The sequence below is a fragment of the Dreissena polymorpha genome, chromosome 5 (assembly GCF_020536995.1).
Source record: "Dreissena polymorpha isolate Duluth1 chromosome 5, UMN_Dpol_1.0, whole genome shotgun sequence".
NCBI lineage: Eukaryota > Metazoa > Mollusca > Bivalvia > Myida > Dreissenidae > Dreissena > Dreissena polymorpha.
The window spans coordinates 119,345,949-119,405,948 of NC_068359.1; the positions used below are offsets into that span (position 1 = coordinate 119,345,949).

A 60,000-nucleotide genomic window follows, 5' to 3' on the forward strand; every position below is an offset into this window, starting at 1 on the left:
TTCGAATAAGATTATACGTACGTATGTTTTAAATTACATTTATAAATGCGTGCATTAAAGACTGTATCATGGTAATCCATCAGAATCCACAATTATTTTTCTATTGAGCACTGACAATACTATCGAATTACAACCGTTCTAATTTCATGACGCGCGGTAATGGTACTTCATCAAAAAGCAACATCTGCAAAATGAACGCGTCCTGTAGAAACCACTTGAGTTGTCATGTGAATGACAACAACATTTCGACTTGTCGACTATATTTTGCAGCTTTCCATTGTGTACCATAAAGTGACAATTATCATATCTTACTTGACACGATACCATAGTATCGAACCATGGAATTGACATTTGAATTGTCTATCACAAGTGGCAAACTTGCATCTTGTCATGAATGTTTATATCAATTACAAGCCACTGATAATGGTATTGACCCCTTAACAAAACATAGTTGGTCAGGAGATTCCCATTAAGTGTCACCATGTATGCTTCGTTCAAAGGGGGTCTTTTCTAAACAAAATTCACTCAAGAAGGACAGCGTCGTCACGGAGAAGCCTTTGACGTGTGAACATGCTCTTTATTCTCAGAAAATGTATTCCGGTTTTTTCGGACATAGTTTTTCTTGTATCAATTCTGCATTAATTGAGTTTTGGAAATTTCGGCGGTAGAACTGTACATTGCAAGGAGGTACGATGTTGTTTTTTGAACAACATCAGACATAACGATACAAATTAAACACAAAAGCTTACATCAAACACGTTTATTAAGAAATGATTTATGTATCTTTTTCATTTGTATTGAAATAATCATTATATTTCGAAACTGTCTTAACAGATTTTTACTGGAGGTATGGCGACATGTTTGTTACACGCTGCCAGCTTCATTATATGCTTTCATGAATATATGTAATTGTGATTGTTACAACAAACATATTGTTCGGTAATTTTGAAATGTATAATTATATTAGTAGCAAATTACCTTTTTGTCCCAAGTCGTATTAATTCCAGGTTACTACTAGACAATATTTCAACGGAACTGATTTCATTTACCTCATTGAAGCTTTGCACTTTAAAACTAATATAATTTTAAGATCGATAGTATTTTAATCCAATTCTGTACTCAGATTTGCTTATCGGTCATTGCATTGTACAAACCTCCTTTAAAAAAGAATTGTATTTACATTTAAACGGGAAATAAAATGTAACGAATTAGAAAATGACTTACTCAGTACATTTCTTCTGTGTATTTATTGTGAACATGTTTAATGTAATTTACCTGAACTTATATATTAATAAACTTGGTTGAGCATAGTATCAACAATTAATAGTCGCAAATATTGCAGACATATTAGTATTGTACATAACAACCAGTTTGTTCCTGTTTTTAGTAAATGTTGTCATTGTAATTCCTCGTTCTATATAAAAACTGTTATAGCGTTTATATACGTAGGTGTCTCATATTTAATAGCAACCTGTTATTGATTTGTTTTATATCTGTTAACGTGTTAAGCAATATATGCCAGAATAAATCGTGTTCGTAGGAAAAGCCGAAACTTGTTCTAATGGATATTTACGAAGTACGGAGAAATCAAGTGTTCTAAACCTACTTGTTATTGAATGAAAATTTCAACATTACTGTGAAATTGTTAAACACCACAAACCAGAAAATGTTGTTTGTGCAGGAAAAGCACACACTTTGTCTACTGACGAAGTACAGAATATTAACATAAATCAGGCAATAATATAAACGTCCATTTAAGCCCTGTAATAGACTCCATTTTCCATTTGTTTGACATTATTTATGGAAATGCATTTAACTTATTGCATATAGAAATAATTAAAGTAGCCGATAAATCACCAAGAGAGAAATGATCTATATCATATGCTAGTAATTTATTAAAGGCAAACGACTAAGTGCCATACGGGCAATATAAAGAGCTTATGCAAGCCAACGAAACAATTTGCATATTGTTTTTTAGTTCAATCTCTGTAATATGTAACTCCGTAATTACATCACTCAAAGTATTTGTGTTGTGCTGCTGGGTTTACAATGCTTGCTTACTAATTGTTAACTTAAATTGACGTGTAAATACGCGTTAGGAGGGCCATATCCACATGTTAACATTAGCATGCATGATTAGTAAGGTAATCACAACATTAACCACGTTCATCTTGTGTTTAAATCTTGCGACGTAAATAACTGATTGATGTATATTGAATCAATCGTAAATACAAGCATTGGCAATATTTATTCCAATTACTTAAAACAGATGGTTTCAATAAGGAAAAGATAAGAAGATTTCTTTACTCACAGTATTTGCGTTTAGTACAACATACTTCACTTTTGTACTTCATTTAATATCTGACACTTTTCTGTCATATAAAAAGACGAGAGTAGACTGTTCCCATACGTTTTCGTGACATTATACACTTCGAATATACATCTTCCCATAAACCCTGTCCAAGTCTGATAATAACAACAAACCAACTTTTCAATTCCAACAATTCAAATTGGTATTTGTATTTATCACTTTGTGAAATTGCTGTACATGTACCAACATCAAGTATATACACAACATTTATCACTTCTGTATATATCACACTCACTATAAATTCATTAAATACTGAAAACTCTGAATAAGACATGCATGTATAAATCATTGTATGAAAACAAACAATCATACATTGTTCCAATCCAAATACTTCTGCTTAATCCCTTCTACAACGCCACCTATCGGACTATACGTTTTGTAAAGGGAAATCAATTTTCTTTTAATTCGTTCACTCAAACAAAGAAAATTATATTTCCCATTAACCCTCTCCTAGTCTGATAATAACAACAAACACACTTTTCAATTCAAACAATTCAAATTGTTCTTTGTATTTATAACTTGCTAAATAGCTGATTAAGGAACAGGAAAATAGGAAAAATATCAAGACAAAAATATTATCTTGTACATATATTAAACATAAAAATTGATTGAAACAACAATACAACAACATACTAGAAGTATATTTACTTATGTTAGTATGTATACACATTTAAAAAAAGAATGTTCTTTACGGCACATGCTATAGTCCTAAGCACACAGACACAGACAACCTCTCATGTAAATTGTCCTTCACATATCCGTCTTTAGCGCTTTCACTTGTCCATCTGCCATGACGTTTAAACATTCTGTCCTTAACACCATTATTTGCGGCGGCAGAAGCACCGCCTGCTCGCAAAGAATGCAAACAATAAACTGTCACGTCTGCCACATGGGGCTTTAAAGCATTCATAAACTAATCACGTAAATTTGTATATGACATCTGTTTGTTAACATCCCTGACGTTAAACCCCTTTTTTCGTTTTACTAATATTACAAAACAAATATTTATCTTCTTCTAACTTTCCCCAATTTATCAATTTTTTGGTGTTTTCATCAGGACACAATTCAGTCCCTGTACATGCTATCATTATCTACAAACCATCTCTAAATTGATCTGTTTTACTTGTTTCTAAGTATAAAGCCATATATTGGTCATGCAAAATAATATCCGAAACTCTGATGTTTAATAATTCAGAACTACATCAAAATCCACCATAAGCCAAAAAACAAGCACAAATATTTCGTTGATGTTTTAAATTATTTTCTTCATACATTTTATTGTAAATCTTCCTTAAAATTTCAACTGTAACATGCTCTTTTTTCATTTTTGCCTTTGCCAAAATTCTTTTTCCGGATTCTAATAAATTTACTAACAATTTTGAATCAGTAGGTGAATTAAACCCAAACATATCATGATGCCACTTTATTGCATAAAATGCAGTAACAACTGGGCTTGGGGAACGAGCAGTTTGTATTACTGAAACAAGATACAATGCTACCGTAAATGCTTTAGCGGGCAAAATGTCACTACTCCCAAACCCATTACGCATAGCCCATTTTCTAAAACGTTCACACGCATTAAGGTAACTTTTACTGGTACTTTAAGCTCTGGAATTGAGTAGTAGGTCGGGGAGCAGCTCCACTTTGTCCAATAAAACCTCCGGCAACTCGCCAATTTCCGCTTTGTAAAATATTTCGGTAAAAACATCTTGCAAATGCATCGACACCTTTACATGTCGGATTCCAAAAACGGGAATAGAATATTGGCAATTTTTCGTTATGCTCAGAGGCAAACGAATACACTTCCAGTTGGCCATACCTGTTCAAGATTAGCTCCATTGTACAGGGGGCTAAACCCCAATCATTAAAATCTACAATCCTAGACAAATAGTCCGCTTTTTCATTAGCAGACCTCCATTCGATATCTAATACAATGTTATTTTGTAAACACGTATGAAATATATTTAAAGCAATTCCTTGCAAATCACTATTCATGGACCCTTTTACTGCTATAGACTTTACCCCCTGGTTGTCGGTAAACCATTTGATACGCTGATTACTGAGAATGTGAAGTAACGACTGAAGAACACGATACACCGCCATAAGTTTCCTCCAAGTTGACGATTTCATTTGTTCATTTTGGGACCACGTTACATGCGAAACTCCCTAAATTGTATTCACTTCATAGCCCCCGAAACCTGTTGAACTAGCATCGGAATATTTTTGAACACTTATCAAAACCTGTTATCGGCTTGGAGTTAATTAATTGTAAATTACTCAACGAGTTTTGGTACTGCATTTTACTTGCAACTTCAAGATGAACATAAGACCTCCAATAAGGCGCCTGCAAAATGTTTGCAAATAATGACCTGGTCATTATTTGGGACACATTACCGATTACAACTCCCGTGGCAATTATCTGCCCTACCACTTTAAGTAATCTCCTTTCCGTAATATTATAATGCCTTTCTTTGTATTTTGTATTCAAATCGTTCCCAAATATTCCAAAATCTGTACTGGAATCCATACTGACTTTTTCGGGTTTTGAACAAACCCAAACATTTTTAAAATCGCCTTTTATATGATTGCTCATAATAATAGCTCTATCATAAGTCGTGAAACAGCCAATTCCATCATCTAAAAACATGGACATCGATATTCCTTCCCCTCTCCATTTTTTCACAAGTGGTCGTGTAAGCATTGAAAATATGTAGCAAGCACTTGAAAAACCAAAATGCAATACCAAAAATGTATAACATGACAAATTTCCTTCACAATCTACCAATGAGAACCCTAAAAATTCTGTATGTGGAGGGCAAATATCCACAAAGTGATAGGCGCTGGTGAGATAGAATTTGATTATATGATGGCCCTCCTGTAAAAATGATAAAACAACATGTATATCGTCATATTTAAACGTCTGTTTCCAAAGGTGTTTGTGTACTTCTCTTAAATCTAATATCAACCTCTTTTTTTCCGGAACTATGCGTTGACACTGTCAGTGGATTTACAACATGGGGCGATTTTATGCACCTTTTAATCAAGTTCCTTTGTAATAAAATTTGTAATTGCCTCTGAAACAAACTGAGTATCATTTATTGCGATTTTGTTGTTTTTATAATTTGACTACATGGTAAAGTACACAAAGGGAGCTTATATCCGTTCTCAATAACATCTAAAATATACTCATTGGTACCAATGGCACCCACAAATGCTATTTGATTTTTAAGTCTGCCTTTAACTATTTTATCGTTTTGCTCATATTTATAGCATACGTGAGTCAATAAATTTAAATCATAACCATACTCATCTTTTAGAGTGTACATTGTCCACGTTACTGTTTCCGGGCGGTAGTGGCTGAAGACTGGTTCCCGGCTGTGGATGCGTTTTCCCCATGCCTTGTTTGAAATAAAAATTCTTACTGAGAACTTCCGGTCTTTGCGATGACGTCATCTTGCCGCGCGATTAGGAGCGCTTTCGTTTTAAAGCCCTGTTTTCCGCCTTGTAGATTTTCGACTCGTCTGCGCTATCGCTTGCAATCGGGTTGCTTTCATACTGGCGAACTGTTTCCCATCCTCCGGCAGATGAATCCGCAATTTTAATGCACTCGTTTCGTTTGTGCAATTTTCCTTCTATCTCTGTCAATTGTTCCTTGCAATACTCGTGTTTCCCGTTTTCTAGCGCTAACATACACTGCTTGACAACATCTACTATGTCAGTGTTAAACTCGTACTGAAGCTTGTTACCTTGGAATTTCCAAACAATGTCTTTTTATTTCTTCAATTTCTTCACTTCTGAAGCGACGTTCAATGAACTTCCTCTCACTTTTTCCTTTAACGATAAATAATCGTTGCGCTGTTGTCGAAGCTCAGCCAAAACTTCTGTCAGTTTGTTTTGAATTGTCAATGTCGAATTTTCTTGCGCCATTTCCCTGCCCACCATAATCGGGTACGTGTGAACAACAAAGAAAATTATACAATCCGCATTTAATAGATCTCATAATATTAGACACACTCGGTCACAAGTAGAGCTCAAAACGATTCTGCGTCTTTAAAATGCCGCATACATTTGAGCAGTCGTATTTTAACTATTCGACGTAACGTAAATAAGACGATACATTTTGAGCAAAAACTAAATAATATAAACGTGTGTTTGCTATCCTGGAAGTCAGATATGATATTGATTAAATAGGAATACCATATAAAGCTAATTAGCTAAATTGTCTTTAAGGTGGATATTACACGACGTGCACATGATTAGACCTAGTGGGGGATATTTTGTTAACTTTTGCCTGTACACGTATGATGTTTATGTTGACACTTAAGGAGTATTACAACAATAAGGCTTATCAAACATTATATGATGTTTACTTAAAGGCTCATATAGATCCCGATATCAGACGAACAAGGCTTTTGTTATGAAATATTATTTCACAGTATTGTCGTTCCATGCTTACATCATGACTTATCGTCTCCAAATTTACTACAATTTATTGGTGTATGTATGTTGGTGAAAACGATGATAAGGTTCTAAAATATTAAAACATAATTGATGTAGATTGATTGAAACGAAACAAATACACAGCTTTTTGTATATTGGCATACATATTTTATTTATTGGCTAGTCATGTGCGAATGATTGAAAACAAGCATGACTTTGTTTTCAAACTTATACTCGTATGGATAAAGTATGTATCCGATAGAAATTGACATTAATGTTTTATAACATTAAATTAATTTTTACAGGACACTGAACGAATTTCTTTATACTATTAAACAGTAATTTTACCAGCCGTTTGCTGATTAAATTGCAATAATTGATGTTTATTGAGTTTCTTAACGATACAAATTTCTGGAAAACATGAAAGGTGTCATTATGTACACGTTTGTATTATATAATAAATGCTTGTGTATCCGTCCGATTCAGCATTGCTGCAAATGTATTTGGTCTCTAGTTTCACATATTAAGTGGAGTAAATTCATTGTTTTATGTTATGTTATGTTCTGTAAACGCACGGTGATCATGTTAATACTAAATTTGTAGACTTATACCTTTATACCGTTATAAATTTCTGGATATTTTACGAAAAAGATAGTGTCTACAGCAATACCGAAACACTGATGAAAAACTAGTTGTTGTAAGTTAAAAATGAATACAAAATGTATCAGCTACATGCGTATCGTTGAACAACTAATCTGTTTGCAATATAGAATAATTGAATATATAAATATAATATTTAGAGAAAAGAAAAACATATAAATTTCTGAACAATATCGAAAAAAGAAATTTCAAAGCCTCCTATATAGTGCAGAAAGTTTATATTGTAATGCCCATCATGCATTTATGCATATGGCATATAAAAAGAATCATAAATGTAAATACAATGTGTGCCAACATTTCAGCACGTGTTGGTAATTACAAAACCATCACGAGACTCATCGTTTTTGAAAACAATGTCAGTCAACCTATAATAATTTCGTAAGTTTAAAAGCATTATGCCTTTCGTGTTATTTCTTATATCGTCCAAGAATCTAGTTGCCTTATTTCAGAGTACAGGCTAAATGTACGAAACAGATTTAATGGATGCGTGGTTTAAAAAACGCCAGGGTTCCCCAGAGAATCTGCAATTTCCGTCAAATAAATGAAAATGGAATCGTCTGCTGCAAGATTATAATTGCTATTGTGGGCAGAGAGCGCTTATGTCCAGTAGAGGATGGTGAAGCAATCAAAGACTTAGAGAAAGGCATGTTTAGTCGTTGATGGCGTCTCTGATATTGTTTTACTTTTGAAGTTTGAAGGTCTATTCATATTACATACACTGCTCACCTTTTTAAGCGCATTATTAAAGTAACACACAACGTATACTACGCAGAGGCGAACCATAAGAATCGCATTGGGACTAAATGGGTTTTTGCGACCAGCTCAGCGACCGACCAGCCTGTGTAGTATATTCAAGATATATGCTTTCCTTTATAAGATCGTGCAAGGCTTCCTGGTCTTATAAGCACACAGCATGGATCCTCATCAGAGTATATCGATGCATAGGCATATATCGGGCTTCGCTTTTAAAATATTTCCTTAGGCTTAATTTTTTGCAAAGTGCTACATATTTGTTGAGTCATGTCTTCCATGGCCACTTGTTCAATAATGACTGAATTTAGTGTTTGAGGATGCGAATCATTGGTAAATCTGACGAAGAATAACAATTTAAACAAGTTTATTATCGATACTTCATATGCATTTACAATACATTCACAGGAATATGCGACAGCTTTTTCCATGTCAATGATGAATAGCGTTCAAAATATATAGTAATGCAAAGTAGTATCCTTGCAAATGGTATTAACGTTTTGCCCAGACGTTTGTTTGTAACGTGAGCACACTTCAATCATATTAGGTGTGGTATGCGTTTTATTGTGGGGTGACAAAAAATATAGCAAAGAATAGTTCCATTAACAACTGTATTGTCCATATTTCAGTAAATGCCGATATTTATCATTCACGCTAACGAAAAGAAAATCAGTCACAATGGTTTTGAATTGTAATGTTGTGTGATTACTATTGATGTGTGATGTAATTTTATGCGTACGACTAGATGTGTTTTTTCCGGGGATCTTTATTTAAGCACCGTTGTGTGTATTCGTGATTAGTGAGTGTTCGAAAAAAATATCACTTATGCTAGGTTTATTACATTGAAGCTCAGTTATTTGTTTATGCTCAATTGAATAATGAATTTGAAATTATAGCAACTGATGTCATACACATTTTTCAATAATTCCTTCCCACTAAATAATCGTACACATACATTATGGTACACATTGATGTACCAAATATAACTTCATGTAGTCATATCATGATTGCACAGCAATGTGCTTTACTATTCTCAAGTGTATATTGGGAATCAATGGAACTTGTTTGTAGTGCACACATGTCTCCTATACTTCGTCTATGTACTTGAACGTATCATCATTATCTGTAAGAGGGAAAATATGCTTAAAGGAACGTTTACCTTCAGTGAACACTTGGAATAAACACGCCGATGCTGGAAAAAAGCTGTATCCCTTAAATATAATTTGTATCATAAAAAATTAGCGACCAATCAATGGTAGTATTTGAAGGTTTTCAGTAGCAGTAAATTAATGTAATTTATATCTTAAGACAATTAATTTTCGTATTAAATAGGAATCTTATAATCAGCCGTTGTGCGAATACATTGCAAATAAGTTTCCTTAACATTACACTATGATGTGCCTATTTAGAACTTTGTGACAGCTTGTGTTGGTATTTCACGTTATTTCATCGCTTCTCGGCCTTTTTGCTAAGATAAAAGTGTAGTACATGTTCTTCTCAGCTTATTTGCAGCGATGTGTTGTCTAGATTAACCGAATATTTGAACACTATTATAGATCCGAAGGCTTTAATTTAAAGTGATAGTATGGGCATTGTTCATTGTTAAATTGAGCTGAAAAGAATTAACAGGTCAAAGGAGTTAGTTAAAAAAATGTGGTTACTGACCAATTGTCTGCAACTCATCTTGCTACCAGTTGTTTAAAAAAATGATAGTTTTCTATACGATATTTTACTTGAGTCACCCAGTCCCCTTAGCCGAAATTAACTGTTAAACATAATTGTGTATTTGTGTTGTATGAACGCATCTGCCCTAAAACAAAATTTATATTCACATTATACATGCATGATCAGTTATCAACGAAAGTACAGTTCATATTCAAATGCATTATTTTCTCTTTCCGGGATAGTGTGTTAGAATGTTGATGCTGCATTAACAAATTGAAATATAAGTGTATATGAAGTGAAAACACCAAAAATAAATAACGGTTGCGATAGACACCTATAAGCTGTTAGATGCCCATTATATTACTTTAAAGCGCGTAATATATTGTTGTTGTTTTTCCGTTAACGCGATGACCTTGCGGTTGTTTGCGCCAAAGACAACTTAACCATACAAAATGCTTCAAGGACATGAAAACCCAAACTGTATCTTAATCGTCATGCTTGAGTTATTAGCGTAGCATCTCTATTTATCTATTATACAATCACATGCAAGTCGACATTTCAACTTAACTCTAACATTTATACAACAACGTTTACGTAATAAAATTGAAATGTGTCATGTAACCATTCAGTCAGAATTACCTAGAAATATAGAATGTATTATTTAAGGAATGTGAAGCCGTCTCTAAACAGTTAAAATACTAGCAAAAACGTTACTATTAAAATATACAAGTTAGTGGAATTGATACAAAAGCGATATCCTAATCATACGCTTATTTTGATCATCTTCCTGTCTTATCACCAGAGTGTTTTTTTGTTATCTTGGATCAGAAAATAACACTCGTACATTTGAATCGTCGTTTTGTAGTATAACGAAACATTACAATAGAGGATATTATAAAAAATAATTTTATAAAATTGCAAAATACATTTATCCAACAAACAAATACGGTAATGTCTAAATTAATTTGTCAAAACACGTCAATACTAAATAAACCATGCAACGGTTCTTATTCGTGAATCAATTGGTTTTTAAACAATGAATATGTCAAGATTCCCTGGAATACACCTAAAAGACATGTCGTTCTAGAATCGACATTATTGTTATAAAATGAAAAACTACTATGCGCCTCATTGGAATCGATATAATTGAGTAAGGTTGGAGTGTTTAAAAATCAGACATATTTAAAACGTTGCGATAAAGCTTGTGATTGTAAGTGTTATTATGTTCTTTAAGATTTGTAAATATTGGTTCACTGTATTGTCCAGTATGTGTATTAAGTTCAACTTGCATAGTACGTTTTCATTATATACAAGAGTCACTATATAACAGGTTCGAGTTGTTTGTGTGGCTTTTATTTAATCTATATAGCCTAAATCGTCCAAAGAAATGCGATATCTGTAATGGTTAATCTGTAGTCTCCAGGGTTCGATTATCTTTATATGCAAAGCACAATTTGTGCGATAATGACAAAACTATGTGTACGCATTCAAACATAATAGCTTATCAAGGAACACTAAGTGCTGCAATTTGCTGAACCATGGTAAATTTGTTCTCCTGAAGGCGACATGTAACTGCATTTTTCGTGATGAATGGATATTAACTAAATATATAATAATGTGAGGGAATTGAGGGAAACAAAAGTATTATACAACTCTTTTATTTTGTGTGTATCAAAGACATGGTGCCCAATTGTGTACGTGTTTAATAACGTTACTCGTTTGTCTTTGTTTAGGGCGACGTATTGTGTAATTGTGTACTCATTAACTCCAATAATGCAAAACATGTTTAATGTATTTGGAAAGATAATGCCATAAGAACGGGCATTTACTTATTGAACGTAATGTTTATGCTAGCAGCTAAGTTGAATTGGGGAATCGTGTTTTGTATTCACTTTAATCAGCATCATATAACACAAATAACAGAACAATACAAAGTCAAGTTTGCAAAAAACAATAACGGATGAACAAATGTTTTTTAGGAAAAACCCACGCCTATATCCGTGGTCATTTAGTTAATGCGAGCTGTCAATGTCATATACATTAAAACACATTATTTAGCAGCATACAACGACTATGTGCGATTGTATAACTTTTTTAAAACATATATCATTTTATATAACTATACAATACAAGTGCATGTTTCGCAATTGACATTAATTTCTCCTTATAAATATTTCACTAAAGTAATTATTATGGTTATTATGATAGTTCAATAAAAACGATTACGTGGGGAATAGAATTTAAAATAAGTCCGTCGTATTCATAAGTTGGTTATATATTGCGAGTATATAATATCCTATGCACAACGTATTCACTTAGTTTTTTATAAACTCAGCAGGCACATATCAAGTAGTTTCCAATAGATTATTCGATCAACTATAACACTTTTTCAGCAGTAATCACAACTCCCAGAATTTGTATCAACATTAATCATTCAACATTACAATTAATTACTAATTTGTAAAATACCAACATAATTTTATATTTAACTAAGATGAATTGAGGTAAATGCAAATATCCGCCAAATCCTTCCTAACTGACATACTTTCAAAACCAATACCATCTTGTACAAATTGCAGATCATGGTTATGTATTTAAGGAAGAAGCCTTGGTTGCAGATGTTAAATGCCATTTTAAACACTATTCGTATGTGTGTATACGAAATATAAATTTAATATTAGAGAACTTTATGTAGTTTCATATATATATGTCATTACCATGACTACTCATACATTATGCAGGCCGAAATGTAAACATTGAAGATCATGATATGCATCTCTTCGGTCATTCTAAACAAGTTGCTGATCCGGTTATATCTATCTACACTGACGGAACATTCAACGTTATTTACACATTTTGTAAAGCGTTACCTGCATTTACTTACTAGAACGTCACTAAGGCGTACCACTGTGATAATGGATATACAATGCGGTACAAACAATTACAAGCCTATACTTTATTATATCCTAAAATACCATTTGGATGCATTTTATTGTTCAACATGCAACTACAGATGCATGCGTTAATATCAATATTTGTATTCCAATAGAGACAACTTCATGTCATCCTTATAATGAAAAATTGCACGTTTGTACATTAAATTTTGATCCAAGCTATATTACTAAATAGATTGCTGACGTGTTGCTGTATGTATCTCAAACGATTCATTCAATATCTAATTTTAGATCAGGTAAACACTGATACCAACATATTTCCGGGTTTCTGTTTTGACGCAACTCACTACGACCAACGTCTTAAGTCATGTTAACCCTCTCATTAAAGTACGCAGTAATAGCCTCAATGAATAAACAGGGCTTGGAAGCAATAAAGAAGACTACCAATCAGACGTAATCAGCGCTCTTTTAAATCGCCAAAGCCGCTTGATGACCGGGGGTCGATAGTGCCAGTTGTTTGAAGTAATATAATACAACCTTTAAAAGACCGGTAATGATGTATCATAGCGATCGAATTCAAACAATGTTAATACATAGTTACAGGTAACTGCATTATCGTTATGTAGTATTAGGTTCGGAACAAATAAAACAGCGGTGCGGTGAGTTTCGGTGTGGTTTTCAATTTTCTGATGATCATAGCTATACGTCACGGTTACAACAAAGTTTAATCGCCATGACTGTGCTGTTGTTACGTGAATGAATATGTTCCGTTAATTAATCATGACGTCATTTGCATCTGCGCTTAATGTTTTTATTTAACTTTATTTTTAGGCTGTATTGTCGCTGTGTTGGTTAAACATGCACTCTATCTTGGTATCTACTCGTCTTTTGAATGTAATAACTAGGGTAACTGACATTTTGTAAATTGTTCAGATATTCATATTTGCATGTATTACATAAAATACAGGAAGAGCACTTACGTTAATTTTTTATTTTTCATTCAAAATATATCAGTGTTGAAATTGTGGTTACTGCTCCTTTTAACATTATTTATTGTTTTAAAAAAACATCTGAATTTGGAGTTTTGTTTCGTTTTTCAAATTTTATTATAATGCTTATCAGAAAATTGGAATACGGAAAAATGATTATTATTTAAATAAAACAGTTTTTGGTTCTCCTGAAATTTTTACAAAATGTCAGTTACGCTACTTTATACATTCATAATATGACAACCGTTCCCTAGTTTCAATTAGGAAACTTAGGTAAAAACATTATTTTTACCAAAAGGTTATCTTAAGATTTAAACAGTTGTCTTCTTTATAAACACAAAAATGGAAAAAAGTTAAAATGTATAAAAATGTCAGTAACATGACTTATTACATTTGGTAGACGTACTGGTTTGTATTGTTAAATCTGATTTATTTAAACCACCGATCAATACTTCATGGTTAATTCAAAGTAACAGCACTTGTCTTTAAACTGATATACACACATACTAATCTCATGTAAAAACTAGAAATGGCGCGGTAGATGCCGACGCGTATCCCCAAGCCGCAAGTTTGTCCCATAGGCGCCCCAGGGTTGGCAATGGGGCCATGCATAGTTGAGATTGACAGTATTATCATAAGAGATAGTCAGTATCAGTCTGAGGTATTTACTCAGCAATTTATCGCTCTAGAAATGAAGAAGTTTATGTACAATACTATAAAAACATGAGTGAAAATCCATGACGCTCCACCCCGACCCCATAAGTTTCGACCCAGGGGTCAGATCAACATTGCAAATAGTGCACTGTCGCACATATGCTCATACATACCATGTATGTACGTTTCAAGTTTCTAGTGCTAATAGTGTAGGAGGAGATAGTGGTCAGGACGGATGTCCTGCATAGACAGACGAAAGAGATAACCACATAATAGATTTCAAAATCTAAACGCGGACCTTTAGTTCAAGGTCAAGGTCACAGGGGTCAAAATGTTATGCGCTTGGAAAGGCGGTCTCATATGTCGAATTCTGAACGCGGACCCCAAGTTCAAAATGTTCATGGAAAAGGAATGGTGTTGTCCAGATACACATGCGTACCAAATATGAAAACAATATATGAAGGGACACATCAGATATGAGCCTTTTTCGAATCGCGGTCGGATAGTTCGAAACCTTAATGCTGACGTCAAGTTCAAGGTCAGGGTTACAGGGGTCAAAAATGTATGCGCATAGAAAGGTGTTGTCCAGATAAACATGCATACCAAATATGAGAGCAATATCTGAAGGGACACAGTATTTATGAGCCTTTTTCGAATCGCGGTCGCAAATTTCATAACCCAAATACTGACCTCAAGTTCAAGGTCAAGGTCACAGGGGAAAATATTGCATGCGCATTGAAAGGTTTTGTCTAGATACACATGCATACCAAATATGAAAGCAATAAGCACATGGTCATGAATTGTTTAAAGTACTTATTTGCAAATGTATTCGCAAAACGGCTGATTATAAGGTTCTTATTTTAAACGACAATCCTTTTGTCAGAGATGTTAATGATTCTATGCTTCTGATAACCATAAAATACTTGCTTTAATTGGTCGGTGTTCATATACCAATAAGAATCAAATTTAAGTGATAAAACACCTGTTAGCATTCGGCGTATTTATTCCACGTGTTCAATGAAGTAAATCATTGATTAAAGTAAATTGTCCCTACTGCAGATGAATATGATAATTCAAGTACATCGTAAAAGTGTAGAAGACCTGTGCGCACTGCAAACTAGTTCAACTGATTCCCACAATACACTTGAGACAAGTAGAACACATTGTTGTGCAAGTATAAGACCAGGCAGTCTTGCACGATGTAAAAGAGGAAAGGGTAACTCTTCAATATACTGCGCAAATGTGCAGGCTGGTCTGTTGCTGCGTTGGTCGCATAACTGGCGCATATTGGTAACACCCATGTAGACCCAATGCGATTTTAATGGTTTGCATCTGCGTAGTATACGGTGTGTCATACTTTAATAAGTCGCTTAAAAAGGTGAGCAGTTAATGTAACACGAACAGACCTTTAATAGTAAAACATATAATCAGACACGCCATCATAGACTAAACATGCCTGTCTCTAAGTCTTTAATTGCTTCACCTTCTTGTACTGGACAAAATCGGTTTCGCCCACAGTATCAATTATAGTATTGGAACAGACGATTCAATTTGCATTTATTTGACGGAAACTCTGAGGATCCCTGAAGTTTCATTTAATCACACATCTATTAATTCCGTTTATATCGTTTTATATCATTAGCCTGTACTCTGAATTAAGGCGACTAGAGTCTTGGACGAGATAAGAAATAACACGAAAGGCATAATGCTTTTAAAGTTACGCAATTATTATAGGTTGACTGACGATGTTTTCAACACGGTGAGTCTCGTGGTGGCTTTGTATTAACCAACACGTGATGTAAGGCTGCACATACTGTATTTACATTTAAGCGTCTTATTATATGTCATATGTATAATGGCATGATGGGCATAACCATACAAACTGTCTGAATACTATATAGGAGGCGTATATGAAATTTCTTTTCCGTAAAATATTAAGAAAAGTATAACGGTATTAAGGTATAAGGTCTTCAAATTTAGTATTAACATGATCACCATGCGTTTACTGAACAAAATATAACGCAGAAAAATTAATTCACTCCACTTAATATTTGACATTACAGACCAAATACATGCACAGCAATGCTGGATCGGTCGGATACACAAGCATTTATACTAGTATAATACACACGTGTACTTTATGATACATTTCATGTTTTCCAGAAATTTTATTCGGCCAGAATTCATGGTACATCAATTATTGCAATTTTAACAGCAAACGGTTGGTAAAATAACTGTTCGATAATATAAAGAAATTGGTGCAGTGTCCTGTGAAGACAATAAATTCAATGGTAAAAAAATAATGTCAGTTGATATCGGATGCATACTCTATCCAAACGAGTATCAGTTTGCATACAAAGTCATGCTTTTTTTCAATGTTGTGTGCTTTTCCTGCACAAACGACATTTTCTGGTATGTGTTGTTTAACAATGTCACTGCAATGTTGAAAATTGTATTCAATAACAGGTAGTCTTAAAACACAAGATTTCTACGTTCTTCGTAAATATTCATTAGAACAAGTTTTTGCTTTTCCTACGAACACGATATGTTCTGGCATATATTATTTTACACGTTAACCGAGGTTAATACAAATCAATAACTGGTTGCTATCAAACATAAGATATCTACGTATATCAACGTTTTAACAGTTTTTTTATATAGAGCGAGGACTTACTTTTACAACATTAACTCACATGAGGAACATACCGGTCGTTATGTACCATAGTAATACGTCCGCATTAGGTCCGAAAGGATAACGAGCCGCTAATAGTTGTTAATTAATTGTTGATACTATGCTCAATGGAAGAATATTAATATATAAGATGAGGTAAATGCCATTTAATATGTTCACAATAAATACACTGTAGAAGAGTATAGAGTAAGTAATTTTCTTGATTTGTTATATAATTTTATTTTATGTTAAAATGTAAATACAATAATTTATTTTTGAAGGAGGTCTGGACAATACAATGACCGATATGCAAATCTGAGTGCAGAATCGGGTTAAACTACTATCGATTTTAAAATTAAATTTGTTTAAGGTGGCAAGCTTCATGAGATAATTTCAATCAATTCCGTAGAAATAGTGTCTAGAAGTAACCTGGAATTAATACGACTAAGGGCACAAAGGTAATTTGCTACTAATATAATTATACATTTCAAAATTACCGAACACTATGTTTGTTTTAACAAACACAATTACATATATTCATCAAAGAATACAATGACGCTGGTAAAGTGTAACAAACTTGTAGTCATACCTTCAGTAAAAATCCATTAGGAAAATTTCGACATATAATGATAAGTTTAATCCAAATGTATTCGATACATTAACCATCTCATTAAAACGTGTTTGATATAAGATTTTGTGTTTTATTTGTATCGTTATGTCTGACGTAATTCAAGATACAACATCGTTCCTCCTTGCAATGTACAGTTCTAACTGCCGAAATTTTCAAAACTCAATTAATACAAAATTGATGTAATTATACAATAAAAACGGTGTCTGGAAAAACCGAGATAAATTTAATGAGAATAAAAAGTCGTCAATGAAGAGCATTCCGCCTTGAGTGGATTTTGTGTTGAAAATACCCCCTTTGAACGAAGCATACATGGAGAAACTGAATGTGAATCTCCTGACACTATGTTTTGTTAAGGGGTCAATACAATAATCAGTTGCTCGTAATTGATATCAGCATTCATTAAAAGATGCCACTGATAATCGAAAATTCGAATTTCAATTCCGTTGTTCGATACGGAATGGTGTCAAGTACGATATGATAATTGTAACTTAATGGCACACAATGGGAAGCTGCAATACATAGTTGAATAGTCGATATGTTGTCATTCACATGACAATTCAAGTGGTATTGAATTTACAGGACGCGTCCATTTTGCTGATGTTGGTTTTTGATGAAGTACAATTAACGCGCGTCACGAAATTTGAGCGGCTGTCACCTTAACGTATTTTCAGTACTCAATAGTAATATAAGTTTGGAATAAGATGAACTAATATTAATAATAATGATTTGTTTTTGAACATAACATATCAACTCAATCAACATAAATATAATATAAAGAAGTGCAACTCCAGCTGCTGGAGCAGTATTAAATTCTCATTATATATACTTAGTTGGTCCTTTATTTAAGGCAAGTGACAAATTGCCAAACCAGTACAAAACAGAACTAAACAGCACAATACAAAACAACATACATAACACATACAATAACAAAGCTGGGATCACCGTCTTGGAACGGTCAATGCAAAGAATTGGGGGTTTAAACCGGTTTTAGAGCGCTCAACCTCACACTTAGCGTAGATATATTCATGATACATTTAAGTGTAAATAAGATTTAACATCATAGCATTGCAACTCAAATTAAAAAATAATTATACAATAACCATACGAAATGCTTCAAAGACATGACCACTAAAACTGTATCTAAATCGCCATGCGTTAGTTATTTGCGTAGTTTCTCTTTTATAAAATCACATGCAAGTCAACATTTCACCAAAACGTCCAGATTAGCTCGAACAAGTTTACATAATACAATTTAAATGTGTCATTTGACCATTGATGCAAAATTAAAAAGAAATATTGAATTTAGTCTTTGAGGAATGTAAAGCCGCCTCTAAGCAGTTAAGATAGAATCAATAGACGTGTTTAATATATACAAGTTATTGGAATTGATACAATAGCGATATCCTAAACATGCGCTTATTTATTCCGGTGTTATTACTAGAGTGGTTTTTAGTTATCTTTGATCAGAAAATAACACTCGTAAATTTAATTGCAAAACACAATTAATCCAACATACAAAAACGATTATATCTAAAATAATTTTTCAAAACACGCTAATAATAAATAAATCATACAACGCTTCTTATTTAAGAACAAATTATTTTTAAACAATGAATATTTCAAGATGCATTGGAACACACCTAATATACATGTTGTTCTAGAATCGACATACGTGTTATAAAATGTAAAACTATTATTCGCCTAATTGGAATCGATACCATTGAGTAAGAATGCAATTTTTGTGTTCTAGCAAATTAGACATATTTAAAAAATGCGGTATAGCTTGTGATAAAAGGTGTTGTTTTGTTCTAATCGATGTGTAACTATTGTCCATTGTCGTGTCCAGCAGCATAGCCTGTATATTAAGTTCAAATTGCGTTGACCACTTTCAACATATACAAGAGTTACTATAATAACCGGCTCGAATTGTTTGTGTGGATTTAATTACTTAAATGGTCGTAATACATGCGAGTGCTGTAAGTGTTTATGCGTTGGAAATGTTTCTAAGGTTTGATTATCTTTATAGTGCACGAATGTGCAATAATTACAAAACTGTTTGTGCACGAATTCGCACAGTATTTATTATTAAAGAACACTTAGATCTGCAATTTGCTGAACCATAGTTTATTTGTTCTCACGTATGCAACATGCAACTGCGTGTTTCGTAATTAACAGAAAATAACTAAACAATTGGTGGTGTATAAATGTAAGGGATTTGAGGGAAACACAAATATTATATAATTATTTTCTATTGTGCTTATCAAAGACATGGGGCTTTGTATGTGTTTTATGAAGATACTCGCTTGTCTTTGTAAAGGGCGACATATTGTGCATTAATGAACTAAAATAAAACATCAAACAAACACCTGACATGTATATTGTGAGTGATACCATACGACAAGGCATGTATTTATTGAACGTATAATACATATTGATGTTTAAACTAGTGGCTAAGTTGCATGGGGGAATAGTATTAATGTATTCACTTTCACATACATCGCGTTACTATAACACACATACAAACAATACAATGTCAAGTTTGTAAAAAAGGAACAAACATTCAGAGTCGTCACTTTAGGGCAATGTACGCAACTACCCATATTCATTTATTTAATGCGAGCTATTAATTTCATATACACTAAAAACACTAAAAACAATATATCCGACAACCCAATAAGAACATCAACACATTATTTAACAAAAGACAAATTCTATGTGCGAAAGCATTACTTTTTCAAAACATATCAAATTTTATGTATATAACAAACAAGGGAATTTTCCGCAATTGACATTAATTGCTCTTTACATTCACTGAAGTAAATACTACAGTATAATAGTTCAACAAAAAGATAACTTGCTAATTTAATGTTAAATTATTCCGTCGTATTAATGAGTTTGTTAAATATTGCGATAATTTAATGTTATATGCACAACGTATTTACTTAGTTTAAAAATATCAGCCGCCGAATATCAGGCTGATTTCAATAGATTTAAAGATCCACTATTACACTTTATAAGCATTTATCGCAACTGCCATAATTGTAAATTAACATTAATTACTCAGGATTGAAATTAGTTACTAAATTGTTATATATTTACATGAGGAATATACTTTCACATTCCATTACGATTCGTGGTTGTAGATGCATGTATCAGCAAATCCCTCCTAACTGACACAATTTCATAAACCAATGCAATATTATACATATTGCAGATAAAGGTAATGGATTTAAGTTAGAAGTCTTAACAACATATCAAAGATGCCATTTTATCATGTAACGCATGTATGTATACGGAATATAATTGTTGTCTAATTGAACGTAGTTCATGTATTTTAATATTTATATGTACTTCCCTTTACTTCTAATAGATTATGCTGACCGAAATGCAAACTAGACTAGAATTGAAGCTTATGCTATATATATAAATATTTTATCGTTCAGCGTGCAAAGAAAAATGCATGCGTTGATATAAAACCTTTGGATTACAATAGGACTTGGAGTCATAGTTAGTATCAAATGTTGCATGTTGTTACATAAAATTTGGATACAAATTTCATTATAAAATATATTGGTGATGGGTGGCTGTATGTATCTCAAACGAATCATTAAATATATAATTTTAATTAAGTGTTACAATAATATCTATTTATTTCCGTGTGTCATTTTGGGCGCTTCTCACCATGACCCATGTCTCAAGTCATGTTTACCCGCTTATTAGAGTACGCATAAATAGCCTTTTACAGATTGTTGTTGAATTTTATAAGAATCACATGAAAATGTATCATAAACATGCCTTATAACAATACACATTCAAAGAGCGCGAACTAGTAATAAAACGTTGTACTTTAAATAGATTTTACAACTGTTTCAGACGCGATTACACGTGTTCACATTATAATCTCTTCTCAGTAAGGCGTTGTATATAATAGATCGTATCGGGAAAATTCTTTTTGTCTATTTTGTACAACACACATGAGTGATATTTTCGCGGGTTTACAATATCAAATGTGAGTAAAGCAGACGATACAAGATCACACTTATGCGCAGAATGTTATATAGGAGATGTCACAAATCTCCAATATGATATTCAATAAAGGATGGCCTTCATAAAGTATACCTCCGAAGCATATTTGTACGAGTTACTCGATATCGGTCGATATCAACAACATGTGTACCATTGACGACATTAAATATAAAAACTGGTTTATTAAAACATAAGTATTTTCCTTAAATACATATGAACAAAGGCGAACTTGGAACAGTAGGCTATGCCATTCAAATTAGGAAAACACGATTTCATTTCGGTTGAATATGGTGTATTTGAATATCAGTTCTTTATCAACAAGTTGTGGCAAGCTATGTTGATGCCTTTCCTGAAATTCATTCAGAATTCGTTCCGAAATGTGTTGAAACGGTGTAATGTATACCGTCATCTCAGATGGCCACCGAATATATGAATCGAAAAAAACATCTGAATTTTGTTTATTTTGAAAATCACGTAGTGTTATGACACATTTGATATAGTATTTACAATTTGTCAATAATGATAATTTCACAAGATGTACATTTATTTTATGCTTTCCGGTGGTTTATAGAGAAATATCAGTGAATTAAAACTGATAATTTCACTGTTTCAAACAGTGAAAATTATCAGTGAAAATTATCGATAATTTTCACTGTTTACTGTGAAATGACGTCATTTTTTGACGAAATTACGTCATTATCCCAGCGAGAATCTTCAGTTAAACTCTTAAACAATGTATATTAACTTTGAAAAAAAAGCATAAAATAAAAAGAAAATTTGTTGGATTCGGTGGAATATCGATTTTAATTAACTCGTGATCATAGAAAATATATATTTTCACTCGTGGCTGCACCACTCGTGAAAATATTATTTTCTGTGATCACTCGTGAATTAAAATCGATAATCCACCGAATCCAACAAATATCCTCTATATAACACTATACAGAATTATTCGATTGGAACTGTGTTATTATAGGCTATATTCAGGCAAAAAGAAGTGTTGTTGAATCGACTGAACGTGCTTTTGCACTTTCTCTTTTTTGTATGAGCGTGTTTTATCAGTCGGTACTTGCACGCATAGTGGTTTCCGTTCTCAATTCATGAACATGCTTGATGACCTGTATGTTTATCATATTTTCCGAATTGAATGCTAACGAACTACAAACCATTACTCCAAGCAGCATTTGAATTTGTAAGAAACAACCAGTAACCAATGAACATACATTTAGTTCGACGTTATAATTAAACGATTGAAATCTGAATTACGGCTTGCGTTGATATTTTGTTAAATGAAGTTCTTATTCGTATACAATTCCATAAATATTGTGCAGGAATCGTTTAATTATCTTATTTAGCGGCTTCAAAAATCAACGACTTATAATTCAGGGGATTGAAAGTCTGTGCATTGTTTTCACTGTTGAGATTAAAATGGACAGCAATGCAACTTGTGCGACCTATAATGCGTTGGAATAGTACATACATTTGTAATAATACAAAATGAAAGTTAATAGTATAAAATCAAAATGTAACTGCATGCCCATTTACTTCTCTTAATTGTATTGTTTGTTTACCAACAAACAATAATGCTGTTATCAGTATCCTTCGATAGCTGAGCTGGTAGAGTGGATTACTCTAGTGGTTATGAACACATGTAATCATGAGGTTACTGGTTCAAAATGGATCACATGATTGATATTTTTGCAATAATTATTTATTAAAATGTATGATGTAATATCACCTTAAATTGCTAAACCGTAATTAAAAAAAGTGTATGGTAATCGTGTAAATGCTTCATCAAATTCACCAATATCGTTATGTCAGCGGGTCTATATCAATTAAGATTAGTGTGCATATTGTGCCATCTATGTTACAGCACATAGACCACATGAGTATTGTTGATTAGGCTTGTGCATTATGTTATACATTGTATATGCAACTGCTTGCTCAATATATTCTCTTAATAATATTGTTGTATACGCACATAAATTAAGTTGTATTTCCTATTAGTATCCCGCGATAGCTCAGATGGTAGAGCGGAGGACTGTAGTGGTTATGATAAACTGATATCCTTAGGTCACTGGTTCGAATCCGGTTCGCGGGATCGATCTTTTTTGCCATTTGTATGACTTCAAAACGTTTGAAATAAAGGGCTGTACAACTACTAAACTATTATACTCCATTTATCGTTAAATTGAAGACTTAAACTTGTCACTTTGCTCTGAGTAATATTGTCATGGCAGACGGTCCGTTCCCAGGAAGATTAGTTTACATATGTTCTGCTGATTATGGTTGTTATATCACACGGACTTGTTTCTTTCAAAATAATCCGATATTCAATCCTAAAAAGAACACTGGGGATGCATTTTATCGTTCAGCGTGCAAAGAAAAATGCATGCGTTGATATAAAACCTTTGGATTACAATAGGACTTGGAGTCATAGTTAGTATCAAATGTTGCATGTTGTTACATAAAATTTGGATACAAGTTTCATTATAAAATATATTGGTGATGGGTGGCTGTATGTATCTCAAACCAATCATTAAATATATAATTTTAATTAAGTGTTACAATAATATCTATTTATTTCCGTGTGTCATTTTGGGCGCTTCTCACCATGACCCATGTCTCAAGTCATGTTTACCCGCTTATTAGAGTACGCATAAATAGCCTTTTACAGATTGTTGTTGAATTTTATAAGAATCACATGAAAATGTATCATAAACATGCCTTATAACAATACACATTCAAAGAGCACGAACTAGTAATTAAACGTTGTACTTTAAATAGATTTTACACTTGTTTCAGACGCGAATACACGTGTTCGCATTAAAATCCCTTCTCAGTAAGGCGTTGTATATAATAGATCGTATCGTGAACATTCTTTTTGTTTATTTTGTACAACACACATGAGTGATATTTTCGCGGGTTTAAAAATATCAAATGTGAGTAAAGCAGACGATACAAGATCACACTTATGCGCAGAATGTTATATAGGAGATGTCACGAACCTCCAATATGATATTCAATAAAGGATGGCCTTCATAAAGTATACCTCCGAAGCATATTTGTACGAGTTACTCGATATCGGTCGATATCAACAACATGTGTACCATTGACGACATTAAATATAAAAACTGGTTTATTAAAACATAAGTATTTTCCTTAAATACATATGAACATAGTCGAACTTGGAACAGTAGGCTATGCCATTCAAATTAGGAAAACACGATTTCATTTCGGTTGAATATGATGTATTTGAATATCAGTTCTTTATCGACAAGTTGTGGCAAGCTATATTGACGCCTTTCCTGAAATTCATTCAGAATTCGTTCTAAAATGTGTTGAAACGGTGTAATGTATACCGTCATCTCAGATGGCCACCGAATATATGAATCGAAAAAAACATCTGAATTTTGTTTATTTTGAAAATCACGTAGTGTTATGACACATTTGATATAGTATTTACAATTTGTCAATAAGGGTAATTTCACAAGATGTACATATAACACTATACAGAATTATTCGATTGGAACTGTGTTATTATAGGCTATATTCAGGCAAAAAGAAGTGTTGTTGAATCGACTGAACGTGCATTTGCACTTTCTCTTTTTTGTATGAGCGTGTTTCATCAGTCGGTACTTGCACGCATAGTGGTTTCCGTTCTCAATTCATGAACATGCTTGATGACCTGTATGTTTATCATATTTTCCGAATTGAATGCTAACGAACTACAAACCATTACTCCAAGCAGCATTTGAATTTGTAAGAAACAACCAGTAACCAATGAACGTACATTTTGTTCGACGTTATAATTAAACGATTGAAATCTGAATTACGGCTTGCGTTGATATTTTGTTAAATAAAGTCCTTATTCTTATTCAATTCCATAAATATTGTGCAGGAATCGTTTAATTATCTTATTTAGCGGCTTCAAAAATCAACGACTTATAATTCAGGGGATTGAAAGTCTGTGCATTGTTTTCATTGTTGAGATTAAAATGGACAGCAATGCAACTTGTGCGACCTATAATGCGTTGGAATAGTACATACATTTGTAATAATACAAAATGAAAGTTAATAGTATAAAATCAAAATGCAACTGCATGCTCATTCACTTCTCTTAATTGTATTGTTTGTTTACCAACAAACAATAATGCTGTTATCAGTATCCTTCGATAGCTGAGCTGGTAGAGTGGATTGCTCTAGTGGTTATGAACACATGTAATCATGAGGTTACTGGTTCAAAATGGATCACATGATCGATATTTTAGCAATATTTATTTATTAAAATGTATGATGTAATATCACCTAAAATTGCTAAACCGTAATTAAAAAAAGTGTATGGTAATCGTGTAAATGCTTCATCAAATTCACCAATATCGTTATGTCAGCGGGTCTATATCAATTAAGATTAATGTGCATATTGTGCCATCTATGTTACAGCACATAAACCACATGAGTATTGTTGATTAGGCTTGTGCATTATGTTATACAATGTATATGCAACTTCTTGCTCAATATATTATCTTAATAATATTTTTGTATACGTACATAAATAAAGTTGTATTTCCTATAAGTATCCCGCGATAGCTCAGATGGTAGAGCGGAGGACTGTAGTGGTTATGATAAACTGATATCCTTAGGTCACTGGTTCGAATCCGGTTCGCGGGATCGATCTTTTTTGCCCTCTGTATGACTTCAAAACGTTTGATATAAAGGGACGTGCAACTACTAAACTTTTATACTCCATTGATCGTTAAATTGAAGACTTAAAAATGTCACTTTGCTCTGAGTAATATTGTCAAGGCAGCCGGTCCGTTCACAGGAAGATTAGTTTACATATGTTCTGCTGATTATGGTTTTTATATCACACGGACGTGTTTCTTTCAAAATAATACGATATTCAATCCTAAAAAGAACACTGGGGATGCATTTTATCGTTCAGCGTGCAAAGAAAAATGCATGCGTTGATATAAAACCTTTGGATTACAATAGGACTTGGAGTCATAGTTAGTATCAAATGTTGCATGTTGTTACATAAAATTTGGATACAAGTTTCATTATAAAATATATTGGTGATGGGTGGCTGTATGTATCTCAAACGAATCATTAAATATATAATTTTAATTAAGTGTTACAATAATATCTATTTATTTTCGTGTGTCATTTTGGGCGCTTCTCACCATGACCCATGTCTCGAGTCATGTTTACCCGCTTATTAGAGTACGCATTAATAGCCTTTTACAGATTATTGTTGAATTTTATAAGAATCACATGAAAATGTATCATAAACATGCCTTATAACAATACACATTAAAAGAGCACGAACTAGTAATTAAACGTTGTACTTTAAATAGATTTTACAACTGTTTCAGACGCGAATACACGTGTTCGCATTATAATCCCTTCTCAGTAAGGCGTTGTATATAATAGATCGTATCGTGAACATTCTTTTTGTCTATTTTGTACACACACATGAGTGATATTTTCGCGGGTTTAAAAATATCAATTATGAGTAAAGCATACGATACAAAATCACACTTATGCGCAGAATGTTATATAGGAGATGTCACGAATCTCCAATATGATATTCAATAAAGGATGGCCTTCATAAAGTATACCTCCGAAGCATATTTGTACGAGTTACTCGATATCGGTCGATATCAACAACATGGGCTAATTTTAATCTTGAATTAAAATGTTTAATTTATGACGCAAGTTAATTCCGTTTACAAGTTCTCACTATATCTTTCTAAAAATAGGGTTGAGCGATGTTCACTTTCAACTTTTTTATGATTGGTCGAATTGCTAACTCGAGCGCACGGGTTTGCGAAAAATAGTTCATACTTGTTTTTGTAAGAGTGGAACACATAGCGTTAAAAAAAATGAATTTAATCTAACCTTTTAAGGCGTTTCTAGAATGCTATGTCATCAAGTTAAACAAGCTTTACCCATATCTCCAGAACTTTTGCTAAAAATGTATGCGGTACTAGATAATTCTGACATAAACTCGTCAGTTTTCTGGTGTTTACTTCATTTCGCTTTTTTTTATTAGCTCGAAAATCTAATTGAGTCCTAACAACATTACAAGACCTAAAAGATCCTAAATTCTTATTGAGGGGTGATGTGTCTATTGAGCAGCATAAGTTATTGGTTAAAATGAAATGGACTAAAACTATACAATTTGGACAACGTGTATTAACCAGTCCATTAGTAGTTGTTAACAATTCAACATTATGTCCCGTGGCAGCATTTAAGGATATGATAAGTAAAATTCCTGCTGGACCTTGATCTCCTCTATTTGTATTGCAGTCAGGAAAACCAGTCACATATAACATTTATTTAAAAAAGCTGCGTGAAATTTTATCAAAATGTGATGTAGATCCCAATTCTTATTTTACTCACTCTTTAAGAAGGGGCATGGCTTCCTTTGCATTCAGATTAAATGTATCCGCTGATAAAATTCAGCTTTTAGGTGACTGGTCTTCAGACGCTTATAAGAAATATCTGCATATGTATTTAGAAGATAAAGTTGAAATTGCTGAATTCATATCTGGACATATATAAAACATGTGTTGAATAGTGTATATATGTAAATAATTTTAAATTTGTTCACAGAAATCAGAATAGACTGATTCATTGTGCAGTCATGTAAAGACAGTAGGTAAGAAAATGCATGTTGTCGTTAGATGTTTATATATGATCAGTTCTATAGGTTGTCTGTCATTGCTGCTTTAGTTTGCACGCTTTATATTATTTCAGTAATTGAATGGACACGCTTATTATAAGTAATTATGTGCTATTGTTTGAGTGTGTTGCTTTTATTGTATTGTTTGTTTGTGTGTGTTTGGCATTATGTTGGCTTTTGCATGAAAATTCTATGAATTATTACATGTGACTTATAATTGTCTTAAATGAAATTGTATGTATGATCAAATTATCTATTTGATTTACATTAATTCTTGTTCGAATTGGAAATTCGATAATAATAATATTTGAATTAATATCGCTGTGTTACAAGGACAATAAAAATTTAACTATAATTGAATTTGTCTTTCATTGTAGTTATTACTCTATATAAATTCTCACCGAGGAAAACTTAAGGAAAGAAATTGGCTAATTTTAATCTTGAATTAAAATGTTTAATTTATAACGCAAGTTAATTCTGTTTACAAGTTCTCACTATATCTTTCTAAAAATAGGGTTGAGCGATGCTCACTTTCAACTTTTTTATGATTGGTCGAATTGCTAACTCGAGCGCACGGGTTTTCGAAAAATAGTTCATACTTGTTTTTGTAAGAGTGGAACACACAGCGTTAAAAAAAAAGAACTTACGAGTCCCACCCTCCCAAATAAAGTAGTTTAATGAAACTCATTTTATATAATAGGTCATTGTGAGATAAGAGAATTGATAATTTGGTAATGCTTATTAATTTGCTTTGTGTATTGATTGTATAGTGCTTTGCAATTATAAAATTAATTGTTTATTTACATATTTAATATTTGTTTTCAGCTTGAATTGTTATTAACATATTGTAAAATGCTTGTATTATGCTTTGAATGCTTTTGAATGAATATTCTATGAATTATTACATGTGACTTAAAATTGTCTTAAATGAAATTGTAAGTATGATCAAATTATCTATTTGATTTACAATAATTATTGTTCGAATTGGAAATTCGATAATGATACTATTTGAATTAATTTTGCTGTGTGACAAGGACAATAAAAATTTAACTATTATTGAATTTGTCTTTCATTGTAGTTATTACTCTATATAAGTTCTCACCGAGGAAAACTTAAGGAAAGACATTTGTACCATTGACGACATTAAATATAAAAACTGGTTTATTAAAACATAAGTATTTTCCTTAAATACATATGAACAAAGGCGAACTTGGAACAGTAGGCTATACCATTCAAATTAGGAAAACACAATTTAATTTCGGTTGAATATGATGTATTTGAATATCAGTTCTTTATCGACAAGTTGTGGCAAGCTATGTTGATGCCTTTCCTGAAATTCATTCAGAATTCGTTCCAAAAGGTGTTGAAACGGTGTAATGTATACCGTCATCTCAGATGGCCACCGAATATATGAATCGAAAAAAACATCTGAATTTTGTTTATTTTGAAAATCACGTAGTTTTGTTATGAAACATTTGATATAGTATTCACAATTTGTCAATAAGGATAATTTCTCAAGATGTACATATAACACTATACAGAATTATTCGATTGGAACTGTGTTATTATAGGCTATATTCAGGCAAAAAGAAGTGTTGTTGAATCGACTGAACGTGCTTTTGCACTTTCTCTTTTTTGTATGAGCGTGTTTTATCAGTCGGTACTTGCACGCATAGTGGTTTCCGTTCTCAATTCATGAACATGCTTGATGACCTGTATGTTTATCATATTTTCCAAATTGAATGCTAACGAACTACAAACCATTGCTCCAAGCAGCATTTGAATTTGTAAGAAACAACCAGTAACCAATGAACATACATTTTGTTCGACGTTATAATTAAACGATTGAAATCTGAATTACGGCTTGCGTTGATATTTTGTTAAATGAAGTTCTTATTCGTATACAATTCCATAAATATTGTGCAGGAATCGTTTAATTATCTTATTTAGCGGCTTCAAAAATCAACGACTTATAACTCAGGGGATTGAAAGTCTGTGCATTGTTTTCACTGTTGAGATTAAAATGGACAGCAATGCAACTTGTGCGACCTATAATGCGTTGGAATAGTTACATACATTTGTAATAATACAAAATGAAAGTTAATAGTATAAAATCAAAATGCAGCTGCATGCTCATTCACTTCTCTTAATTGTATTGTTTGTTTACCAACAAACAAAAATGCTGTTATCAGTATCCTTCGATAGCTGAGCTGGTAGAGTGGATTGCTCTAGTGGTTATGAACACATGTAATCATGGGGTTACTGGTTCAAAATGGATCACATGATCGATACTTTTGCAATATTTATTTCTTAAAATGTATGATGTAATATCACCTTAAATTGCTAAACCGTAATTAAAAAAAGTGTATGGTAATCGTGTGAATGCTTCATCAAATTCACCAATATCGTTATGTCAGCGGGTCTATATCAATTAAGATTAATGTGCATATTGTGTCATCTATGCTACAGCACATAGACCACATGAGTATTGTTGATTAGGCTTGTGAATTTTGTTATACAATGTATATGCAACTGCTTGCTCAATATATTCTCTTAACAATATTGTTGTATACGTACATAAATTAAGTTGTATTTCCTATAGGTATCCCGCGATAGCTCAGATGGTAGAGCGGAGGACTGTAGTGGTTATGATAAACTGATATCCTTAGGTCACTGGTTCGAATCCGGTTCGCGGGATCAATCTATTTTGCCATCTGTATGGCTTCAAAACGTTTGATATAAAGGGCTGTACAACTACTAAACTATTATACTCCATTTATCGTTAAATTGAAGACTTAAACATGTCACTTTGCTCTGAGTAATATTGTCATCGCAGTTAAGTTATATGTGTTATATTGAGAAAAAATCAGGTTATGTTTGACCTAAATATCCCGCGATAGCTCATTTGGAAGAGCAAAGGACTGTAGTGGTTATGAGAAACTGTTATTCTTAGGTCACTGGTTTATATCCGGTTCGCGGGTTCGATCTGTTTTGCCATCTTTATTAATTCAAATCGTAATATATAATAAACCATTGTATTACTAAAAATAATATGATTATAGGTGCTACCTAATTTACGGGCAAAAGCTTTTTAAGTTTTTTTTGATAACTATGTATTTTTAATAAATATATTGACATGATTGTGTTCAAAATATAATAATTGTTGCAATAATTAAGTAATGCATCAACAAAAAATCAATCTTAAAACAAGTTACATGTTCCAAGCTTAAAGATCTAGCATCTTATATTTTGTTGTTTTCTAGCCACCGGAATTTATAGCTGGTTCGGTGTCTGTGGTATAGTGGATGGGGTGTCTGCTAACTGGCTTAGTCACTGGGAGGTCTCTGTATTGATCTCTTAAGTGGGAGCATTCTTTAGATAACCCTAAAGACATACTATGGCGTACCATTTGGGTTGAAAGTCAAGAAGACCTACAAGTTAAAAAGAGAAATGTACGTCAAAGTACAATAATTGTACGTCGACATAAATATAAAATACACTTCGAAGTATATATTTGTACGTCCAAGTACAATTTGCACTTCGACATACATGTTTGTACTTCGACGTACACATTTTTTGAACAGCCAATCAAAACACTAGTCTCTTGAGCCGCTTTTCCTTCAGATTTATTCACAATAAATGTTTAAAATCTCTTTTGTTAATTGAGGACAAAATGAATAAAAATATCAGAATGGCAAAAAAACAACACATAGAAGTTTCAAGTATTTAATGCATGAAATAGATTATATACAAATTTGAAGAAGATTCAATTGTTACCTTTTTAACATTAAAATTATTCAGCATATTGTGAGTATTTATTGATCATGCGGGGCGGAGTATCACGACCGTCCAGTGCATTACTGTGTAGGAAATTCCCAACGGTAACCAAACAGTTACCAAGCATTAACGGGATAAATAATGTATTATAACCTCTCCGTTGGTCGTATTTTGTGATAACCATAACTTGCATAAGTCAGAGGTTAATTCCGCCACGCCAGGTCAATAAATACGCACAATATCTATGAGTTAGCGGTCGATAGTCGCATAATTTGGTATAAATTATAATAATAATAATGTTTAATAAATACGCACAATATCTATGAGTAAGCGGTCGATAGTCGCATAATTTGGTATAAATAATACTTATGTTCAATGTCAAATATCTCTAAAAGCAACAGATGTAAGGTGTCTTCTGATTGACTAACACTCAAGGGTCGTTGAAAACTGTACGTCGAAGTACATTTCTCGTTCTACCTAGTAGGTCTTGTAGACTTTCGACGTCACGGTACGTCATATAGACACTAAGTACTGGTCCTACCTAGGAACCAGTTTGTTTCATCAAATGTCTCAATTCAACTTGACAGCTTGCTAAAGCAGTTGCATTTAGTATACAGTACATGTGATGTGTCAAATCAATTTTGATTGACAAATTTGACAGGATTTTTTTTAATCCAATAAGTTTTAGACTGCCAAATAACTCACACTACGTATTGAAAGCCATACCTGGAGCTTTCGTCTGTATACCACTGACTTCATCAGAAGAATGATTTCTACTGTTGGGAAACGTTAACACCATTAATTGTCTTCTTATTTACTATCAATGTATAATTATGTGTAACAGTATAACAACATACTTGTTTCGCAATTAAAATATTTAATAAATACAGGTATCTTGCAGGTTCCTAGTTTTCTTTCGCAAACTATTGTTGAATAGTTAAAATTGTGTTGCCACTAAAAAACTAGCCATTTTGTAGCAATTCTAAAATCACAGTCTAAACTGCATACACTTAGCTCTACAGTTACAATTTGAATACAAATATTAGAATGCATCATGTTATATCATCCATATTTTTTTTATTTAAACATTCAAATAACACATAATACAGTACATATATAAAAAGATATGTGGTATTGTGTGGATATACAAAACACTTCACATCATTTATTTGCACATAAAATAATAGTTACAAAATAAGTAAAACTCATCAACCTACATTTCAAGAATATTTACGTATATGAAATTACAAAGTGGTGTTATTGTATTACCTTTTACAAAATTAACATTGCTGGTTTTGCGCTAGCCATAAAACATTTATCATGGATTAGCAAGTAACAACCAATTTATTAATTACACAATAGAACGGAAATCATATTAATTGCATTATGCATTTACTAAACAAGCTATTTGCTACTGTTTAGAATTACACTATCTTACTATAAATGACCACTGGTACTTAGTGCTTTTACATACTTGTGGTAAATTTTGTATTACTAGTTTGACAATAATCGGCAGACACTTGTCGATATACAGACAAAATGTGCATGGAAACTTCTCATATTTTTTCAGCATAATTGCCTTCAAATTGTTAATTTAACAACCCTTTGACATTGTTTGCAAATCTGATCTTATTATACCATAGCTGATTTTTGTTTATAGATAGACATATATAGACTTTTCAAAGTTCTATAAAAGTTCACACATGTTCCATCCAAGTAAACAAACAGAACCAATAAAGATCACCACAGATAATAACTGTGTGTATAGCTTGGAAATTTTGATAGTTCGGGAATCCCTCCTTTGTTGATTTCTGTAAACCAAAACTGTCAGTTTTGCTGGATATAATGGCTTGTATAATGCCCAGCTCTTGCCTTGGCAGAACAGCTTCTAAAAACGGAAAACCAACAAATATCTTAAAATTTGATCAATAATGCAGACAATTTATAAATGTCTTGTTTTTTGTTGATTTCGAATCTGGAAGATTTTTTACGTAAGATTGTGGTACGAAAATTCCAACGGTATCGGATTTTGTGGTTTTAGGCCTAAACTATTAATAGTGATATGTAACCTTTTGGGATATCGGTAAAGTGCGAGCAGACGAGGTGAGAATACTTTAAAAATTTAGGCTAAAAGACTAAAAAGTTAAATCTGAATATCTTAAAAATTTGTGAATAAATGTGTTTCTGGTGGGTAACAACGACAACTTACCAGAATATTGCTCATGATCAAACGTAAAACTTCTTTCTGAGAGCGAATGGAAAATGCGTCACAAATTCTGATACATAAACAGTAGGGTGTCGTTATTGAAATACCGCGAGAATACTTGAAGGATAGAGATGCCAACTATAGTATTTAAAACAAATATTTTTTTAACAAGCGTTTGTGATTTGTCAGGATAATACTAACAATAAGATATCGAAAAGATCAAAGCAAATAAATTCGACAGAAATCGAATATTAAAGACGGGTTATGTTCTCCTAAATTGTGTTCGGTGCAGACTGTTACTATATGTAGTGAAGCAGTCTTCGGCTTATACCCACTGAAGAAGAGCATTCAGAGGAGATAATTGAGTAATGACCTAATTCTGGAACGGTTGCGAAGAAAAACAAATAATGCGAGAATATTTAGTGCGATTCGCTACACAATTATGATGTCATTGATATAACTTTTTCTGAGGTATGTATTTACATGTGATTAAGCATATGTCAAAGTGTTTTTGATTTGTTCAAGTTCATAAATAGCATCGCGTAAATATATGTCGCGTGGCAATTTTTTTGAGACGTATCCATATGTGGTATTCTTATGTAATTTTATGTATAAATTCCCATATGTATGAACGGTCAACGCCCGCTTTGCGGGCTTTTGCCCGTAATACTCACTAATAATCCATTGATGGTAACAGTGAAAACGAAAAGGTAGCATGACACCGATGATTTTAGTTATATCAGCAGATAAGTATCAAGTAAGGTTCATTTGCATATTCTACTAGCTAAGCGTTGTATGATAATATGATGAAACTGTGCATTACGTGATTTACCTAAACTTGTAAAGTAATTTATATAGAATATTCCACGTAAATAAGATTCTTAACATTGTTGTTATTTCAGTTACATCCATATGTCACATTCGTATGCAAAAATGTTTATTTCTCCAAATAATTGTGAAAATTCTTATAATCGTATATCTTGTAAGTAAATTAGTAACTATAAGATGTGCAGTTGCAATATTAGATGCCATTATGTATTCCCTTCATAACTAACCATGTTAACCAGTTCATAACATTATCGTCCAAGTTCTATCTTCTACCATTACTTATTAATTGCAAAATGCATATATGATGTAGACTTTGAGCTTGTATAAGCTTTACTGCTGAATAAATGTTGTTGTTGTTGTTGCTGCTGTTTAATCGTAATGTACTCAAAGCTCAAAACTATTTTAATATGTCCGTTTAAATCAAAATCGTTTGCCAAATTATTTCTTATACACGATTTTAAATACAGTTGAACTATATCATCACTGTGGTGATTCACGTTGCTAAAATGCTTGAGTTTAATTTGTGACATTACATTGAACAATGAAGCTTGGTAAATACATTTTCGAACGTAAAGAGTGCTATAAATTATTTTCTTATGACTCTGATTTTGTACAATGATCACGCAATACCAAAGTAAATGTTATCCCGCCATTTCATACGGCAACATATTTCACACTTGTAGATTTGGAATGTCGATCCGAGCTCCTGCATAAGTAGCGAAATACACATAATTTGATTAAGATTATATATACGTATGTTTTTAATTTAAGTTATAAATTCATGCATTAAAGTCTTCACCATGTCATCAATCATATTCCAACAGTATTTACTCTTTGTACTGAAAACACGTTAGAATGACAACCGTTCTAATTTAATGACGCGCTATAATGTTACTTCATTAGAGACGCATACCTTGAAATGAAATACATGTTAATCAATACATATAAATGCAATTTGAAAAGGTGCAAAATTGTCATTAAATATATAGCCTAGTTTGCAAGTAATACATCATTTTTAATTTTAAAACCGCAAGTAGGATTTCTATACGTCCAAGTCCATTTCGACAAACGCGATTATTTTTAAGTTTAAGGCGCGAAAAATACGATTTTCTATCTTGTAACCACCAGATGTATTATAATTGGCATATATCAAATTAAATCTACAGCCTAGTTAGCAAGTCATTTTTTTAACTGTAAAACCGACAGTAGGATTTCTATACTTATACGTCCGTTTTGACAGACGCGATTATTTTTAAGTAATAAAGCGAAAAAAACGAATTTCTACACTGTAACCACCATATATACCCTAATTGGCATATATACAATTAAATCTATAGCCTAGTTTGCAAGTAATTTATAATTGTTCAAACGGTACCGCTTTTAAAACCGACATTAGGATTTCTAGACGTGTATGTCCATTTCGACAAACGCGATTATTTTTAAGTTTTAAAACGCAAAAAAAGACGGATTTCTACCTTGTAACCACCATATATATTCTAATTGGCATAAACAAATTATGTTTCTTATTTATACTCAAATATACTATGCCAAATAAGGTGTGCGGCTTTAAAAACCATCAACAACAAATTTGACGCTTCTCGTACAAACCACTTGAGGTGTCATGTGATTGGCACTAAAATATTTACTGAACAGTTATGAATTAAAGCTTTCTATGTTACCATTTAGTGGCAATTATCATATCGTACTTGCCACGATACCATCATATCGTACAGAGCGATTACAATTTGAATGTTCGATAATAAAAGGCAAAAGGGCATATTGAAATGAACGTTAATATTAAAAAAGATAAACTGATTATTTGATTGACGCTAGGCCATGCGTAGTTGGTCGGGAGATTTACAATAACTGTCTTTATGTATGTTTCGTTTAAAAGGGTTTCTTAAAAAAATCCACTCGAGGCGGACAGCGACGTCACGGAGAAGCCTGTGCACATGCTCTTCATGGACGCCTCTTTATTCTCATACAAAAATCCCGGATTTCCCGACACTTGTATAAAGCCCATAAATTCTGCATTACTTTAGTGTGGACACAAATTTAGGTTGTTTGAACTGTAAAAGTAAAGATGTTTGATATTATATCATTAATACCGTAAGAAATAACGACACCAATAAAACACAAAATGTTATTTATGACACTATGTAAATAGATGCTGTATCGATCTATTATTTAAATGACCATAGGATATCGAAACTTCCTGAACGGATTTTTACCTATGGTATGACGAAAGGTTTGTAACAACACTGCGCCAGCTTAATGATATATTTCTAGTGGCATATTAAACGATCGTAAGTATTACGACAATATTGCTAGGTAGTTTTGAAATGTACACTTATATAAGTGCCACATACCATTCTTACCTCAGTCGTATTATTTCGACATGACTTCCAGACAATATCCGGACGGGAGTTATTGAACACACCTCATTGATGTTGGCCAACTTAGCACAAATGCAGTTTTAAAATCCATTGTATTTTATTGCTTTTCTACAGTCAGCTTTGCGAATCCGTCTGTATATGTTTCAAACCGCGTTTAAAAAACAATTTCATTTACATTTATGAAACATATGCGAATTAGTTTTAAAAAAACAACCTTACTCTTCCAGCTTTTTTTCTCAAGATAACATTCTAAAATTGCCTTTACCAAATCTTATTTATTGATATGCCTGGTTGAGCATTCTTTTCAAAATTAATGGTAGCGAATGTTTGTAGCTCGTTTATACTTTCGGGCTTATTTCAGTCGTATTGTAATATGTGAAAATAACAACCGGTATCAAACAAATTCCTTGTTGTATATAAAAATGATTGTATGTTTTATATACGTACATATCTTGTAGTTTATAGCTATATGTTATTAGATACTATTATCGATTGTATAAAGCAATATATGCCGGCAAATGTTGTTTTTGTAGTATAAGCACACACACTTTTTCTGTTGGTAATTGACGAAGTATACATGATATTATGTACGAACAGGGAAAGAAGTAAACGCAAGCCCATCCCCATACCCGCCACACACGGATTTTGTATATTCACTTCGTTATGCATTACTATAGGAAAGACACTAACTCATTATAGATACAAATAAAGATGCCTACACATCACCAAGAGAAAAATTGCTTATATCATGTGCTAGTAATGTATTTTTGCAAACTCCAAAGTGCCCTTTGAGAACACATAGGCAAGCAAGCAAAACCAACGTTATATTATAATTCAGTTTATTCTCTGTCATATGTAACTCCTTTATAGCTTCACTCTGACACATGTAGTTATTGTGATTTGTTTAAATGGCATGCATACTCGTTTAACTTAAAGGGCGTTATTACTCACTAGTAGAGCCATTTCCACCTGTTACACTTAACATCAGTCAATATATACGGAATATAACGCTAGTCAATTGTTCCAAGAGTTTGTATCACTCGAGTGGCTTGTGCAATGACGTATCACACGAGAGGCGGAGCATCGAGTGTGATGCGAAATAGCACAAGCCACGAGAGTGATACAAACTCTTGGAACAATTAACTAGCGTAATATTCCCTTTATTATACACAACAACTAATGAAAACAGTTAACAATTGTATTGTTTACTTTAATAAAACTGACAAAAAATGACTAAAACGGTACGCCATAGTTTTTAAGACGCGTATGAATACAGTTTATGTAATTAACGTGCAAACATTCGAATCGGGAAAACACATGTTTCCCACACGCTTACCTTAATGCCATCGTTTATCCAATGTTTATAACAATTAAGTTGACAACTTTAACCCGATGTTTATAACAAAAACGTTGAAACAATATGCACTGCCACTTCGTTTCTTCCATGTCTTTATCGAAACTTAGTTTAAAAAACCACACTATTTTATTGTATTCCTATCGAAATAAACATTTAAGCATAATAAATACACAATCCAAAATACGTTTTGAATTCGTTCTATATTTTTAACAAATAGTTTACTGTTAAAAAACACCACGTCCTTCGTGTCCTTAAATTCCAGAGAGTTTAGTTTGTGTTTATTGTGTTTCGTCACAGAAATGACGTAACACGATGTTATACGTAATATATTTCGTAATATAAAATATATATATTTTTGGTGCGCGGAATGTGACGTCATTAAATGGGTCGAAGTAGTCTGGCGAGAATGGTAATACGGAATTTGAAACAGCGAGTAGCGCAATACGGGTTTTTTTTATTTCAACGATTGATACAACCTGTATTATGTTAAATGCATTACACAGGTAAATAATAAAACGGAACAAAATATGAGTTCAGATGTGTGACCTTTTCTTTGCAATAATATTCAGTAATTGTAATACCGTTCATGTAATTATACATATTATATATCAAACACGTTTTAAATGCACTAAAACTGTGTGCCAACAGTTGAACACGTGCTGGGAAATTCAAAGTCATCGCGTGACATATTGTTATGAAAGTAATGTTTGTCAAACCCTTAGAATTGCGCAATTGTAAATCCATTTTGCTTGTCATGCTATTTCTCATCTCGAACCAGACTCTATTTTCCAGTTTATATAGTTCATGGTAATTGACTGAACCATTGGAAACGGTATTACAACATTTATATGTTCGCACAAAATTCAATTTCTCAAAGAAGCTATAATTTTCGTCACATAAACGAACATTGAAGCGTCTACTATTTGACTCTAACCGATATTATGGTCAGAGATTGATGTTGTATAATATATGGAGATACTACAATACAAGCTTTAGATACTGACATGTTGCGTCCTTGATAACAACAGTGGTTTATGTTTAAGTAATACGCGTGTATTCATATGATAATGACGTTTCATCTTTAAATTGAAACAACACTTATTAAATGGAGATATGAATTATGTTTACAAAATCGTTAGAAAACGGGTTTTATGCAATATGCTGAAATAATAACTTGACAACAGCCTTTTTCAAGAGGTGCCCATTCCGTTTTAACATTATTTAAGGATACATTATGACCCCTAATACGAGTATACGGATGCAGTGGCATATCTTGGGCTTAACTGTTTGGATAAGTTGTTGATTCTTTTTCTCACGACGAGGCTCATGCGTAATCTAATTACCTTCAGAATACAATGAGTGAAGTGCAAAACATGTTTAATTTTAGGATGCGAATTAAAAAGAGACAATTTACAGGAAGATGCATCATCTAAATTCGTATTAAATGTATATACTAGCTGTTGTTGATTAAATAATTTGCTGTAGTGTTCCTTTGTACCTCAATGGAATTATTGTCAATCGAATTACCAATCAGTCTTTTACAAATATCAATACATTAGTGTATTTTTGTTTGGGCCACGTCTTATGTCATATTGACCCGCTTATTAAAGTACGGTTTAATAGCATGGACGTCTAAACAGGATTTATAATAAATGAGACGTCAAGCACCACCAATCAGACACAATCATTGTCATATCAATAATAAATGAAGCGCTCTTTCAAATCGCCTCATTGGCTTTATGAGCGCAGTCGATGGTGTCCAGTGAGTTAGGTAATGGATATGCAGCCTTTCAGACCAGTAATGATGAATCATTGCGGTCAAATAAAGAATAATGCATACATGGATTAATGGGCTACTGCGCGATCGTTTTGTAATATATCAGGCTCCGAACGAAAAAAACAACGGTTCGGCAAGCCTCGTCTTTGTGTTCTCATTTTCAGCCACACCTGACATATTATATATTATTATGGCGAGTATTTCCTTCGCCCCGATTAAACAAATACATACATTATAACCGTAACTACACTGCAGTTTTTCATGAATTTTACTTTTGACGTATAAATCAAGACTTCATGTGAATATATTTACTGACATTAACGTGTACTGATATGATATAAAACAATATTTCAGTCACGAGCCGATATCAGCAGAGAGGATTGATAACTTGTCACCAAACACAATTATGAACTTTTGTATTTTTATATTGATATTTTTTTGCGTGTTTACACATACACTGCTTAAGTACGTAATAATAATAATTATAATAATAATAATAATAATAATAATAATAATAATAATAATAATAATAATAATAATATTAAATAATAATTATAATAATAATAAAAATAAAAATAAAAATAATAATAATAATAATAATAATAATAATAATTATAATAATATTAATAATAATAATAATAATTATTATTATAATAACAATAATAATGATAACAATAATAATAATAATTATAATAATAAAATAATAAAATAATAATAATAATATGCTTGTAATCATCATTAGAAGAAAAAACAATAAAATTGACATAGCCGTATTCAAAGCAATAATATGTGTTTTATATCTTATATTATCATCTTTTTCAAATGATCTTAATCGATGCGATAAAGTCATTTGAACACTTGCTTAACGTAGATTAAAAATCGATACCTTCTTCTTATATCTGCGACACTAGACATTTACCTTATACCAAAACTAATTATGAATAACTTGCACGAGCATCTTAAAAACTATACATTACACTCACTAGTGTGCTTAAATTAATTGTAGAAAAAAACACAAACTACTTCATGAAATGATAATGTGCTAAAGGTTCAAGGGCAAACCCCGTAATCTCGATCGATGCATTATCATCTGTATTAATTGTCACCAAACGCAGCGATTACCCGTCGTTGCCCTGTGAATATAGTAAATGAAACATGTTTATACATTTCGGCGTTTCATGAATAACCAGTAACCAATTGCCAATATGTAAAACAGAAAAATAACAACAAATGCACGAGTCAACACTCACACGTAATCAACAAAGGCATATATTTGCACACAACTGTTTTCTCGCATTTGAACAGTCAATGCAGAAGATCTGGAGGTTCTACGGAGCCCCAAACCTCACACTGAGTCGAACGCTATTTGCGTCTATGGTACATTATTGGCATTCCCAACAACGTAACCACGCAACACATACTGCACATTCATTAAAGTTGGGTCACCGATGTTGATGGTCAATGCAAAAACACATTTGGGACTTACCCCTGTTTGATAGATGTTCAAAGCAAAGACTCGGCACATATATATTTCTTTAACACGTATGTTTAAATAAAAATGATTTAATAGCAATACTATTGCAAGGACAATCACATATCATATATTTTCATATATTAACCAAATGAGTATGTAAGGCCAAAGCACAAGGCCTTTTACAGTCCGATGCACGATTAAATGAAACCAAAATGTATATCAACCATGTTTTTGTTTATATTTTAAAGCTTAGGATACAAAGCCTTGGTTTGTTTATGCATTCATATCAGGCGACAATATATATCGAATAAATGTTTGTTGAACTTGTCGCTAAAACAAGCTTGTAAAATGAACAAGAAATTTGGTATGATGTTATTTCTCTGCAGTGTCGTTTTGCCCCGCATTGGGATTTTATCACCTAAGTGTTATTGTTTTCGTCAGTATTGTAAAGCCTATATGTTTTGAACCTGCATATGTGTTGTTGAATTTCTTAGTAGATGTGTTAAGCCGCTTGGCCTTCGCTTCTGACGTTGACCTATCGGCCGAATGGATGCAATTTAAGTAAATGTGCTATCGGAGGAAAGAACAACTTAAGACGGCCAGTTATGCTTATGATTTGTTGAATGTTTAAGTAGATGTGTTAAACCCATTGGTCATCGCTTCTGACAATGACCTATCGGCCGAATGGATGCAATTTAAGTAAATGTGCAATCGGAGGAAAGAACAACTTAAGACGGCCACTTTTGTCCGTTAAAGTGTTAATCATCCTTTAAACTAATTAGGTGTTGTATATTCGGATAAAATACAAGCTATTAATGGTCGCCTATAATCGTTGCCTAAAGTAACACAGTCGGTGGATGAGAAGACATACACACAACATACAATTATGTTTTATTTATGATTTTATTCTGCTATTAAAAGATCTACAAAATAGTATACTGATTAATTGAATTCGATGCTATCAGTCACTGTCAATGTCGTCAATATTCAAGTCCATAAATCAAACAAACGTCGGTTAGCCTGACCCTTTCGTGCCTGTCCTCGATTTACAATGAAATGAATTCGATTTCTATCATTGCAAAACTCGAGTTTTGTCTCTGAATGCACATAACCATTTTTATATAAAGATTTCTACAATCATACATGTCACATTTCAATGACAAACACTGTATACAATGATTACATATATATATATATATATATATATATATATATATATATATATATATATATATATATATATATATATATATATATATATATATAACCTACTCGGAGCGACCATAGGCGGAGGGATATTGTTTTGGCGTTGTCCGTTCGTCCGTGTTTCCGTCCGTCCGGCACTTTTGTGTCCGGAGCCATATCTTGGAATTGCTTTGGCGGATTTCATTGAAATTTGGTATAAGTATATATATGGATTAGAGGATGATGCTAGCCAAATGGCATTGTACACCATTTGTTAAAAACGGAGTTATGGCCCTTTGTATCTTAAAAAAATGCTTTTAAGCTGAGTGTCAAATATAATACTTTTGTGTCCAGAAGCATATTTGCGGGGAATATCAATTCAGCTAATTTGTTTGTTTATTATTGTCGTATAGCTACCACTTATGAGCTTATGTTTTCATATTGAGCAATAATTAAGTAAGCATCTGACTTGTGCCTGCACGTTTCGCAAGAGATGTTTTAAATATCTAACAATTAATACAACAAATAACAATAAAGTAGAGTGTTTATTTTGGGACACTACTTATCACGACCCACGTCTCATGTTATTAAATAAAGCATCACTAGCCTGAACGTCTGAACAGGGCTTTTAATTGAGAGAGAAGAGCACAAAAGAGAAGTCAAGCAGACGTTATCATTATCATATCAATCATACATGAAGCACTCTAACTTTGAAATCGCCTTATCGGCTTGATGGGCGGAGGTCGATTGTGTCAAGTTGTTTGAAATATTGTGATACAGCCTTTCAGACCAGTTATAATATATTATATCGGTGACATACAATATAATGTTAAAAGAGAATAACAGGTATCTGTACTCTTGTTTTAAAATATATCAGAGGCTCGAAACGAATAAGGACAACTGTTCGGCAAGCATAGTATATTTTTTTTCTCGTTTGAAGCCTCGCCTTATATATGAATTGTTATTTGGTGTCGATCATACCTCTAAGTAACGATTCAAAAATAAAAATAAATTATAATCGCTATAACTGTGTCGTTTTGTGTGATTACATATGTTTCATGTCTTTTTACGGTTTAATCATGATGTTATATGCACTTGCGCTCTTTTGTTTAATAAGTTTTGAGACTGAGTACCGCCTCGGAACGTATAATCTATTACTGCTAGAGGTAACACGGAGATCAAAACCTCACATTTAGTCAAACGCCAGTTGCTTGAAAGGAACACAATTTGCATCACAAAAAAAGTAACAATAAAACATAAACGGTAAATTACTACATATAGAACCACTGCTTGGAACGGTGAATGCAAAAACTAATATAAGGCTCTTACTCGTTTGATGGAGCTTTTGGTCATGTATTGTTTCTTCAAATTACTCTGCATCATCTTGTTATAAACATTCCAGCAGATATGTTTAGCTCACAAGCCTTTTTATGATTAAACGTGGGCCGAATGGTTTTGATTTTCGAAACTGTGCAATTTGATTGGTGTTTTAGCGCAAATAAAAACGCATGTACGCAATCAAATGAAAGTTAAAGTATGAATGGTGCCTAAGCTTACTGTGGTGCTGAGTATTGGGCCTCTCTACAAGGTATGATTGTTAGTTGCCTAATATTGTTGATTTAAACAATATTTACTTGGCTATTTATATACAGCATGTTAGCAATATAATACGATACAACAATACTAACAACTTTCGACAATATATGCTTAATAAAATGACTGCAAAGTGTAAATTGACAGAATTGAGAAAAAAGCTCGAAGCTAATGCTAAGTCTCGTTTCTGTCCTTTGGAGGCGCTGCTGGATAGATTTAAACAACTGACCAGGTACATAATGTCGAAAAAATGAATAGCGAATTATATATATATATATATATATATATATATATATATATATATATATATATAATGCAAAAACGTAAGATGATGATATACATAACTAAAGAAGGATATTACGTTTGTATACATTAGCATTATTAATTTGTAAATCAGAATAAGATAAAACTGACAGAGATATCGCAACTTGAGAAAGTTACGATATAAATGAAACAGTTGCGAGGCGGGGCATCGTTAGCAGGAGCAACATGTGCTAAAGATTGTGGACGAGTGGCCTCTAGTTATTGGAGATTACACGATCGCAGAACTGGCTGAACACCAAAAATACATCCTGTTTTTTGTATTACCTCCGCAACTAACAAATGTGCATGCACATAGGGTCACTTGTAAAGATACTAACATAATTCAAGGACGAACACTGGCATATGATTAAATCAATACGCAAAAGTCGGAAATATATACCGATTTAAATGGTTTTGGCAGGAATGGTACATTTACTTCGGAATAAATGTTCAATCTTATTGATTTTTGCGCTTTTGGCTAGCCTCTGATTATACCAAAAATGGAATGAACATGAATTGTATTTTGTTCGAACACCGTAGCGTTAATTTTGTGTTTTTGGGTGTGAATGGAATCCGTCAAACTACTAATTATATGGTGTGTCCTTATCGGTGTTTAATAATAGGTGCATATATTTCCGAAATCATGATCGTCAAGATATGTTCATAACATCTAGGGGTATTTATATTCGGACCATAAACAGTTGTTAATGAAACTTTTATACCATATCCAATATAGTCCAATTTAATTACCAATAGTACACATATTGATATCACAAACAATTTACACTTGTGAATCATAAAACATGCATTTTTGTTTCTTATGTGATATAAGGATTGAAAGAAAGAAATAGAAATGCCTTCAACAACCTAAGATTTATTACATGCCAGCTCAGATGGAGATTATTGATGTGTTTTTTTCATTTAATAAATCTACATAAAATATTAAACATAATTTGTATTGACTGCATATTGCTAAGCTGTAATTTTTTTAACACCAACAAAATCGAGGCAACATAACATGCGATGGAACGAATTTATCGTAAATCAATGGACGACATTCGGAAATGGCGATATCGATAGGTGTTACGGTAGTGACACTGAAAGATGTGATTGCGAAATAATAGATTTATTATGAAAGTCATTGAGTCTGTTCATGGCTTGTTTTGCGTCTTTTTGCTCCGGATGATCACAAAATGAAATTACGTGATATTAATTTGAAACCTTTATTTGACAATAATAGGGCTTTATGTTCGCTTATAAAATGAAATCCCTGCAACTGATTGTTCAAGATGAAAAAAAAATTGCTTAACTATTAATAGGGTTAGTAATTTGACACCTATTGAATAAAAATTAACCATTATATTAAGGAGCTGTCTGAATGCACGTCGAAGAGCAAGATGGAATATAGGTCCATATGTTTAAGAATTTGTAAATTATATATTGGTGATTCATTGCGATTTGTTCGATAACCTTTCTTTACAGTTGATAGATGTACTGTCATAGTAGTATAAAGTGATGAATTAATGACAACATCAGTAATACAAAAGTAAACATTCACGTTGATAAAGTGATGGCAAATCGTATACCCACATGTTTTATGGCGAACCACTGAATCATGCCCTTCTATTGTGTCAACGGTAAAGTTGGTAACGTGGTCCTTCTTTACGTCTTCATAAATAAACGAACACACTAGCCTCCGCCGTGTTAAACAAATGCTAGCATGTACTGAATTCATCACACGCTAATTATTTTGCACATCATATTTTATTGTAATTATATAGTTTTGTAGTAGCACATTTTTAATTCCCCTGAGCTCATCAGTTGTTCCATTTTTGGCGGTTATCATGATGACTATAGCTGTAGATAAGTATCTTTGCATATGATCTTTGCACATCATGATCTCTGTCGTCTCGGTGCTTGTGAGCAAACGGGCTTGAGTCACGAATAACACACCCAGTTGTGTATTAAGATGTACTGCGCAGCTGGCTAGTTGTATTGTTCAGTTATTGCATGACATGCACCAGCCCTACATCAATGCTTAGAACCTGTCATAGAAAATAATGTTACACGCTGTCGAAATATATCTTTAAGTCAATAGAATTGTTGAAGAGCTCACGTTGGTGTTGTGCGATTACTCAGAAGTTCACGATTGTTATTTTTTCTTCGCCGAGCTCTGATTCAAGCCCTCTCTTCTGAAACCAGTTCGTGTATTTTACTGTTTAGTCGCTTGAAAATGTTGCAAAGAATGACTTTGCTCGGATGGATAATTAAGTTGATAGTGCGTGAATTCGTAGTAACATATACACTATGTTTACTTAAGTTTTACTCTTTTGATATCGTCACCAATCCGATGTAATATCCATTTTTGAATAACGTGTATGTTGAAATGAATAACGTGTATGTTGAAGATTTAACAAAGGTTGTTGAATATAATTTAAATATGACTTTTAACTACACTCCTTGGTGATTTAACAATGCACTGAACTGGTTTTAAATTTCATCGACTGTAATGTTTGTGGTTTGACCACATGCATACATTATGCGATTTAATTATATTTATGTGATTTGTGTATATATTTCTTGAATGAAGCTGTGTAAGCAGTCTAACCTGACTAAGCGGTAACATGGGAACAGCTATCACCTGTATTCAGCGTCAGTATATATTAACCCCAACGAAAATAATTCTTTATAACACGTGTGTATAACGGTAACTTGTTTATTTCGGCCAATGGCCAGTATATGTCACTCCGAAAGACGTTTTACCCGTGCACAGCGGTATGATAATTTCGAGCTTAACACCTAAATCAATCTGAGCTAGTGGCCCGTATATCTGGTGTTAAATACTGTGTTTTCGTTGAAAATATGTTGAGGCAATCATGAGCGCTTGAAGAAATAAAAAGATGTCTTCGCTGTTAAGGTGTCAACAACAACGCTGTGCTGTAAACGGGTTATTGATTGTCTATTTTGGCAAAACATTCATTTAATTGCAATTTGTATATCAAACTACCTGCATTAATGAAGATGGCTATTTCAACTCGGTTCATAAAAGCGAATCAGCTATAAATACCGCAAGCGTGCCCTAAATGACCCTTGGTGATCGTTACTAAGATACATTTACAAATGAACTAAATACGGACTTACTAAATGCACGATTTTATCAATTTATAAGATATGAGTTTGTATTATTATATGAAATACATCATTATCTTAATATATGTTTACGACACTCAGCTCTGGTTTACATTACACTTTGCAAACAACTAGATGGGGAAACGACCTTGCAATACTATACATTTCGAGATAATGGTTGCATTTCGTTTTAATTCGATGTATGTCTACATGTATTGTTATGTGAACCTATCTACCTAGCTTAACTTTTGTATTATACACACACGTTTCATGTTCATTTCGTTCAGTTCTCAAACCGTGTGTGTTTATTTTTAAACAACCGTTCTTGCAACGAAAATATTATTCAAGAAAACGTGTGCATCTGTTCCGTGTGCTTTAGTTCGAGTGTTCTTTTACAAAGCAAAAGGTCTAAAAATATACCAAGGCGCGGTCTTACATATCGATGGTCGGTTACCTACTAAGCTACTATTGAAATCGAAAGACACGGTTCCTATCCCTGTAATTCACCTGGAATAAAGTAATCGATTGTAAATATATTGATCAGTTCTTATGTTTTATTAGTCTCAATTGACAGCTTCTTCATATCTTCAGGTGAAATATATATATTTTTTTTAAAAACACACACAAATGATGGTCAAATAATTATTTCATTTACTATGACCATTACATATCATTTTACGGTAACGGTTGTCACAATTATGTCGTCAAAACGACGCCCGATCCCATGTTGTTTAATACACTTGATCACTTTTGTCGCACCCTTTGCGATGCAAAGCACGTACTACGAAACAGTGGGCATGCTTTTTTGCTCTTTTTAACACCGTTTACTATTTTTAATTGAGATGTGAATACGAGTTGCAGACAATATCGCCACAATGGTATCAACATATATGCAGATCCTTCACAATACTATCTACGCATCGGAGTGTAAAGACTAATTATGAATCCCAAATAACAAATATGAATTCCATAATGTTTGAACAAACATATCAAAACCCACCAGACAAGCGTAAGTATGATGATAACAACCTAATATCAATTAGGATAAATATGCGACGTTAATTGATTTCAAGTTTCACATAAAGCATTTCTTTTTTATTTGGCATGAATATCAAATAATAAATGTAATTGATTTGGCCTGGCTTATTACATGTCAAATACGTATTATCTATGGTATGCAGCAGCTGCTACAAATGTTATCAGTATCACTGACAAAAGCAAATCTCAGAAGAATATTCACTTGAGCTGAAGTAGTTTACCATGTTTAAGTCTGTGTTATTGTTTGCATATGTTAAACAAATGCTAAGAAATAAAAACAATCACACACTTAAACAAGCAAGGAGTTAATGCCTACGAACGTTTAAATGAGTATTGTATTCTGAAAAAGACGTTTATTCATTTACTTATTCATAATCAAGTGTCTTAAAATAACAATTAAATACACTACTTTCATTATTTTGGCCATTAGCTATTTTATGACCATCGATTACAACATAGTTTTATTTTTTGTCAACACATTCTTTTGAAAAACTTAATTATTCATATGAAATCATCAGTACCTTTGTATTGTTTAAAAAAACAATTACAGGCATCATTTAATACGTGTTTGTATTTGCAAATATTTTTAACACCCTAAACACCAATCTGTTTATCGCCGTAGCCGTAAATATGTTGCATAATTATATTACCTTTAAATCATTGAACACTCATGTCATTAATATAAACATGCCCTTTAACAATTAATGCGCAGTTTTTCAAAAACAGGTAATACCTGTTTTAGACGCCATTCGCAATTTAATCTAATCGCAGCCAGGTTTGTATAAAATTTAATCTGATCAAAAACATGCACGCTTAACTCAAGTATATGGCTATGCATATTCAAGTAAGATTGTCGTGGTGCTTCATTTGTTATTTACAACAAACGCATATTTTCAATATAAAGAAGTGAAACTCCAGCTGCTGGAGCAGTATTGCATTCTTATTGTAAACAATTAGTTGGCCCTTTATTTAAGGCAAGTGACCGATTGCCCAAACAGAACAATACAGCACAAACCAGCACAATACAAAACAACATGAACACATGAAAAAATAAAGCTGGGGTCACCGCCTTGGAACGGTCAATGCAAAGCATTTGGGGTTTAAACCGGTTATAGAGCGCTCAACCTCACACTTGGCCCAGCAATATTTATGATACATTTACGTGTAAATTAAATTTAACCTCATAGCATTGTAACTCAAATTAAACAATAATAAAAGGGAATTAAAACGCATTCAATTTAATTTCCATTTAATAACTCAAGTAGGAAAGATACCAGAGCAACAGAGTTACAACTTTTTGGGGAACTATGAAATGAAACTACGAACAAGTATCAACTACATTCCTTCTTTATAGAAAAAAGTTTTTAGAATATAGCGTCATGAAGTTAATATTTCAGATCATCATCGCGCACATACAGGAAGAAGCAGCAATAATGAGTGTAAAAAATCCATATTGCATAGCTTGGTTGTTTATGTGACTGCTAAAATTAAATCAAATAAGAAACGCCTGTCAGAGAGAAAATATAATTAATAGTGAACGTTTAAAACTCATTGCCCTATGCATGTAGATTAAAACAAAAAGTATGTGGTATGAAGCATTATAAAAGCGATTACGTCACAAAAATTAATGTAGGCAGGAACAGAAAGAGACTACCATATGACGTAATTGACAAGCGAAGACACGATGACGTGAATTCAATCCAGAGGCAGTTCTGTAACATAAAAATAAAAATATTAAAGGGGTGATACTGTAAAATTGAATTATCAATACAACCAGCTTAGGTGATTGATATTTAAGAGTCAAACGCATAAAATGGTCATTCCATTAATGATTTCAAATTTTAAGAACAGAAATATATAATGAATCGAAAACTAACAAGCACATGTTTTAAAATACGTTAACATCATATCATTTTGAAAAAGAAAGTTTATTAAATTGAAAAGTTTAATATAAACATTTCCTGTAAGAGATTTCAATTTGCAAACACGCTTTAAAACATCTCCTTAAAATAACGGGTGTGAAATTCCATTAGTTAAATGCCATTTTAAAGAACCATTATATTTAGAAATTAAAATATATTTTGAGTGAACTTTAACGAATTTACTTCTGAGGTTATGATACAGAAAGCCTTGTTTTAACAATTTCTTTGTAAATATGCGATTACGATCATTAAAATCATAATACATGAACATGCTCTGTCATAACGTACCAACTCCGAAATGTAAATACCATAGGATGGACCTTTGTAAAAGGTCAAGCGTCAGTATCGATGTTCACAATAATAAGCAGATTGTTAACAGTGAAAGATAATTTATCACCAAAATAAATATCTCAGTTATTGCGTAGCATTATTCGATTGCCCTCAGAAAGTATACGTCTGAAGCTTATGTATACGAGACAATGTCGTACGACTTTGTATCAAGTAATAAACTAAAACTACAAACTGATCAACATAAAAAGGTACTTACCTAGTACAGAGAATACCGTACACGTATTTTCTGCTCTGGGGTCTTGCGTTTGCTAGATACAAGTATTTTGCTTTCAAAATGGTACACTACACCAAAATGTTTGGTCCGTTAACCGGAAACGCTATCAACAAAGGATGGATGGAAAGGACATTGAAAGTGCAAGGAACTCGCGGGGCTTCCATGGCTGCTGTCATCAATCTGTTGCGTGCAAATGGTTTCACAGAACACCATATTGATGCTGTAGCAAGTGGACCTCCAGGATCATTGTCCTATGATGTTGTATTTACGGAAAAGGCGAAAATGATGGAGTTTATTGAAGATGTACCTTCAGGAGGATTAACTCATGATGGAGTGAAGTACTTTGTCCAGTCCTATGGAAAGCAGTTAGTGGATGTACGAGTACACTGGTTGCCTGTTTTTATTGACAACCGTGTACTTGAGGAAATGTTCGGAACATTCGGAACTGTAATTTCAATAAAACATGAAACCATGGATATGGATGGATTCCACGTCATTTCCGGGGTTAGAGTCGTGCGTCTGCAAATAGATGAAGAGGCAAAAAATTCAATCCCACATCTATTGAATTTTGCATGCGGAGCGAAAGCCCTCTTGACCGTGAGAGGGCGGCAACCTCTGTGCTTGAGGTGTATGAATCTCGGGCACATTAGAGGGAGCTGCCCGGAAAATAGCAAGCCCAAGACCGCAAGGAATACCTCGGGCGATACTGATGGATCACAGGGAGGTTCCTGGGCGGAAGTTGTCTCGCGCAAAACGTTCAAGAAAACCCCAACAGAGGCTGCACCAATGGTATCAAAGGTGGTGGGTGAGGAGACCCCTTCAGGAGGAGCTTCCGGGCCGGACCGAGCCGGGGAGTCCACGGAGTCCGTGAACCCCCAGACAGGAGGCGGCAAGGGACATGCTAAAAAGGCCAAGACGAGGTCGGTTTTCGAGGGCGCCCCGATAGAGGCAGGCACAACCTTGGGAGACACGCAAGGTGAGAAACTCACTGACGTTGTTGGTGTCACGGATGATGGTGCCCATCATGAGATGGACACCAACATACAGGGCACTAAAAGGTCCATAGATGTGGATGATATTTCCACACCTATGCCCAGGAATGCGCCCAGGAGTGGGCCTGCCCCCCCTCCCGAGGACCCATTTGATGGGATGTTTACTCAGGATTCCATCCAGGATGGTATCCTGGGTTTGCAGTCCCCTCATGCCAAGTGACAATAACGGACTAACCACTTTCACCCCTTAAAGGACACGATTTTGCTTACTGATTTCACATACTTTTACAATGGACTGGAAACGAAACGCTTGTGTAATGGACTATGAGTTAGCATACTTCTTTTTATGCATATTCATGTATGCAGTCTACTTATATATGTCATTGTTAAAGTATTTCTTGTGTGCTGGTCTATATGTTCTTAAAATTATGTTTAAAAACATAAATATCACTAATTGTCTATGTACTTTCTATTGTGTTATGCTTAAGTGTGTAGAACATTACCTTAGCATACATGTGAACGGCATAGCTAGGCTGTGCTGGTTACATGAATACATATTGTGTTTTGTTATAAAACATCATGAACTTTTTCCTATTATCTCCCCTTTCCATTGTACGAGTATATGCTTACAACATTATTTTCGTGTTCATATATTACATTGCACTTTTCCCGTAATAATTTTAAAACTTTTAAAAATCTGTATATATAAATACATTGTATATGTATTAAATTGCACTATCCCCGTAAAATTTGATAAATATCTAGACATCAGTTTGTATAAATACATGTTTCTTTTGTACACATTTATTAATAAGTGTAAAATTATCTCCCCTTTCAAATACATGTTATCTTATAAATACATATTGTGTTTAAATCATGTTGGAGATGATTTAAGCCGTCGATACACTCCGTCACTGTTGAGTGTACATTTTTTACACTTGAATAAACCGCTCCGTTTTAATTTATTTGTCGACTGCTTTAAATCACTATCGATACACTTTTTATCGTCTTCTATGGTTTATTTGTGTCTCGATTTAAATCACAAATATACGTCGTCTGTTGTATTTATTATTTGCCAATATGGGTATAACCCGCATCACGTTAGATTTACTATATACCGTTTATTTTCTGCTAGTTTAAACATTCGCTTTAAATTTACACTGATATCGTCTGCTGTTTATTTAATCAATATAAATTGCCAGTTAGCTTTTGGTGCATGGGCGCAGCCATCTTTTTTGTACAAGCGTCTATGTTTTCTGTCCTCGAGTAACTCGCCCCGTGTTGTCTTTTCTGTCGACTGCTTTATTTTAAGTAGATGTCTGTTCTTATCGTCTGCTTGTGTTTATTTTTACATTTTCAATACTCAACACCCGTTGATAATTGCACAGCCATTCTTTATGGTACATGATATTTTCAGTTTGTGTATTGTGTGTCCACTTGTAACAGTTCTAAAAATATCTAACGTGTCCTTTTGTAAAGTTATTTTTAGTAATTTACCTGACAACCTCAGTTATAAATAATCATGGCGTTAAAAATAGAAACAATAAATATAAACGGATTAAGATCCATACAGAAACAAACCGTTATTAAAGATTATATATCAATTAATAAAATACAAATTTTATGCATACAAGAAACTCATATTGATAATTATAAAATGTCTAAACAAATAGAAACTTTAATATCTAATGAATACTTTTACATTTGGAATTTTTCTAATAATCTTTCTTGCGGATGTTGTATTATCGTTACAGATACGAATATTAAATGTTCTAAATTTCAACTTGATTTTGATGGTCGATTTATTTCGTTAGATGTACAATACTTAAATGAATCTTTAAGAGTCTGTAATATTTATGCACCGAATAAGCCTGGGGACAGAAATGAATTCTTTGAATCAATAAAACATTATTTAGTATCATCAAACAAATTAATAATTTTAGGAGATTTTAACTTCATTATAAATACAGATTTAGATAAAATAGGAGGTTCATCAATTGATGTAATAAAAGGTTGTAATGTTTTCAAACAAATCATTGATACCTTTAAAATAACAGATATTTATAGACATCTTAATCCAGATAAAGTAATAACAACTTGGAGTAGAAAATGTTTAACCGAATCTATTGCATGTCGTTTAGACAGAATTTATATTGAAAATTCACTTATTGAAAAATGTAAAAACGTAGATATTATTCCATGTCCATTTTCGGATCATGATTTTGTTAGCCTTACTATAAATTTAGATAATAATGATAATACAACTAATAGCATAAACATTGGTGAATCATATTGGAAATTAAACAATTCAATTTTTGAAGATGAAGACTTTGTTTCTGCTTTTGAATTTTATTTTAAAATTATTAGTAGAACAGAAGATATAACTTTAGAGTGGTGGGATAATTTAAAAATACAAATTAAAGAATTTTGTATTGATTATAGCAAATCAAAAAATTAAAAAGATTTTGATAACATTAAACAATTAGTTAAACAATATAAACAATGTATTGATATTTCTGAAAAATTAGATATCAAAGATAAATTAAATAAACTTCAAGACAATTTATATAAAGGTGCATATATAAGAAGTAAAGTACATGTTTTAAATAATAATGAAAACTCAAGTACATTTTATCATAACAAGGAATTTGAAAATGGTAATAACAAAATTATACACCATATTATTGATGGTGGAGTAGATAAGAAATCTACTAATGACATTTTAAATTCTTTTAAAACTTTTTATAAAGAATTATATACAGAAGAACAAGTAGATACATCCTTAAATGATAAATTTTTAAATAATTTACCTCAAGTATCAAATGATGATAATAATATGTTAAGCAGCCCTATATCTTTAGAGGAAATTGAATTAGCCTTAAAAAATATGGATCATACTAAAAGTCCAGGAAGTGATGGGTTAACTTCTTTTATTTACTTGAAATTTTTCCATTTATTTGGGAATATTTTGTTACATTTATATAATACATGCTTTGATTTAGGATACATGTCAGATTCACAAAAACTTTCTTATATAACATTATTATGTAAAGATAACAATAATAAAACATCAACAAAAAATTATAGACCTATATCACTTCTAAACATAGATAGAAAAATTTTATCTAAAATATTAGCAAATAGATTAGGCAAAGTATTAGAATAAATAATTGGTATTTCACAAACCTGTTCAATCCCAGGTCGTTCAATATTTGATAATGTTCATTTAATTAGAAACATAATAGATTATGTTGAGCAAAAAAATATGAGTGCTTGTTTTATATGTCTCGACCAGGAGAAGGCTTTTGATAGGGTCTCATGGTCCTACTTATATACTACACTTTTTGCATTTGGTTTTTCTGATACCTTTATTAAATGGATTAAAGTACTATATAAAGATATAAAGTCATCCGTAATTGTCAATGGTCATATTTCTGACCCATTTTCCTTATTTAGATCAGTTCGTCAAGGATGCTCTTTATCGCCTCTTTTATATGTCATATGTTTAGAACCTTTTGCAAAATTAATTCAAGATGATGAGAATATAAATGGAATACATACACCAGGTAATAAATTTCATGTAAAAATGTCTTTATATGCAGATGATAATACTTCTCTTTTTACAGATGACAGATCTATGTTTCATTTCTTTCGTCATGTTTCCGATTATCAGAAAGTTTCAGGTTCTAAAATAAATTATAATAAAAGTTGTGGAATGTTTTTAGGTAAATGGAAGACTAGGTCAGATCATCCATTTGGTATATCATGGGTGAAAAATGTTAAATTATTAGGTTATAAATTTGGCTATGAATTAACTGATGATGATATTTTTAATGCAACATACATTAATTTCTCAAATACATTAAATTTGTGGTATAATAAATGTAAATCTGTTAAAGGTAAAAGTTCAGTTTTAAATACATATGTAGTCTCAAAAGTCTTATATTTTGTTCAATGTCAAACAATCCCTAGTCATTATATTAACATGATACAAAAAAGTTGTTTTAAATTTATTTGGGGCAGTGTTTATGAGCCAATTGCTCGGAAAACATTATATTTAGATTTAAAGGAAGGTGGTCTTCGTATTCCTAATATACAGCAAAAAATTAGCGCTTTATATTTATCGCACTTATTTAAATTATTAAATGATTGTAAACATCCTTGGACTTATTTTGCGAGATACTGGATTGGAATGCAGTTAAGAGAATTTAATCCTTCTTTGTTCACTAATAATGAACCCCATAGCGAATTTGTACCATCATTTTATTTGGAATGTTTAAACATATTTACAAAGTTTGTAAAAGATATAAAAAGTGATAATTTTACACATTGGAATGTTAAACAAATATATGCTTTTTTAATTAATCCTAATAACGAATATAACCCTAAATGTATAAAGGAATTTCCTTTAATTAATTTCAAAAATGTATTTAAAAATATTTTTTCTTCAGCAGTTGATCCTGACTGTAGAAATACGTGTTTTAAATTAGTACATTCAGTGTTGTATGTTAACAAATATTTATATGATAAAAAATTCAATAAAGCAAGTAAAAAATGTACTTTTTGTATAAGTGATGAAACATTTCAACATTTATTTTTAGACTGTTCTATGATCACTCCTTTGAATAAAACTGTTCTATTTTTAATGGACATTCTGACTATTGAAAACATTTCTATTTCGTCTAAATGCTTTCAATTCTTTGATGTACATAATTCAGATGCTGAATTAAAATATGTGTATTTAGTATTCTTGTCCGAATCACGACATATTATTTGGAAGTGTAGGAATTTGGTAAAGCATGAAAAATTTGTGTTGTCTCCCTTAGACTTTATTGTTAAGTTTCTTAATAGAATTAAGTTCAGAATTTTATTAGATTTCCATCGTTTATCAAATGATTTCTTTTACTTATATTGGGGAGGCTTATGCCACACAACTAATGAAAACATAGTCTATCATAAGGAACTTGAATACAAATATTACTTAAAGTTTTTATAACTGTACTTGTTTTCTGCTGTTTGCTTTTTCTCTCTGATTTCAGGATGGTGGCTGCGGGGCCGTTTTTGGCTGTTACTCGGGTTGCCATCCTAGATCAGAGAGTCAACGCGACAGTGGTTATATTGTGTTTAGTGAAGTGGTTGTGATTTTGTTACTTGTATATTGTTAATTGTATTATTGTATCATCTCTTTTATCATCAGTATTCCTATGAGTCATTTCAATCATTGTTCCATATATTATGTAACCCAGTATTGGGCTCATCTCATTCCACTCATCGAATTCCATTATCATTCATTTTTCATCACTATGTATTTCGACATACCATTAACACATTTTCAATCATGTAGGTCATAGGATACTTGACTAATATTTCCTCAAGTAAAGAGATTGTCTGTTTTCTTTCAAAAAATAATTTATATTTATTGTCACACTTTTTTCAAGCTTATCTGGGAGGTGGAGCTGAGGCGGGTTGGTGGTGGTACCGAAGGCTATAGACGCGCCTTAGCTCTAACTCCCGGTGCAGCTGTAGACTTGTATTTATTTTTGAAGTTTGTTGTGAGCTTTCGTGGTGAGTGCCCGTGCATGAACTGAGAGAGCACACAGCAGACGATTTTTGTTTGTTTAATTTCTTGTAATAACAGTATTACTATTTTTCTTATATACATTCTCACTTAGGTGTGTGACACATTTTCATATTTCTTAATTTAAAAATACTTGAAAAATCTCTTTATTACATACTAATTAAGACCCGCTCATTTAAGGGAGGCGACTTATAATTTGTATTATTTAATTGCTTAAATAGTATTCTAAATAGTACTTAAATGTTAAAAGCAATTATGCGTGCAGACGCAATGAAAGACTGTTTTTGAAATATAATATCATTATAAGCGTGCAGACGTAGTATAAAAGACTGTTTAATAAATGGTATATTCAATACATGTTAAACAAGTATTTAAATAGTCGCCTAATTTTGTATATTTGTATTTAGAGTTCTTTTAGCGGGTACCTGGGGCGCTTTACACCCCAGGGTAAGATTTAATAAATTTTATGAAAAAAAACAAACAAAAAAAACAACATAAAAAGGTGTTTTATTCAAATATATCAATACATACGAGCTTATCACAGTAGACTGGAATGTCCCCCTAATGTTAAAGCATTGCAGTTTTACATAGCTTGTTACATATTTCACATGTATAATGGCACATCATAGGGAACCATAAATGACGGTTTAAAGAAGAATGCATGATCGTTTGATAGTGTGCTGCGAAAGACAAGTTTGAAATTATCTTGCTGCACAAATGAAATCGGTAATTATCTTTGAAATAGGTATAAGACTAGTAGTACATATAGTAATTTGGGCATAAACAGCTTCTTATGACGCGAACAATAAAAAGCAAGTTTTTATCATTTATAAGGGACGTTGTGGGAGCTGTTCACTACGATCAACAAAATTACGTAACGACGTGAATGACGAGTACAGTATAACCCATCTTCTTATTGTCGATCTTTACGAAACATAAATATTGGCATCGAGTATATACAATTATATGTACAAAAATAATACAATTAGGTCAAACTAATGCATTTTGGTTATGTATATATACTTGCATACATGTTTTTTGGTTCAATAGTAGAACATCTTGGAAATTAGAGTTTATTTCTTATTTTAGTCAGAAGCTTCACTGTGAGAGTTTGGCAGTATGTTATATTAATTTCAGCCATATACGGTATATGCTATGTTGCACACAGAACGAATGTTTTTGTTACGGTATCGGCAACCTTTTTTTTCGAGCAACTACGCTTTAAAATTGTTTTTCACTGTACGAGTACTAATGCTTTCTTTGAGCAATGCTTTTACTTGTTCCAACTCTTCCATGATCACATTTCGACACAGGTAAATGTGTGATATATTTGTGTGAGATGTTTTAATTATAATAAGAATTAATGACGATATTACGTTAACTGTAGGAAAAACATTTATCAACTGAAAACGCAATTCTTATTTTAATGTGATAACATTCA

General features: G+C 32.6%; 3 non-coding genes and 1 pseudogene across 3 annotated transcripts; all 4 read left to right on the forward strand.

Moving 5' to 3' along the window:
• The first annotated feature begins 9,669 nt into the window (after positions 1–9,669).
• LOC127832771 (U2 spliceosomal RNA) lies at positions 9,670–9,838 on the forward strand (annotated as a pseudogene).
• A 13,923-nt stretch (positions 9,839–23,761) lies between these two features.
• Trnay-gua (transfer RNA tyrosine (anticodon GUA)) lies at positions 23,762–23,852 on the forward strand. Its single transcript is given in 2 exon segments — positions 23,762–23,798; positions 23,817–23,852. It is a non-coding gene; the product is annotated as a tRNA-Tyr (tRNA).
• Positions 23,853–26,331: 2,479 nt separating this feature from the next.
• Trnay-gua (transfer RNA tyrosine (anticodon GUA)) lies at positions 26,332–26,422 on the forward strand. Its single transcript is given in 2 exon segments — positions 26,332–26,368; positions 26,387–26,422. It is a non-coding gene; the product is annotated as a tRNA-Tyr (tRNA).
• Positions 26,423–31,045: 4,623 nt separating this feature from the next.
• Positions 31,046–31,136, forward strand: Trnay-gua (transfer RNA tyrosine (anticodon GUA)). The gene is given in 2 exon segments: positions 31,046–31,082; positions 31,101–31,136. It is a non-coding gene; the product is annotated as a tRNA-Tyr (tRNA).
• Positions 31,137–60,000: the final 28,864 nt, after the last annotated feature.